The sequence below is a fragment of the Elephas maximus genome, chromosome 8 (assembly GCF_024166365.1).
Source record: "Elephas maximus indicus isolate mEleMax1 chromosome 8, mEleMax1 primary haplotype, whole genome shotgun sequence".
NCBI lineage: Eukaryota > Metazoa > Chordata > Mammalia > Proboscidea > Elephantidae > Elephas > Elephas maximus.
Genome location: NC_064826.1, coordinates 36,711,475 through 36,783,563, shown reverse-complemented (window position 1 = coordinate 36,783,563; position 72,089 = coordinate 36,711,475). Strand labels below are relative to the sequence as shown.

Below are 72,089 nucleotides of genomic sequence, written 5' to 3'. Positions count from 1 at the left end.
TGCTCAATTCTCTGTTTTATATCGCAATGACATTTGTTTAAAACACAGCCTAATCTTGTAGGTTGAGTTCTACCTCATTAACAGAACTGCTTGCTGCTAAACCCATTTCACTAACATCATAGAGGTTAGGATTTACAACACATAGGATAAATCACATCGGATGACAGAATGGAGAACAATTACACAATACTGGGAATCATGACCTAGCCAAGTTGACAGATATTTTTGGGGGACACAATTCAATCCATGACAGTGGCCCTATATAACAGAATAGAACTGTCCCATAGGGTTTCCAAGGAGTGGCTGGTGGGTTCAAACTGGTAATCTTTTAGTTAGCAGCCCAACTCTTAACCACTGTGCCACAAGAATGAACTTTAATAATAACTAGTGTTGTACTAAATGTTGGGCACAGTAGTAGGCTCTACAAATTCATTGTCTTGTTTAATCCTTACGAGTTCACAATTCTGTGACTCTGAAAACCATGACTCATGGAGGTTACGTAATCTGACTTAGGTTGCTCAGCTACCGGGTGGCAGAGACAGAATTCAAATTCAGCTCGGAATGACTCTATGTTATATGTGTATGGAGCTCTGAGGACATTTTCTGGACTCAGCTACTTAGGTTTTCTTAGACTAAGTTGATATGTAACTATGAATTGATATGTTTAGAGGATTTGGGATTGGGTTTTTGTGAGTAATTTTCTTTAATTAATTGTTTTAACACTGCTTTTGTTCTGGTTTGATTGGTAAAAGGCTGCATAATCTATTTGACACCATTTTCCAGGCTTATTTTTGACAAAGAGATTCAGTCTATTTCTGTATTGACTGAATTGATTATTTGTGACAACTTTCAATGGTAACATCACATTGTGGGTAGCAAGAAAAAAGGGGAAGAAAACTTCAGACAGGAGGGAAAGAATCATTGACTACATAAAGAAAAAATGCATACATGTATTATCTTTGAAAAAAGATTAACAGTCCATGCTACATTTGCCACCAGAGGGAGTCATATGAATACCATAACATATTGACAAAGGAAAAGGAAACATCATTAAGTATTTTCTCCCACTGCCATCAATATTTCAAGTAGCTTCCAAAATTTGATAGATCTTGTGAAACTATGGGAAAGGACTTAAACATCTCACTGTAGGCCTAAAAACAGGAGAAACATGATGGTTAAATTAGTCATGCAGGGTTAAAGATAAACATCAAAACAAACTAATGGGCACTTTGGATTTTAGCAACATGAACTTCAAGCTTCACTGAAACTGAAAAATCAAGCTGTGATCTCTTTTGTTCCCAAAATCATTATCTACTATTACCATAAAATTGTTCTAAAAAATTTTCTGGAATCAACAATTTTAACAATATTTTGTTAAGGAGATTTCACTCTACCACTATATTGCCTGTATCAGGATGACTGTGTTGATCGTTATTGTTAGTAAATAAAACAAAAGTATGTTGAAAAGAAACTCAATAGGTAGAAAGATTCAGTATCCAAAGGTCATTTTACTTATCTCTACTCTCTAAAACCCAGGCCAAAATTTTCTCAATTGGTAAACAAGGGAAAAATGGATTATTTAATAACTGGTAGGTTTGTTATCCAATTTGTTTCATGTCTAATTTTAGAAATGATCAGTAAATAGCGTTTACTGAAATCCGCTATTTACACAGTGATAAATTCTCCATTTAAGTCAAGAATCAGTCACAATAAATCTTGGAGAGATGAGTTCTGAAGTGATGTTTATACCTTTATACAGATCAGATGGTTTTCAAAATATACTGGCTGGACTTGTCCCATCAGCATTACCTGTAACCTGTTCAAAATACAAAATTTCAGGTCTCAGCTCTGACCTACTGATGCAGAAAGCCCAGGGGTGCAGCAGTCTGTTGTTTGACAAACCCTCCAGGTGATTCTGATGAATGCAAAATTTTGTGAACCCCACAATAGAGATATTAGATAGTCTCCTGAAACTAAGTCCAGCAACTTATATAAATTGGAGGATGTGCTTTCTGTGTTTTCTTACAATACTTATTTTCTTATGAGTAATTAAAAAAATTTAAATTAAATGAACTATCACTGATGTAGTAAAAGAACCGAACAGAAGATTTCAAAGGGCGGCTCGAGAAGACAAAGTATTATAATGACGTGTGCAAAGAGCTGGAAATGGGAAACCAGAAGGGAAGAACATGCTTGGCGTTTCTCAAGCTGAAAGAACTGAAGAAAAAATTCAAGCCTCGAGTTGCAATAGTGAAGGATTCCATGGGGGAAATATTAAACGACGCAGGAAGCATCAAAAGAAGATGGAAGGAATACACAGTCATTATACCAAAAAGAATTAGTCGATATTCAACCATTTCAAGAGGAGGCATATGATCAGGAACCGATGGTACTGAAGGAAGAAATCCAAGCTGCTCTAAAGGCATTGGCGAAAAACAAGGCTCCAGGAATTGATGGAATATCAATTGAGATGTTTCAACAAACGGATGCAGCGCTGGAGGTGCTCGCTCATCTATGCCAAGAAATATGGAAGACAGCTTCCTGGCCAACTGACTGGAAGAGATCCATATTTATGCCTATTCTCGAGAAAGGTGATCCAACCAAATGTGGAAATTAGAGAACGATATCATTAATATCACATGCAAGCAAAATTTTGCTGAAGATCATTCAAAAATGGCTGCAGCAGTATATTGACAGGGAACTGCCAGAAATTCAGACCAGTTTCAGAAGAGGATGTAGAACCTGGGATATCACTGCTGATGTCAGATGGATCCTGGCTGAAAGCAAAGAATACCAGAAGGATGTTTACCTGTGTTTTATTGACTATGCAAAGGCATTTGACTGTGTGGATCTAACAAATTATGGATAATGTTGCAAACAATGGGAATTGCACAACACTTAGTTGTGCTCATGAGGAATCTTTACATAGATCAAGAGGCAGTTGTTCGGACAGAACAAGGGGATAGTGATGGATTTAAAGTCAGGAAAGTTGTGCGCCAGGGTTGTATTCTTTCGCTATACCTATTCAGTCTGTATGCTGAGCAAATAATCCGAGAAGCTGAACTATATGAAGAAGAATGGAGCATCAGGATTGGTGGAAGACTCATTCACAACCTGCGTTATGCAGATGATACAACCTTGCTTGCTGAAAGTGAAGAGGACTTGAAGCACTTATTAATGAAGATCAAAGACCACAGCCTTCAGTATGGATTGCATCTCAACAAAAAGAAAACAAAAATCCTCACAACTGGACCAATGAGCAATATCATGATAAATGGAGAAAAGATTGAAGTTGCCAAGGATTTCATTTTACTTGGATCCACAATCAACAGCCGTGGAAGCAGCAGTCAAGAAATCAAAAGATGCATTGCATTGGGTAAATCAGCTGCAAAGGACCTCTTTAAAGTGTTGAAGAGCAAAGATGTCACCTTGAAGGCTAAGATGCGCCTGATCTAAGCCATGGTATTTTCAATCACCTCATATGCATGTGAAAACTGGACAATGAATAAGGAAGACCGAAGAAGATTTGATGCCTTCGAATTGTGGTGATGGCAAAGAATATTGAATATACTGTGGACTGCCAGAAGAACGAATAAATCTGTCTTGGAACAAGTACAACCAGAATGCTCCTTAGAAGCAAGGATGATGAGACTGCCTCTTACATACTTTGGACATGTTGTCAGGAGGGATCAGTCTCTGGAGAAGGACATAATGCTTGGCAAAGTACAGGGTCAGCGGAAAAGAGGAAGACCCTCAACGAGGTGGATTGACACAGTGGCTGCAACAATGGGCTCAAGCATAACGATAGTAAGGATGGTGCAGGACCGGGCAGTGTTTCGTTCTGTTGTGCATAGGGTCGCTATGAGTTGGAGCCAGCTCGATGGCACCTAACAACAGCAACAACATCATTGAAAAGGTTGCTTATCACAACTTTTTGTAAGGCTGAGTAGTCATGGATTGCAGCAATTGAATTTCAAAATATTAAACACGTGTATTAGAGAAGGAAAAGTAAACAATACATACTTTCTGTCAAACGAGAGAGAAATTTCTGGTTTTCTCTGTCTTTCTCCACAAGCATTGTTTGTGTCCAAAGATCACAATTTACTGTTTTTCCATTTTTAACTTTGAAAGTATATGTTTTTTTAGGCATTTTAGTAGAAGAACATCTAAAAAGCTAACCTTACAAGGGTAAATTAAGATTTGCCTAGAAAACTAGAAATAAGGGTCATATTATGAGATGACTTTAGCTTTATACTTTATGTACTTTTTTGTATTGTCTGATTTTTTTTTACAAGATGCATAAATTACAATAGAAAATAATTTCTATTAGATAAAATATTTTATTTTTAGTTGCTTTTTAAAAACAAACCCATTGAAACCAAAAAATTTTTAAAGGTAGTTGCAAACTATGTGACATAAAAACAAAATAAAACAAAAAAACCTGCTTTTTACTTTGGCTTACCCATTAAGTATTAAATTGCTGATACAGGTTTTTTTTTTCTCTCATATTAGTTATTTCAGATATAGTTAGTCAAGTGCAAAATAATCAATTAGATTTTAAGTGGATGGTCCAATCAATGCTTTGTGATTGACCTACATGCATGTAATTGATTCCTCTGATCCCTTAGAGCTGATCTTAAAGACTGACCTAGATTATTTTGTCACAGTTTATTGCATATAGGGCACAATGTAATAAGCACACCAAGAAAATACTGTTGCAAAGATTTAGTTGATGCCCATCCAATTAGATTAGCATGTCAAACTAATGTTGTTGTTGTTAGGAGCTGTCGAGTTGGTTTCAACTCACAGCAACCTTATGTATAATAGAACCAAACATTATCCAGTTCTGTACCATCCTTAAAATAGTAGGTATGTCTGAGCCCATTGTTGTAGCCACTGTGTCAATCCATCTGAGGGACTTCTTCTTTTTCACTAACTCTCCACTTTACCAAGCATGATGTTCTTCTCCAGGGATTGGTCCCTCCTGATAGCATGTCCAAAGTAAGCGAGACAAAGTTTCACCATCATTGCTTCTAAGGAGCATTCTGGCTATACTTCATCCAAGACAGATCTGTTTGTTTTTCTGGCAGTCCATGGCATATTCAGTATTCTTCACCAACGCCATAATTCAAGGGCATCAGTTCTTCTTTGGTCTTCCTTTTTCATTGTCTAGCTTTTGCATGCATATGAGGTGATTGAAAATACCATGACTTGGGTCAGGGGCACCTTAGTCATCAAAGTGACGTCTCTGCTTTTTAACACTTTAGAGAGGTCTTTTGTAGCAGATTTTCCCAGTGCAATAGCTCGTTTAATTTCTTGACTGTTGCTTATACTTCCCTGTAATTATTTGCCTTTCTTTATATGTAAAATATAATGTTAAGATGAATTATTTCCCCTGTTTGCAAAGAAAAATAAAGTTACCTACAGATTTGTTGGAGATGGAATGGATGGGTGAATGCCTGAACTTGCTTGACCCTTCTGTAGAAAGCAGTGACAGATTTTGGTTTTTCTCCCTGTTCTTGAAATGGCCAAATTCACGTAATAAAAACAAAGAACGGGGCTGGGAATTATCAGTTTGTAGTCAAACTTCTGAAACTTTAGAAGTTGAAGAATGAGGTCACAATAAACTTTTCACAGCTCATTCTCTGTGGGCTCAAAATTGGAAGTTGCTGGTTAGTCTTTCATGATTATTCTTATGATTATGTAAGGTCACTTGTCAGAGTTACGTGGGTGGAGAAGTACAGATTGTCAGGAGAGCAGTTTCTCAGCAGGAAGCCATTGACTTGCACCATAGAATTTAACCTAAACATTTTTCTGGGTGTATTATCTTGAAGGATGTTTTAAAATAACACTCAAAATGGAAATTAAGGATTTCATAAAATGGTATTAAAAGAAATAATGTGGAAGCAATTTTGTAAACAATTATACACATGTAAAGTATTATTAAAGGGAGTGTTTGTGGCACAGTGGTTAAAGAGCTTGGCTGGTTGGTGGTTTGAACCCACAAGCAGTTCCATGGGAGACAGATGTGGCAGTCTGCTTCTGTAAAGATTGTATAGCTTTCCGAACCATATGAGGCAGTTCTATTCTGTCCTATACGATTGCTATGAGTTGGAATTGACAGCAATGGGTTTGGAAAGTATTATTATTCATATGAGTTATGATTGCTTTCTTTCTATGTATTTCCAAAATACTGTATTTATATGGATTTTTAAAGTACAAGGGAAAATAATTAGTTTCAAAACTTCTTGCTCATTGTCTAAAGGAGGAAGTATATCCTGGTGATGAAAAGCGTCAGGTTTGATTTGGAATCTCTACCACTTATAAACTGGCTGGCATTGGACAAATGTAACTTAATTTCTACTTCGAATCCCCATTAGAGCCCTGGTAGTGCAGTGGTTAAGAGCGTGGCTGCTAACTCTTGGCTGGCAGTTTGAATGCACCAGCTGCTGCTTCGAAACCCTACGGGACAGTTTTACTCTGCCCTATAGGGTTGCTTTGAGTCAGAATTAGTGACAATGGGTTTGGTTTTGTTTTAACCCCCATTGCTTCATCTGTAAAATGCAGATAGTAATCCAGTCATGGGTTAATTAACTTCCACTACATGTTCTGTGAAATAGGACATTATACAATTTGAACATTAGGCAAACGCCATATTACAGGCAGTCCTGGCTTATGAATGTCTGACTTACAGAAAACTCATACTTAAAAACGAACTGCCATAAAGCTATATGGCCATAAAGCCTATTATATTGAAAATATGAGTGAAGTACAATGGTTTATAATAACAAACACACACATTACTTTGTGAAGCTCAGGAAAACATTGCAGTTTGAAAGTGTTTCTTAAGTATTTTAGATGCATAGAAAAGTAAAATATATACTATATACGAAGATAAACATTTGACTAACTGATGCTAAATAAGAACCGTATGTACCCGTTCTGACTTACTTACAAGTTTGACTTAAAGACAGACTTAGGAATAGATCTCATTCATAACCCAGGAGCTGTCTGTATATCTTTATGGGACCATGGATGTATATTTGGTCAGACATTACCCAAATGGACGTTATATGGTACATGACTATAGTTTATTCTTCATATGGGGATGGTATTTGACAATGCAGGAGAAATACAGCAATTTTTAATTAAATGTGCTGAGGCTTCTTTTGTTATCTCCCAAAATGTGAAGAAAAAGATGAAGTTAAGTTTATGACTTGTGAATATATAATTATGTCTGGGAACATGCCTCTTTTGAAATTTGAGTAAAAAGAATTTTTACTAATCTTTCATCATAGTTACTACTGTTGCTTAATGGTGAGTGTGTTCTAATTCCTGTGACAAGAAAACAATCTCAAATGAAGAGGTTATTTTCCTGTTGACTACAATTATGCAGCCTTTTGAAAATCTCAAGAACAGTGCCATATTTATCACTACTATTTTTAATTTTTCAAATTTATGAATCAATAATCGAAAGATCAGGAAATGGAGAAGGCATTTTGTCTTCTATCTTTACCTTGATGGACATTTTGGCACATCCTACATATTTTAGTTTTAAGAAAGTTATTGTGTAGTTGTTAAAAGACTATTGTTCAAGTTAATATTGACATAAACTTTATTTTGTCTCTGGAGATAAGAACTATGTAAGGAAGATATAAATAGTTAGGACACTAAGCTATCACTGAGAGTGATTAAAGGGCTGCAGGTGTGGGGAAATCAAGGGCTCAGTTAAGAAAATAAGAATATTAAGCAGCTTGGGAGCAGAACTGTGATGTGGCATTTTTCCTCCTTTAACAAGAAAAGAAAGCAAGAAACTGAGAATAGAGAGATTATCCCTTCATTTAATTCAAAAAGCAGAGGACTTTTGATTTCTAGTTACTAAAGAGTTATCTTTCAGTATAAGAAAATCCTTGCAAAATGGAAAGGGTAGATATGTCTTCTTAATTCTATATTTCATTATTTTTAAGTAGAATTTACATCTCCCTAAGATGCTGTTTTTGCTATGCTGTAAAAATAAGCTCAGATTCAAATAACATACAAATGATAATTATTCAAGGAAAAAATAATAATCCTTAAGATTTCTTTTGATCACATAATGTTGTAAGGTGGGGATGAAGCTAATGTGTTAAACATTTTTGATGTAAACATCTTTAATAATATTTGAAAAACAGTTTTTTCTAAGATTTGGAATTACTGTTATTTACAGTTTGGTTTTCACTTCATTTTTGCCTGATTAGGAGAAGAAATGAATATAAACAAGATAGATGTTAATGATTTATGAAACCCGTCATATCAAAAGATGAAGTTAACTACTTGGGAACATGTCCTAGAGAAATAAGAGCTATCACACAAGGGACATATGCACACCCAAGATCATTGCAGCATTATTCACAATAGCAAAAAGATGGAAACAACCTGAGTGCCCATCAACAGATAAATGGATAAACAAATTATGATACATGCACACAATGGAATACTACACAACAGTAAAGAAAAATAATGAACCTGTGGAACCTCTCACAATGTGGATGAATCTGGAGGGATTATGCTGAGTGAAATAAGTCAGTCACAAAAGGACAAATATTGTATGAGACCACTATTGTAAAAACTGAGGAAAAGGTTTGCACAGAAAAAAAACAGTCTTTGATGGTTATGATGGAGGAGAGAGAGAGAAAATCACTAACTAGGTAGTAGACAAGTGTTAGCTTTGGTGGAGGGAAAGACAATACAAGCATAGGGGAAGTCGGCACAACTTGACCAAGGCACAGCCATAGAAGCTTCCTAGACACATTCAAATACCTTGAGGGACCAAGTTACTGGGCCTGATCCCTAGGGACCATGGTCTCAGGGAACATCTAGCTCAACTGGCATAACATAGCTTGTAAGGAAAATGTTCTACATCCTACTTTGGTGAGTAACGTCTGGGGTTTTAAAGGCTTGCGCGTGGCCATCTAAGATAAATCTCTTGGTCCCATCCTGTCTGGAGCAAAAGAGAATGAAAAACAAAACACAAACAAAAAAACCCAAAAGCCAAAGACACAAGGAAAACATTAGTCCAAAGGTCTAATGGACCACATGAACCACAGCCTCCACCAGCCTGAGCCCTGAAGAACTACATGGTGCCTGGCTACCACCCCTTATTCTTCTGACAGGGATCACAATAGAGGGTCCATGAAAGAGCAGGAGAAGAATGTAGAACAAAATTCAAATTCACCAAAACAGACCAGACTTAGTAGTCTGACAGAGGCTGGAGGAACCCCTAAGACTAAGGCCCCTGGACAGCCCGCTCACTCAGAGCTAAATCCACTCCCAAAATCCACCTATTAGCCAAAGATTAGACAGGCCTATAAAACAAACAATAACACACGTGATGACTGTAATTCTTGGTTCAATCAAGTGTACGAGATCAAATGGGCAACACCTATCCAAAAGCAAAGACAAGAAGGGAGGAAAGGACAGTTAAACTCAACAAATGGATATGGGGAAGTAAGAATGGAAAGGGGGAGAGTGCTAAACTCATTGTAGGGACTGCAACAAATGTCACAAAACAGTTTGTGTATAAATTTTTGAATGAGAAACTAGTATACGCTGTAAACTCTCACCTAAAGCGTGCTTGTACACACACCCCCACAAATGAGGTTATTGCCCTAAAAAAGAAAGATTTTATCTACCTCCCATAAAGTCCACATGCATTTGAATTATGATGCTTATGATGGTGAGTCATTGAATTTTCTGGCTTTCTCCTGTGGCCACAGGCATGTGTTTTCAAGACCAACAGTCAGACTAAGTGTCCAGTCTAGGATTATGGATTACAGTGACCTAACATGGCCCCTTTTTTTTTTTTTAACATGGCCCTTAACTATATTAGAATCACACTTTAAACAGAGGCAAATTGCTCATTTTTTAAAACCTTCACTTGGTAACCATTTGTCTACCCATCCACCAATATCTAACCATTTATTGGATCTTTACATTTATCCTCTTCCCATTTCCTTTAAAAATGATTTTGTTTTAAAATATAATATTATCTCTCAGAAATGGAATTAAGTTGTTTTAGGCTAGTCTGCTGTTTGTTCTTAGATGCAAGCCGTGAGTTTTACCTCTCATGCTATTATCTTTCAACTGGTTCATTGACTTTTGCTTCTTCCACAGTTTCAAGCAATTTTTCTCTAGCTCTAGCTTTTGCTGCTCTCTAGAAGAAATTAGTGGAGGTTTGCTAGTAAAGTCTGGCCAGTATATAAGCAATGATTAGATCACGTTTTTAATTTTACACATACGCCTACATGCACACACGCAATTCTTCTTCTTTTATACCTATTGCATTATTGCTACTTCTGCTTGTAATTGGGTGCATGTGTATCTATATGAGAAACATAGAAACAATAATATAAATTTATACCGAATGCTAGATTATCTCATATCATTTCTGAAGACATTTTCTTGCTGTTAGCTGGGTGCTGAAAGACCATGAATGAGACCATCTTGGAAATGGCACCTGAAATATTTCAAATATTATAATATCGTTTTGACAATTCTTACTCTGAAGAAATTTGAAACTGACATTAATTGCAATCAGTGGTGTAGTACCAAATGCTTCACAACCAGCTCTGGCTTGCTGGGTGGGTGGGGGCTTGATTTGTAGCATTTGCTGATTTCCAGGTATAAATTATTCCTACCCGGCCTGATTTTAACTACCAGCCTAACCAACTGAGTATGGAGTTGGGAAGAAATTCACACAATTAGCTCTTTCCAACTAGTATGAGGCAGCTCCAGCCCCTCACTGATTACAATTACTTTTATATACATAGTTATTTGACCTAAGAAAAGCCGAAATTATAAGAGTGGTTTAAATAAAGTTTAAAACAAGTTGGAATAGATTTTACTAAATGCTGGGTTACTTTAATGTAGTTTATTTATTTTGGAGGGAGGAATGAGGCAAGAGAATGATCTGAGTGCTTCTAAAAAGTATTCATTTTAGGAAACCCTGGGTTAGAACAAATTGCAGTCATCAGAAACGGTGCCAGGTAGTCAGAGGCATAAATTACCCAAACTCCTTTTTCATTTAGTGAGCAATCCCTCTAGTTTAATGCTGGGCTTTCTTGCTGCTGTTTCTAATATTTGCTGTCTATAACAGTGACGGAGCCCTGGTGGCACAGTAGTTAAGAGCTCGGCTGCTAACTGAAAGGCTGGTAGTTCGACTCTATCAGCCACTCCTTGGAAACTCTATGGGGCAGTTCTACTCTGCCCTATAGGGTCGCTATGAGTTGGAATGGACTCGACGGCAGTGGGTTTGTTTTTTCTGGCTTTTAGACATCATCCCTGTATAGTGAATTTAATGATTTTGAAAACATACAGATTTATTTTTTTCTTAGAAAGCGTCATCTAGAGCAGTGCTTCTCAAACTGTAGTCCACAAACTGTTGTGGATCTAAGAACTATTTGTAATTATTCTGTGATGACAAAAGTGTAGAGATTAAGAATAAGTGTTTAGAAGCTTTTGTAGCAATTTGAAATTGCTTCAATATCCAAGCTCATGATCAGTGGACTCATGTTGTAAGTCTATACTCACTGAACAGGTTATAGACCAGTTTGGGTTTTAACTATATCTTTAACAATAAGTTGCTGTAGCTGGCTACTGATGAAGGATTGAAGATGTATATCGAAAATATATGCCTCGTTTTGTATAAAAGTTAAAAATGAGCATCCGGAGTTTGCCAAAATTGCTTTAAAACCCATCTTTCCTTTCATTCCCATCAATGTTCCCCTTGTGAGATTGTTTTCTCTACTCTGTTACTAAAACGAAACAGAAACAGTTTAGAAATCCATTATCCCCTGCAAGCAGCATTGTTGTCAATCCAGCCTCGATTAGATAATTTAACAAGCTATAAGCAAACTTATTTATCATGCTAAAAAGTTTTAATATTGATATATTGGTGTTTGTTCAAAGTGTTATGAATAAGTGTTTAATACAGGAATTTGCTATTTCCTGCATACTCCTTAGTTACTATTGTGGAATGACAAAAAGTTACAAGTATATTAAAAATTCTCTGTATCAATCGTCTTCAATTTTACTAAACAACATGTACAGTTTTGTAATTCTTTTTCCTTTATGTTCCTTCTGATTATATCTTATGTTTGCTGAATCTAACAATAACAAATTAGGGTTGTATTTTATATGTCATTTTAAATTTGATTTTTCTAGTAACTTATTTTTATTGTATTTTATAGAAGTATTAATCGACAATGGATTGAGAAAGAAAAACAAAGTGGTCCTTCACCACAGATTGTTTGAGAAGTACTGGGCTAGGACAGTGCATACCTGGAATATAGAAGTAGTTCAATAACTATTTATTGAACCAATTAAAAGTTGTTTTGTTGTGTGCCGTCAAGTGAATTCCAACTCATAGCAACTCTGTAGGACAGAGTAGAACTACCCCATAGGGTTTTCAAGGCGCAGCTGGTAGATTCAAACCACCAACCTTTTGGTTAACAGCCTGAGCTCTTAATCACTTTGCTACCAGGGATCCAATTACAAGTTTGTACTCCCAATAAGGTATAGACAGAGTTTTCTGAAGTTTTACATTATTGTAAACTAATTGTTAATAGCAAATGTTTAAAAAAATTATGTTCATTTAGTCAGGAGATGAGTCTTACTTGCAGTCTACAACATGCTTTGTTTGGTATTACCATTAGAAATTTCTGTGTATCTGCCTTGAATGGAAGATGCTGCATTTTCCATTGTTGTTCCCATTGCTTCTAAGGGCACAGCAGACAAAATAATCTTTTTAAAATATAAAAGGTTTTGCTACCCACTTCCCTGCTTAAAACTCTCTAATGGTTTCTTGTCACGTTTAGAGTAAAACCCAAAGTCCTTTTAATGACATACAAGGTCCTACATGATCTATACCCAGCTCTATCTGACTTCATCTCAAACCAAGCTTTCCTGCTCTCAGTATACTCTAGCCTTCTGGTCTTGTTTATGTTCCTTGAAGAAGCCAAGCATGCTCTCACCTCAGGGCCTTTGTTCCTGCTATTCCCCCTGCTTGGTACTCTTTGCCCAAATCTTTCCACAGTTGACTTTTTCTCATTCTTTGAGATTTCAGATCAATATCACATTCTAGAGAATTTTTACCCTCCCCTCAGTTGCTCATCACAGGGCCCTCTCTTAGAGTATTCATGGCACCTATCATTATCTCAAATTACCTGCTTACTTGTTTAATGTTCCTCTTCCTTTCTACTAGAATGTAAACTTCATGAGAGTGAGGATTTTATATCTCTTATTCATGTTTATATCCTCAAAACCTGGTATTCTGGGAAGGATGCTAACATACGGGAGATTCTCAATAAACATCTTTTTAATGAATGAATGGATTTGTTGAGAACCATTTTCGTTGCACAGGCACCGTTGAGCTACTTGAATTGACAATGACGGGAGCCCTGGGGAAGACATTTCGTCAGAGATGAACAAGCCAGTAGAGACCCTTTTGTTCCTATAAAAGCATTCAGTTTCTCAATAGATATATAAACTTCACTTCCAATACCGTATGTAATCAACCCTCAAAATCTCTTAAGCTCCCTTTCAAACAATTTACTGATTTATTTTTCTTTTGATAAGTCCAGAATTTTTCATACATTTTAGTGCCATTTCCTCTGGAAAAATCAAGTATTTATTATAGAACACCTGTTCTTAATCTGGAATTCATAGATGCCCTGCATTTCGATGCAAAATTGTGAGTGTGTACATTTTTTTTCAAGGAAAATGTCATAGCTATCAGAAGATTTTAAGTAGATTCATGACTCCTAAAAGATCAAAAACTTTCTTTTATATGAACACCAGAAAACATAAGCAGGAGATGCTCAGAAATAAGTCTGTGATATTTTGTAGCCAGTTTATAATATATTCAAAGATGAAGGTGGAAACAAAAATATTTCTCCATAAGTATTTTTGGATATATCTAGAATTTGATTCTGCATCATGGATATAATAAGATGGATAAAGAAAGTTAAGTGACAGTTTCTCTGAAAATAAGACACATTCTACAATTAATTCTTTTAGTACAGTAATATAAATGATAAAGCTCACTGTACCAACTTCAGAGAAATCAAAAGATGTTAACAAAAAAATGCCATGGGATTATTTTTTGGGTATGTGAAAATTTTCCTTTGTTAGGTATTCTAATAGCTTTAATCATGACCAATGGCCCAACTGTATCAAATGACTTCCAGTCTACTTTGGTTTTGATTTTGAACTTGAACTTTGTTTTTTTCTTTTAAAGTAGGGCCTAGAACTACTATCATGACTTGTATCACTGCATGTTCATTATTTTATTTTTAATATAGGATGTACTGGATAGATTTAGATGTATATTTTAAGCCAGTTTAGTTTGGAAACATCATTTAGAGGTATTCAATTCTTTTTTTTTAATTAATAAATATTCATATTTATTAGGGCCTTTTTAAAAATGTGTGGGTCTCCAAAAGAGAATATAAATGATAGATCTCATATTCAGGTAGACATGAAAATGGACCAAGAGTTTGCAAGATCCATAAAACAAGATTTAAGGCAAACTGAGAAAAACACCACAGTGTTTGAGAAAGTAAGAAAGCTTTTCCTTCTCTTTCTTCATACAAAACATTGTTGGTGTTACATTCTCTAACAAGCTCTTCTCTTTCAGTAACCAGCTCAAATATTACATACTGTTAAGACACCCCTGTCTTAGTCTGGCTTCCCTAGAGAAGCAAAACCAGTGAAGTGTATATTGAATATATATAGAGAGATTTACTTCAAGGAAATGGTTCACACAATTGTGGGGGCTGGCAAGTCTCAAATCTGCCAGTCAGAAGACAGGTTAAAGGCTTCTGCTGGCTCAAAAATTTGCAGGGGTTGGCCAATCCAAAATCTGCAGGTCAGGTGGTAGGCTGAAGACTTCTGAAGGCTTACATCCCAAGAATCAGAGGTCAGGCAACAAGAAGAGTGTAGGGTCGAGAAAGAGAGTGTGTTCAATTTTAATCTGTTTCAGATTATTGAACAATATGACACACACCAATTCCATTCTCTCATTTTAATTAATTCTTTGTGATAAAGAATAATGAAAGTGTTTCTTTTAGAAAATATACTTTAAGTGTATGATATTCATCTTGTACCTACAGCGTGCTGGATGTTAATAGGCTGGTTGTTATTGCCTTCAACATTATATTGTGAGATGGATGAATATATAAGCATATTCCTTTCTATTTTAGTATCTTAAAACATACTTAATATATACTTAATATCAGCTATAATTTTTTTTACAAGATACCTATATTTTTGAGGTCATTATGATCACATTGTCAGTATTAATAATGTGCATTTTGTGTTAAATATGAAGTTTTTCAGAATTTTGAAACTTTGCTCTTTTAATTGTCTAGATATTTATAGAAGCTTTGCCTTCCAGCATTCTAGAGTGGAACCATATTTCATAGGAGATCAATATATGAAGAACTCATAGGGCAAGTTCAGGAAGTCCTACATGACTTTGATCTGTTGTATCTGATTAAAAAAAGACAAAGATGTAATTAGAACATCTAGTAACTTTTTCTTCGTTATGGCACCAGTGATTCTTTTATTCACTTTACACAGGATATATTATGTAAAATCAAAGATGCATCTTCCGCCAAATAAAGGAAAAGCTTTGAGCATTCCTGAGGCTACTCTAATTTTTTCCATGTTTTCCTTAAACAAAAATGAAGCAATTGAGAAACCTACCAAGAAAAATTGTTACATGCATTGCTGGCATAAAAATGCCTTATGCATTTATTATCTTATGAATCATAGCAGAGAATAATAACCATAAAGAAGTGTTTCTGGCCACTGATGCCTGTTTTTTGGTGTTAGAGATGGGCCTATACATAAAATATCAGATGGTATAGAGGTAGTGGTTGCTTTCTGCTCAAGAAAAAAAAAATCATATAGAACAGAACATGACTCACAAATTGATAATAAAGTCCTCTATTTTTCTGTGCACCCCAAAGTTCCACACTTAATTCTGCTGCCAAAGTGTTATAATTTTTACTGTTTTTAAGCCTCTTTGGGATATACATAACTTTTTAAAATATAATTTTATTTTTCTGATTGCAAAACTGTTCTACAATGACTATGATTCACTTTATTATCAGAAAACAAAATCACCTATTAATGTTATTTATTTTAAAAAGTTACTCTTGGGTGGAAGATAGAAACACAAAGATAACATGGTCTCAGGGGGCATCTAGTTCAATTGGCATAATATGGCTTATAAAGAAAATGTTATACATCCTAGTTTGGTGAGTAGCATCTGGGGTCTTATAAGTTTATGAGCAGCCATCAAAAATACTCCACTGGTCCCACCCTATCTGGAGCAAGGAAGAATGAAGAAAACCTAAGACACAAGGGAAAGATTGGTTCAAAGGACTAGTGGACCACAACTACTGAAGCCTCCACCAGACTGAGTCCAACACAACTGGATGGTGCCTGGCTACCACCACTGGCTTCTCTGACAGGAATCACAATAGAGGGTCCTGGGTAGAGCCAGAGAAAAATGTAGAACAAAATTCAAACTCACAAAAAAAGACCAGACTTACTGGTCTGACAGAGACCAGAGAAGCTCTGAGATTATGGCCCCCAGACACCCTTTTAACTCAGTACTGAAGTCACTCCTGAGGTTCACCCTTCAGCCAAAGATTAGCAGGCTCATAAAACAAACAGTAATACATGTAGCTCAACCATGTATACCAGACTAAATGAGCACACCAGCCCACGGGCAAGGATGAGAAGGCAGGAGAGGAGAGAAAAGCTGTAGGAATAGAAATGGGGAGCCCAATGTCGAGAAGCAGAGAGCATCGACACATTTCAGGGTTGACAACCGATGTCACAAAACAATGTGTGTATTAATTGTTTAATGAGAAACTAATTTGCTCTGTAAACCTTCATCTGAAGTGCACACACACACACAAAAGATAACTAAGACATGGTTTCTTTCCTCAAAAAAAAAAAAAAAAAAAAGTTTAGTGGGTAAAACAGACTTTAATAGATAAGTTACAATACAATGTAGTAAAGACTATGATAGAAATATAAGCAATTAGCTGTAAGTCCTCAAAGGAGGGTACATGCGACTAACTCTACTTGAGGAGTCCTAATAGCTAGGAGTTTACCAAGGGAAAAGAGAATAAGGACACTGCAGGTAGAAGGAATAGCATGCACAGAGGTGTAGAGTTTTTTTAAGTATATTGTCTGCTGGGGTGTGTAAGGAAAATGAGAGATATGGCAGGAAATGAGGCAGGATTGGATGGGTGGGACCAAATTATATGGAGATTTGTCTGTAGTGCTAAGTCTGAAGATGTCTAAATCGACTGGTAAGCAAATGGAGAAGCAAATGTCAGAGGTATGGCGTAATCAAGAGCATGGTTCAGTGGTACAATTCCAGCCTTCCTTGCAGGACACCCAGGTTCAAGTCCCAGCCAATGTACCTCATGTCTGTCAGTGAAGCTCTGCATGTTGCCGTGATGCTGAACAGGTTTCAGTGAAGCTTTTAGACTAAGATGGACTAGGAAGAAAGGCCTGGTGACTTACTTCTGAAAATTAGTCATCGTAAACCTCATAGAGCACAACAGTCCAATCCCGTTGTATGTGGGATTGCTGTGAGTCAGGAGCCTACTTGATGGCAGCTAACAACAACAACATGGCATGATTAGATTTTTTAAAGAAAACTTTGGCAAAAGTCCTGGAAGTAAGGGGTGAATGATAGCATCAAATCTGCTTTGATGATCTCTAACAGTTCTGCTCTGTCCCATAGGGTCATTATGAGTCAGAATTGACTCAATGGCAACGGGTTTGATTTCTTTTTTTGGTTTTTAGGTCTTATTAGCTCTAAAATTCTCTTCTGGATTTGCAAAAAATGTGAGAGCTACACACATTGTTGAAGAAACAAAACTTCTCTTTCCTCTTCACCTTTTTAGAGATACTTATTTTAAAGGGGAAAATATACCAACTTAAAGTTGGAAGAGACCTGATAAGCACCTTATGGCTTAGCTCCTCTGTGTTCCACACTAGGAAACAAAGTCAAATCACTTATAAGCTGACCCAGGAGCCAGGTGGGAACCGTGTTGCGAGCACCACTCTGCTCATTTGCTCTGGTTTGTGAGAGCAGACCAAACTGGGAATGCTGCTGAGCTCACCTGCATTATGAGTACAACAGGCGACTTCGTTAGAACAAATGGATAGTTAAATGAATTCTGATACTCCTGCAGGGAACGGATGGAAGAACGTTTCATTTGATTTGGACTTGATTTATTTTCTCTACACCATCTTCAGCATGAAAGTGATTTGTTTGACAATGAATTCGCATTATAAAAGCCAACTTTTTACACAGACATAGCAGCTAGGAAACATGTTGTATATATTAATATAACAAAGTTACAACTAGTAGCCGTCTGCTCCATTTTATATGAGTACGAAAATCATTTTTCTTTTCTATATTTACTTTACACAGTAAGCATGTTGCAAAGTACCCAGTCCCAAACTACTGCTCTGTAGAATGTTGTAATATATTGTAACTATTTTGAATAGTTATATTGAACAGAAAAAATGAAGTGGTAAAACTTTAATGTACATTACTCAGTGTATTTGGCTTGTCTCCAGGCTGTCTACTCTGAACATTAAATAAATTTATAGAATTTTTTTCCAGAAAAAAATAGTTTTGAGGTTATCTATTTTAGCAATCCAATAAAGCTAGCCCTTTTTACACTGTTTAAGTTGAGCTTTACAGATTTGCAGCTAGAGAAAGCAGCTAGGTAATGCATATTATTTTTGCCTGAGGAATAATCTCTAGACAAAAAGAAGTCCTAAAATTTGTCTTTGTTCAAAAGAAGGATATATTTCTAATACAAAAGTGTCTCCAATGTAAAAAAGTTGCAGAGCATCTTGGAGATAATTGGATTTCATTTGGCTCTTTGTTGCAAACATGTACTGTAGGACCACGTTACAGATGGAAAGGAGTTAGTTAAAATGAATGGGAAGAATTATTACTTAAAGGCGTGTAACCTATTAGCGTTTTTTCGTGGACAACAATGGGTAGACCTACAGAAAGAAAATTAAACTGGGATTGACATAGTCATTTTAGTGACTCTTAAAATGACTCTGGCCATTTTAGCCCTTGAGCCAATATACCAACCTGCCTGGATTTATTTAATGCCCAAAGCTGTTCACACATACAGATGGAGTAAAGATTTTGGAAGGTTGCTAGATAATTTCATTATTGTAGATGATTAAAACGTATATTTCTGAACCACTCTGTAACTACTCTGAAGGCCAGAATTATCTAGACTGATGTTTATTATGCTACATACATCCCTAGTTTATCTTATGAGCTTACACAGTGTGAATCATGCTGAAGAAAATGCTACATCATTCTCCAGCTATATAGTGTAGGTTTATGTTATAAGCAAAACTTGGGACATACTGAAATCCATATAGTATTTCAATAATAATCTTCCTAATTAACTTTCAGAATGGCTTCACCTTAAATTAAATGCACATTCATTCATTTTGTAATTTATTCAGCAAATAAGTGTTTGTTAAGCTATGAGTATTTGCCAGGCACAAGTCTAGATGTCGAGGTCCTGCAATATACAAAGAAATGAAAATTTTTACCCAAAAGGAAATTTTGTTTTAGTGAGGGAAGACAGATCATAAACAAATGAGTAAATATATGAGAGTAAGTAAAAAATTATTGCTACGAAATAATAGAAACTTTTATTAAACTAAAACACCGAAATGTGAAGCTATTGTTTCTTGACATATCCTTCATCTAGGTCTATACACTTCCGAAGGCAGTGTTTCCATATCTCTAATCTCTCTAACCGTTCCCCGAAGAATTCTGTGCTCTTTGATTGCACCACATCAAAACAGCAGTTTTGGCATCCTTGAGGGACCCAAATTGTGTTCCTTTTAAATGTTCTTTAAGTTTTGAAAACAAAAAGAAGTTTGAAGGGGCAAAATCAAGGCTGTAGAGTGGATGGGGTAAGGTTTTCCAGTGAAATTCTCATAGGACAGCCCTTGCTACCCTCGAAGAACGAGCAAGTGCACTGTCATGATGGAAAAAAATTCCTTGGCATGATTTACCTGGCCTTTTTCTCACCAATGAAGTTTTTGGTTCTCTTAAAACTTCTTCACAATAACCCCGCGCCCCCCCCCCCCTGCCCCCGTGATCATCCTGTGTCCTTAAAGAAAATCTATGAAGGTTACCTCTTTGGAATCCCAAAAAAACAGTTGTCATAAACTTCTGATCAATCTTCCCTCTCTTGGCTCATGTTTGTTGTCTTCCCCACTTTTCTTAAAATGCTTGATCCGTCCATCTAAAAAATGTTTTACATGGGTCAGCATTCCCATAAACTTGTTGCAAAGTTTCAGTGATTTGGGAAGAAATCCACTTGAAAAATTGATATTAGCTCTGACCTCAAAATCATTTTTTTCCATTGCACAAAAGGTATCCTTTTTTTTTGAAGGCACCCGAAGGAGACTAAGATAAATGTATTATTGAGAGAACTTGTCTGCAGCCATCCATGATTACAGAGACATATTTAAACATGCTTTGTTTAGAATAAACCTGTGCATGTATGAACTGAAACCCTAGTAGCAATACTTTTTGACTTACCCTCGTATAATATGTCAGGTGGTGGAAAGTGCTCTGAAGAAGAATAAAGCAGCGTAAAGGGATATGGAAGATAGGGGGTTGGTGTGTGTGCTGTTTATGTGGTGGTCAGAGAAGATTTCTGATAAGGAGACAATATAACCAGAGACCTGAATTTAGTGAGGTAGACCTAAGCAGAAATCTGGGGGAAGCAGTTGTTGGATACAGGCAACCACAAGTGCAAAAGCCTGAGTGTGTGGCATTATCTCCATTTCTACAGAAGAAAAAACTGAGACAGAAGAAAGGATATGTAACTATTGCAGGTGGCTGTTGGTGGTGGGTGGTACGGGAATTTGAACCCTGGTCTGCAGAGAGGTGTAGGAAGTATACAGATTTGGCTGTATCAGGAGAAAGAGAATTTCTAGGGAAATCAAAGGGCCTTAGGAGATTGTGTTCTTGGTGTGTCCCAGGAACTGCAAAGAAGCAAGTGAGGCTGGAGCACAGGGAGCCAGGGAGTAAGCGATAAAAAGTGATAGGAGATGAAAATTGGTGGTGTGGTGGTGTTGGGGACAGATTGTGTAGAGCTCGAAGGCCACTGTAAGGACTTTGGATTGTATTGTAAGTGAGGGTTTTGAGCAAGAGAGTGACATGATTTTATTTATATTTTTCAAATATACTCTGGCTGCTGTGTAGAGAATATACTGCAGTGGTGGCAAGGGGGCAATTAGGGAAATCTATTAGTAAGTTATTGCAATCATCTAGGTTAAAGAGAGATTACTGTGGGTTGTTCTAAGACAGTAGTGGAGGAAGGGGTGAGGAGTAGTTGAATTCTGTATATATTTTGAAGGAAGAGCCAACAAGATTTGCTGACATGTGGCAGAATAATAATTATATAGTCAAAGCAAGCATGTTCGAATTGATTCGCTGAGAATAGTACTCATATTCAAAATCTGCATTTCTTTAACTTCAGTGCTTCCAGCATCTTCCTGCTAGTTCCATTTTCTGTTTGACCTAAATAATGCCACATAGAAATTACTCACTCAGCCTTCATTTATACCAAGAAGGCATGATCAACGTCTTAGACTCCTGCAAGATATATTTCTAGAGCGCTGTATAGCAACTTGTGGTGCTATAAATTTTATTGTGTTTGATTATTTTTAGCTTTTAAAAATGAGAATGAAGTCATCTGAAGCTGTGTTATCCACAAGACAGATTCCAGTCTTTGCGTGACATTTTAACTAACTCAAATGTTCATATTCACACACGTAAAAATGTACTGTATATCATTGTCAGGGATAGGGTAGGTGACTCTAGCAATTTAAGGAAGTTGCAAATAGTAATTAGAAAAATATGAAAATGAGAGTTCCTATCTAATGCATCTGGAAGCAAATCATTTTGACATAGTACATTTTATGTATTGTCTTACTTGACCATTTGTTTTGTATATTAAGCTTCCCTTAACTTAAAAGTAACCAGATGATGTTAGATGGAGTTAAAAAAAAAAAAAAAAAACTTCAGAGCACTTTCTCCAATTTTAACAATATATACACTAGCATTTTGAATTAAATGGTATGCACTGTATGTATATGTTTTGAATCCTGTATCTTAAAGAGCTGAAACAGCAGACTTCTAAAAAGTTACAATATTAAAAATTTAGGTATGTAACCCAAAAACCCAGACTCACTGCCATTGAGTCAATTCTGACTTATAGCGACCCCGTAAGGTTTCTGACACTGTAAATCTCTATGGAAACAGACTGCCTTATCTTTCTCCCTCGGGGTCATTGGTGGTTTCCAACCACCTACCTTTTGGTTGGCAGTCAATCCATTTAACCACTGCACCACCCAACCCAACCCAGTGGCGTCGAGTCGATTTTGACTCATAGCACCCTATAGGACAGAGTAGAACCGCTCCATAGAGTTTCCAAGTAGCGCGTGGTGGATTCAAACTGCTGACCCTTTGGTTAGCAGCTGTAGCACTTAACCACTACACCACCAGGGTTTCCGCTGTACTGTACCACGAGGGCTCCTTTTATATGTAAACAGGTACTTGTTTGTATAATATGGAAATAAAATTGAATGCAAACATGATAAATGATGTCGAATATTTGCAGCAAGTTGAGCTCTAGTCTGAATACATCTTGAAACCATTATAATGATTAACTAATGTGTGCCCGAGAAGCAATGGTGGCTCTGGTTGTTCATGGTGTTATTTGAAGAAAGATTTTATCAAAATGATTTGGGAAAGTTAGAGTTAAATTAATCACGCAAGGCTTTTCAGGTTTTTAATATACTAATGTGACTCTTCATTGTGGAAGGGGAGTACAATACATAGGGTTTAAAGGCCTTGATTTTGACTAGAATTCTCTTTTTCTCCAGAAAATTTATTTTACCAATATTCTTATTTCAGGAGCCATCACATGGGACTGATGTTCAGAGACACATCAATTTAAAACATTGCTTTAGAGTATGAAATCTCAACTGTATTACTTTCCCTACCTTTAGTTGGTTACCAAACACTAATTATTTTGCATGCCTACATACTTTTGTTATCCTTTGAAAAAAAAAAAAACCTTTCTCTAACTATATAATACATGGTTTGGAACAATTCGGAAATAATGAATTTTAATCCTCGCCTCACAGCACAAACACAATAGAATTCAGATGGATTAAATTAGCTAAACATAGTCTAAAAAGAGGAGTTACCAAAAAATTAACACCACCAACAAAAAAATGTGAAGGCATTTATTACATTTTCTTGTGTGGACTTCCTAGGCTTTAACGCAATCAATCAGGAAGAAATCAGTTGACGAAAATTTGGATAGATAAAGATTCATAATAACTGAAACTTCACAAGATAAAAAAAGATATATAGCCACACTCACAAGGTAAACAATTAAATAGGAAAATATTTACGACAAATATGACAAAAGATTGGTATCTTTAACGTTAGAATCTCATGTAAATCAGTAAGATACAGGCTAAGAGCCCCAACAGGTAAATGACAAAAGAGAAGAACTGATAATTTTAGTGCAAAGGAAATAGTCCATATATGAGAATTATTTTTTCAGTATTACAAATTAAGTGCAATTAAGACAAGAATGAGATACCATTTTCTTTTTGCTTGCTTATCTAATTAGCGAAGAGTTTTTTAAAATCATGAGAATACTCAGTGATGTTTAAAAGTGGGGTGAAATGAGCCTCCTTATGCAGGATTCACAAATTGGTACATTCATTTAAAATAGACATTTGTCAATTTTCCAAGAGTTTTATGAATATTCGTATTCTCTAATCCAAAATTTCCACCCCTAGAAATCTATACTAAGGAAACAATTTACTCTTCCAGAAAGTTCTATTAGTTTTACTGCCCAAATAACTCAGATTCCAACTACTTCTCGGCATCTTTACTGCCATCACCCTAGTGTAAACCACTACTCTTACTGTAACAGCTTTGTAACTAGTCTCAGATGTTTCATACTTGACCCTTCCCCCTCCCACCTCAACTATAATTTGTTTTCCATTCAGCAATAAGATTCAGCTTTTCAAAGTGCAAATTATATTGTATCATCCCTGATCAAAATCTTCCAAATTTGCTTCCCATTGGAGACTGCAAACTCCTTATCATGGCCTACACTGTCCTCTATGACTTTGCCTTATCTTCTCTCTACTAAATATTCTATAACTTCCTCCTCTGTTTCTTCGTTAAAACTAATGGTAAGTATTATGTTCTATTCATTGCATCGGTCAGAAATCTTTTGGTTTTAAGTGATAAAATCAGAACTTACATAGTTTAAGCACAAATGGGAAATTTACTATTTATTATAACCAAAATGTAGAAAGGGAAAAAAGATACGTAGCTGGTTTTGTGGATGCATGGAACCAGTGGCATGAATACTGTTGAGTGTTGCTTTTATTGTTTTTCTATCTTTCCATTTTGTGTTCTTCTGTTTCAGTTTGACATATTTCATGAGGCAGAATCCATGGTTGCTTATACCTCCCAGCTTCACATCTTACATGTTTTATTACCAAGAAAAAAAAAAAAATCTCCCTTGAGTCTGATTAGAAAATTCCAGGAAAAGAATTTTGAATGGTCCATCTTGGGCAAATGACATGCGGTAGAGTACAAAGTGGGTTATGTAAAAATGTGGCAGCTTCCATTTGCATTACACGTTAGAACGGAAGAGGGGAGGAGAGCAGAAGTTCCCTGAGGAAGTCGGGGCCACAGTTTTCAGAGGAAAGCAAGAGAAAAGTTGGATAGACCAAGCTATAGCTGACTACTATACTCATTTAATGTATGTTTAGAAAAATATATATCTAAAAAGTAGACGGGGAAGAAAACATTAGAAAGCATATAGTTAATAGTGTTAAAGTTTACAGAGAGATCAGACAATGCAAGAAAAGAAAATAATTTATTGAATTTGACAACTGGGTCTTTAGCAGGAACAGTTTCAGTGGTGTTCTAAAAACAAATGACAGACTTTAGTGAACCGCAGAAAAAGTAGGTGAGAAAATGAAGTCAGAATACAAGCTCTTTCTAGAAGCTTGAGGGACAGAAATAAGGTGTGATAAACAGGAAGAAGTGAGGTAGTTTTTTTCAATGGGGCATGAATGTTATAGGCCAAAATCAGGGAGTCCATAAAGAGGCAAAGGTAGGTAGGAAGAACAAGAGTTGTTGAAGCAAGCTACCATATTGGCACATAGAGGGTGCCAGAGAGTGGGCTGTCTTCTGTAGGAGGAGGCTTTTTTCCTTTTGATACTGAAGCAGAGAAACCATGGATGAGTAAAATGGAGATAAAAATTTCAGGGAGCCTGGAGGTTGGGGAATGGGAAGAGAAGATGCCTGGATTCAGGGCTCATAATCTCATTTGTGTCTTTACCAGAACTACATTTTTCATGTGAATTAAGACCTTTCAGTGTATTTGAAAGCAATTGATTGAATGTTCTCCTTCTTATCCCTCAACTTTGGCTCACTACTGTATCTTTAGTGGAGCTTTTGCCATATGATTTAATTTAACAGTTTTAGCACATGACAACATAGTCAGGAAGCTGGTGTAATATCCAGGAAAATATAGATATAACTATTCTGCACATTTTCACAGAAGGAAAAGTATTAAGCATATCTGGAAACATCCCTCTTTTTCTTTTTTTTGAATTTCATTTTGAAGAATTTATTGAGTTGGGAATTAAGTTTTATTTGGAGGAAGAGCACTAATATTGAACCAACCCCAGAGTTAACTGTAGAACGGGTCAGAGTGATTTCTCATTTCATGGAGGAACCATGAAACATTTTGAGAGACTGGCAGCACCTCTCAGACTCCTCCAGGTGACTCAAGGCCTAAATTCAAACCAGACTCATTTTCTTCCCCACCAACCGAAGTGTTCCAAAGTATGAAAAGACTGTGGATCTTTATTTAGGTAAAAGGCAGAGTATGACACTATTCACAGAATAGAATTTCGGCAGGTAAATTATTTTATTAAATGATGTCTAACTGCTAACTAAGGAGCCCTGGTGTCATGAACATTAAGTGCTTGGCTGCTAATCAGACTGGCAGTTCAAACCCACCCAACTGGCTTTGCTGGAGAAATACTTGGTGATCTGCTACTGTAAAGATTACAGCCTAGAAAACCCTATGTGGCAGTTCTACTCTGTCATGTGGGGTTGCTGTGAGTCTAAATCGACGTGATGATACTTAACAACAACAACTGCTCTTTGTTATCTATTTATTCTATAGGAATTGGCTGCTGTGAAAAATCACACTTCTGAATGCTTGATGTAAAGGCAGAAATAGCAGGAGAGACAGTGTTTTCTAGATAGTCCCCTCTTTCTGTGTTTTTTCCCTCTTTTGTGAAAAGAAGCACATAGCTAAGTTGTACTATTAAAAAAAGAAAGAAAGAAATGAACTGTATGTAGGCCAAATAGGATTATCTTCCTAATGACGCTAATGTGAATTGCTTTAATAGGATTTAATCTCATGGGTTTGAATAGAGAAAGAATCATCTCAGCTATTTAAGCAAAATGTGCCTAAGTGGTGTATAAAGTTTCTAAATAATAACATTCTATAGGTAAGGCAGTTGCAGTACATAATTAAAAGTCATAATTCAAAAAGGGAAATTATGTCCATTCGTATTTAATTCCTATATATCAAATCTTTTTTTTTTTTGAGAAAGGGTTGGAAACTTTGCCTAAAATGGTTATACTCAGCACTATCCTTTGCAGTATAACACATTAGAGCTCCATGTTCATGAATCATTTCCCAGTGGGGACCCTGACAATGGATAATATAGTAAGAATTTAGAATTTAATAAGAGTTTAGAACTCCATAAAGATGGTATTTCAACTCATCGGGGAAAAGACAGGTAATTCAATTAATGGTATTGGGACAATTGACTTTTTGGGAAAAAGTTATTTTCTTACCATACATGTACTAAAATAATATTATATTAAACATAATCTAGATATTAAATAAATAATAAATATATGTATATTATGAGAATCTTACAAATGCTTTATCAAATATGACTCATTTTTAATTACAACTGACTTATTCACAGTGGAAATATTGCCACTGGCCTTTGGTTATCATTGACCCATTTTACATAACTGATTGGCCCCTCTCTCCCCCGACCATCACTATAGATTACTGGGCTTGCATTACAAAGGTTCCATATAGACTGCTCACTTAAGACCAGGCATTTCCCCTAAACATTTACTTTTCTTCTCAAGGCTGGCGAAGTGGTTTTCCGGATGCATAGGGAAAGATTAGAGCAGAGCCATGACCATACAGAATAATGTTTTCTTCAGAGTCCAAATTATCATTGCACAGAAATGTGTGTGTTCATGTAATATTAAATCTCTCTTTTTGTTGTTGTTAAGTGCTGTCAAGTTTGTTCTGACTCATAGTTACTCTGTATACAATAGAACAAAACACTGCCTGGTCCTTCATCATCCTCACAATCATTGTTATGCTTGCGCCCATCATTGTAACCACTGTCAGTCCATCTCTGAGGGTCTTCCTCTTTTTTCTGACCTTCTACTTTACCAAGCATGATGTCCTTTTCCAGGGACTGGTCCCTCATGATAACATGTCCAAGGTAGGTGAGACAAAGTCTCACCAACCTCCCTTCTAAGGAGCATTCTGGCTGTACTTCTCCCAAGACGGATTTGTTTGTTCTTCTGGCAGTGCATGGTATATTCAATATTCTTCACCAACACCAGAATTCAAAGGCATCAATTCTTCTTTGGTCTTCCTTATTCATTGTCTAGCTTTTGTATGCATATGACGTGATTAAAAATATGATTGCTTGGGTCAGGCTCACCTTTGTCCTTAAAGTGATGTCTTTGCTTTTTAACACTTTTAAAGAGGTCTTTTGCAGCAGATTTACCCAATGCAGCATATCGTTTGATTTCTGGACGGCTGCTTCCATGGGTGTTGTGGATCCAGGTAAAGTGAAATCCTTGACAACTTCAACTTTTTCTCCGTTTATCATGATGTTGCTTACTGGTTCAGTTGTGAGAATTTTTGTTTTCTTTATGTTGAGGTGTAATCCATACTGGAGGCTATAGCCTTTGATCTTCATTAGTAAGTGCGTCAACTCCTCTTCACTTTCAGCAAGCAACATATGTCATCCGCATATCGCAGGTTATTAATGAGTCTTCCTGCAAGCCTGATGCTGCATTCTTCTTCATATAGTCTAGCTTCTCGGATTATTTGCTTGGCATATAGATTGACTAAGTATGGTGAAAGGATACAACCCTGATGCACACCTTTCCTTATTTTAAACCACATAGTATCCCCTTGTTCTGTTTGAAAGACTGCCTTTCGTGCAGTTCCTCATGAGGACAATGAAGTGTTCTGCAACTCCCAGTCTTCAAAATGTTATCCATAATTTGTTATGATCCACACAGACTAATATCTTTGCATAGTCAATAAAACACAGGTAAAGATCTTTCTGGTATTCTCTGCTTTCAGCCAAGATCCATCTGACATCAGCAATGATATCACTGGTTCCATGTCCTTTTCTGAATCTGGCTTGAATTTTTGGAAGTTCCCTGCAAATGTACTGCAGCAACTATTTTTGAATTATCATCAGCAAAATTTTACTTGTGTGTGATATTAATGACGTTGTTCGATACTTTCTGGATCACCTTTCTCTGGAATAGGCAGAAATATGGATCTCTTCCAGTTAGTTGGCCAGGTAGCTGTCTTCCAAATTTGTTGTCATAAATGAGTGAGCACCTCCAGTGGTGGAAATCTCTCTTTAGGTGGAAATCAATTTTTGAAAATCACTGCGTGTGCAATTTGATGTGTAGGAAGTTTCCATAGGAAACGAATGATTCATTTCAATTACAGAGAAAGGCATTTCATTTCTCAAAAATTTGTCCAGAGAAGAATTACATGAATCTATTACGAGATTATTTTTCTAGTTTATATTCCTAAGTAGTAGAACAAAAACTTACATTATTTGAGATGCTGGTGAACATAGTCTCTGTGTTATTTCTAGAATTAGTGAGTAGTCTATATTTTTAAACAGATACTAGTCAGGGTTCTTCAAAGGACCAGCACCAATTGGGGGTCTCTCTCTCTGTGTCTAGACATAGATATATAGATACATATAGGCAGAGAAAGAGAGAGATTTATTTTAAGGAACTGATTCACATGACTGTGGCCTCCGGCAAGTCCAAAATCCCTAGGGTAGCCTAGCAGGCTGAAAACTCAGAAAGGGTTTCTGTGTTACAGTCTTGAGGCAGAATTCGTTCTTCTCCAGGAAACCTCAGTTTTTGCTCTTAACTGATTGGAAGAGGCCCACACACATTATCGAGGTAATTTCCTTAAAGTCAACTAATTGTCAGAGTTAGTCACATCCACAAAGTAGTTTCACAGCAACATCTGGACTGGTGTTAGAGCAAAAAACAGGGCACCATAGCCTAGCTAAGTTGACACCTAAAATTACCCATCACAGCTACTAGGAGTTGGGAAAAGAAATTTACTTTCCAGCTTTGCTGCTCTAACTGGGATTGCAGCCTTTTAGGAAATTGTGTGGAAGGTCTGCAACTGGCTATTGAAGCAGAATTCTTGCTTTCCAGTGAGGCAGTGTTGGTGTTAAAAGCTTGTCCTTTGTAGCCGTGGTGTAGACGCCTCCATTTGCTGAGGAACCGAAGGCCTGGCAAGGATGGGAGATGTAGAAAACAGTAAATCTATACAGAATATTATAAAATAAGCATGTTGTTACCTCTCCTCTGTTATCAGAAGTAGTCAAGCAACATAGAACAAATATTGTTTACTGTCTAGCCTTCTGCCTTAAAGTCTTCATTTATTTATTTATTCAGCAAATATTTGTTGAGTACCTAGTTGGACTGGGCATACAGTGACTAGCAAAAAAAGACATTGTCCCTGTTCTGGTGAAGTGTTGAATTTAGACAATTAGACAACTGTCTAGAAATTAGCCAATTTTGACAAATACATGTATAAGTAGGAACTTTAATATTTTGAAGGAAAAGTTAAAGGGATCTTATTTAAATTGGGGGTGGTGGAAAGTCAGCTCAGACTGGAAGGTTGGTAGATGTTAGCCAGTTGAGAGATGAGATGCAGAGTAGTTTAGGCTCATTATGCTTTGACTTAATCTTCTTTTTCCAAATGTCAAATTACAAATGTGACCAGCACCTTTAAAATTACAACATGGATCATCAAATGGTAAGGAATCATTTGAAAAATAAAAATAGAAGTAAAATCTCTGGTGTCATCTTCCATGTATTCCTGCAAAAATAGTTTCAAAGGTCATGACATTTTATAAAAAAATTTCTCCTTAATCTTTCTGTTACTATTTTTTAGAACTCTTAAACAGCAAGTCTTCTCATCACTAAATTCTTAGATCTTACTTTTGAGGGATTCCTTGGAAAGCCAAAAGTATAAAAGGTGAGTATTTTTCTGGGTTGCTAAAAACCTTGGCATTTCAAAACTTGTCATCTTTTCCTTGAGGAGTATCAGGCTAAGGCCTTTCTAGAACTGATTTCAGGTCTCCCAGGGCTATCATCCATTCTATCTTTGAGAAACATCTTCAGCGAAAGACTATTTGTCTTTAACAACTTTTAGATTTTGACATGTTTTAATTGTGGCTCAACAACCTTATACTGATTGTCTAGTGGCCTCAGGCTGAACTTCTCTTGCAGAGAGAACACCGTGGGAATTCTGGATAGAATGGTAATTGCTTGTCTTGTGGACTATCATATTATAAATTTGCCATTCTTGCATTATTTCCACCTCCAAGCTTTGCACTTGAATGACTTGTATACAGTCATTTTAGCAGACAGTTATATGCATACAGGTTGTATTTATGAATATATGAATGCCTGAACATCCAGACAAAAAGCAAAAACTTCAGTCAATTATCCAAAGGCTTTGTCTGCATGAGGCAAACATGCAGAAGAATGCCTTTCATGTTCTTCCTCCTCACTGCTGGAAGCTGTGAGAAGACTTCAAGACCAAATTTAACCCCCAGGGAGACTGGATCTCACAGCTCCAGTCACACCAACATTTTGCTAAGCCCACATTTCAATTGTTCTTCCAGGACTAGTAGGTCCCTGGGTGGTGCAAATGGTCTGTGTTTGACTTCTAACCAAAAAGTTGGCAGTGGGAACCCCCCCAGTGGTGCCACGGAAGAAAAGCCTGACAACCTGCCTCTGTTAAGATTACAGCCAAGAAAACCCTATGGAGCTAAGTTCTACTCTGTAATACATGCGGTTGCCATGAGTCAGTATCGACTCAATGGCAACAGGTTTGGTTTGGTTTGGTTTACCAGGACAGGTGGAGTTTCCAAATTTCTTAATTAAAAAAACAAAAAACCTACAGCGAGATTCCTGTTTTGGAACTTCTGGATACCCTCATCTCTGTGACACTTAGTACCCACCTGCTATACTTTACTGCCTCCCCTTTTCACGCTCTACTAGGTTCTTCCATTAAACCTTGCAAAACTCTTCCCTGAGTATTTCTTCCATTGTTTTCACATTAAATCAAAACTGATGTTTCTATTCTAATTATTGGTACAAACATTTTTTGAAAGCCATCATCATGAAATAATGTTCTGTGGCCAATATCTTGCCTCTGATTTTTCCTTCGTCTGTCTACAACCATTTTTCTCTTTCGTCATACCTACTGTTTTTGTTCTTCCCCTGCATGATCCCCAAGTCATGGACTTCCAGGACACTGATTCTTGGGGATTCACTTATCTTCTTAACCAGTCTGAACCTCTTGGTGTCTCTTTCATACCTTTTGTGGCCTCCTAAAATTCTTTGTATCTTTGACCTTCTGACGTGTCCATCACAAAAATAATCAATGATAAGTTCCTTGTACTGCTTGTTTCTCTGTTCCAATTTTGTTGGAGAAAGTGACAGATTAGGGCTGTTGGGTCTAATACCCATTTATTCTATGTAACCTCAGCTGGGCTTTTGCTACTGCATAGACATTATGGCACTTTTTTTAAATTGTAGTAAATATATATGTAACAAAACATTTGCCTTATGGTATTTTTACAGCAACTCTTCTGTTCAATCCTCCCTTTAACCAAATTCGCCTCAAATCTTGGTAAATCATCTTGTTTTCTACTTTGGTGAAGTTGAGCCAATATGACTTAGTGTCTTTAGTGTCTAAAAATGAAATTCATTATGTTCCTTTCACAAAAGAAAACAAAATAAACAAAAGAAAACAAGAACCTTCTTTGTATTCGTCACTATTATCTATGGAGTCAGTCAATGCATACCTCCAAATGTGAACCCAAATGTACTTTTCTGTGAATATTTCCTATACATATCTTAGGCTGTTGTTCAAGTAGGGTATATACCATTCTCCAAAGGTACTTTAAAATTTACCATGCCTCTGCTAATGAAATTTTATGATTCTGAATTGCTGGTATTTTTCACTCTCCATCTTGTCTATATCAATAATTTCTACCTTTCAACTCAAATGCCATCTCTCCATCAAGCCATGTCTAATCACCCAGCTGATAGTGTTTCTCCACCTGCCCCATGGTGTACATTCCACAAATATGATGGTAATTATTTTATTATAAAGAACAAAATAAAAATAAACAAACAAAAACCCACTAGGGAATCTACTACCTGAAGCTCAAGTTTTTTTTTTTTTTTTTTTATAACCAGGGTACTTTAGTTTTTCTTACTGAAAAGTATTTCCAAACTCAAAGGAAGTTGTGAGGATAACTGAGAAAACAGGCCTGTTTCTTTCTCTGTATGTCAGTGGGAAAAGGTGTGCAAAGCTGTCATGAGCACCCTTTTGGTGTGTATGTCTATGATACATTTTGTAGATTGACTCTGGATATAATTTATTGCTTCCCATAGGATTTTCAGTGTAGACATTCTTTGCTTTTATCGTGTCTGCAACAAGATACACACATAATTCTGGGAAATGCAGATACAGAACCAGAAGGATAAATTCTGGACTTCAGTGTTGTCTAACCTCAAAAAAGTAGCAATACGTAAAGTGCTGTCACTTAAGAAAACAAGATTCACGCCAAACATTGTTTTATTTTTTTTTAAGCACAGCAATAGCCACTGTGTCTAGTACATTAATTAGATAAATCTTTTCTGAGGTATGCCTGCTCATTGCTAGAGTGGCTTCTCCCTATTTACTCTCAGGATCTTCTATTCCTTCTGTTAATATCTTCTCTCTTATTTTTGTTGCCCAATTGAGTTTGGGTTGTAACCACTTAATACTTTACTTTTGATAGTCTTTAGCCATGCATTGTTGAGTTGATAAGGCATTTTGTTGTTTGTGAGTAGAGCAAGCGGTTTTGAATTGAATAAACCCAGATTCAAATCCCAGTCCCACCACTTACCCCAGTGACTATGAGGAAACTATTTAACCTCGCTCAGCCTCAATTTCCTTATCTTTAAAAAGGAGGTGATAACATACTTTCTGGGATTGTTGGGGATTTTAAATGAAATAGTGTGTGTAAAGCCCATGGTACAGTGCCTGGCACACAATTGTTGCTCAATTATGGTGGGTGTTATTCTATTTCTATTAAGAAAATATAGGATAATGTTTTAATTTAAATTCCACAAGTCTCATTTGGCCATAAATTCTGTCATTATAATGCTAATGATTCATAACTAGAAATCAAGCTTACCTCATTGTCTCCTTCCCCACTTTGCCCTCTAACTCCAACTTGCTTTTGAAAAGTACTTTCCCTGGGAAGGTGGAAACGAGCACCTGAATTTCATAAACCTCTGGGACTGGAGTGGTGGTTGTTGTTAGCTGCTGTTGACACATGGAAACCCCATGCACAAGTTTTTACTTTTTCCAGAATGTCATATCAATGGAATCATGCAACATGTAGCCATTTGATTCTGTTTCCTTGCATTAAGCATAATGATTTTGAGGTTCATCCACTTTGTTACAGTAGTTTATTATTTGTTGTTGCTGAGTAGAGTTCATTGTATGGATGTACCAAAATTTGTTTAATCCATGTACCAGTTAATGGATATTTTGGTTGTTTACAGTTTTTGTTGATCATTAAGCCCTTATAAACATTTGCAGTTAGAATTTTGTGTGGACCTATGTCTTAATTTCTCTTGTGTAAATACATAGCAATGAGATTGCTGAGTCATGATATAAGTGTGTGTTTAACTTTACAAGAAGCTGCCAAACTTTCCCAAAGTGGTGGTACTATTTTGTATTTGTACCAGTTATGTGTGAGAATTTCAGTTGCTCTGCATCCTCTTCACTTGGAATTGTCAGTTTTTTGCTTGTTTGTTTTTTAGGTTGGCTATTCTATTTTTTTTTTTTTATTATTCTATTAGGTATTTAGTGGTGTCTCATTGGAGTTTTAATTTACGTTTCTTTAATGACTACTGATATGAGAATCATTTCATGTGCTAATTTGCCATGAATTTATCTTCTTTAGTAAAGTGTCTGTTCAAATATTTTGCTTATTTTTTATATTGAGATTTGTTTTTGTTTTTTAATTACTGAGTTGTATATTTTGGATGTCAGTACTTAATTAGGTATTGTTTTTCAAGTATTTTTTTAAATCAATTTTTGCCTGCCTTATCTCTACTTTCTTAACAGTGTCTTAAATAGTGTAGAAGCTTTTATTTTTGATGGATCCCAATATAACAATTTTTTCTTTTATGGATTGTACTTTTGGTATTGTATCTAAGAAATCTTTGCCTAACTTAAGTTTTCAAAGGTTTTCTCCAGGTTCATCTTTTGTATATGTGTTCAATGGATTAAGCACCATTTATTAAAACAACTATTCTTACTCCATTGAATTGCCTTGGCCTCTTTGTCAAAAATCAACTTACTAAATTAAGTTGTGTGAGTCCACTTCTGGTTTCTCTGATATTTATGTCTATCCTTTTACCAATACTGTGTTGTCTTAATTAATTTATGTAAATCTTAAAATCAGGTAACGCGAGTCCTCCAAATTTGTTCTTTTCCAAAAATGATTTGTCTCAGTTCTTTTGATTTCTCACAAATTATTTTAAAAATACTGTATCTATTTATGGAAACCCTGGTACATGGTGGTTAAGTGCTACAGCTGCTAACCAAAAGGTCAGCAGTTCAAATCTACCTGGTGCTCCTTGGAAACTCTATGGGGCAGTTCTCCTCTGTTCTATAGGGTCGCTATGAGTCGGAATCGACTGGATGGCAACAGGTTTTTGCTTTTTTTATATTTGTTAAAAAAAAAGTCAAGCTGGAATTTTGATTTGGAATGCATTCAATCTGTAGACAAATTTTCAGAAAATTGACATCTTAGCTGTTCTGAGTTTTTCAGCCCATGAACACAATATAGTATTTAGTTTTTCTTTGATTTCTCTCTTTGCTTTGTAGTTTTCAGCTAATAAATCTTCCTCATATTTTGTTAGTTTTACCCTTTGTTATGGATTAAATTATGCTTCCCAAAATATGTGTTGTAAATCCTAACCTTTATGCCTATAGCTATAATCTCATTTGGGAATGTGTTGTCTTTGTTATGTTAATAAGTCAGGACTAGTGTAGGGTGTTTCTTGAGTCAATCTCTTTTGAAATATAAAAGATTAAACAAGGGAGCAGAGGAGAGACAGGGTGAGATAGATGCCAACACACATGGAGATCTCCAAGGAGGCAGGTAGCAGAAGCTGAAGAGACAAGGATCTTCCTCCAGAGCCAACAGAGAGAAAAATTTCCCCTCAAGCCAGTGCTCCAAATTCAGACTTCTAGCCTCCTAAACTGTGAGAAAATAAATTTCTGTTTGTTAAAGTCATCTACTTGTGGTATTTGTTCTAAACCAATTTTCAAACCCAGTGCCACTGAGTCGATTCCGACTCATAGCAACCCTATAGGACAGAGTAGAACTGCCCCATAGGGTTTCCAAGGAGTGTCTGGCAGATTCGAACTGCTGATCCTTTGGTTAGCAGTCCTAACACTTAACCACTATGCCACCAGGGTTTCCGGTATTTGTTATAGCAAAACTAAAACCAAACCCGTTGCCGTTGAGATGATTCCAACTCACAGCAACCCTATAGGAAAGAGTAGAACTGCCCCACAGGGTTTCCAAGGAGTGCCTAGTGGATTCAAACTGCCAATCTTTTGGGTAGCAGCCATAGCTCTTAACCACTAGGCCACCAGGGTTTCCATAACAGCACCAGATAACTGAAAAACAAACCAAACCCATTGTCATTGAGTCAATTCCAACTCATAGTGACCCTATAGGACAGATTAGAACTGCCTTATATGGTTTCCAAGGAGTGGCTGGTGGATTCAAACTGCTAACGTTTTGATTAATAGCTGAGCTCTTAACCACTGAACCACTAGGGCTCCAGATAACCGAGACACCATTAAATATTTTTTTGGTGTTATCGTAAGTGGTACTGCTTTTTTAAAATTCCAATTTCTAAATGTTATTGCTAGATGTAGGGTGATGCTATTTAGATATATGTACCCCCTCCTAATGGAGGGAGCTTTGCCCTTCCCTGAAGCATGCTGGGGATGAACTTGGGCTAAGGTACAAGACCAGGAGTGGTGCTACTGGGCTGGTGGCCAAGGCTGAGGAATGCCTTAGCAACAAGAAAGAAAAACATCTGGGCTTGTATGTGAAGTCTCTGGGAATGCTGGCTGCCCAAGGACTTGGGAGAAAAAATAATAAGGCTTAGCCCCCGCTGGAACGGTATATAAGCTTGTGTCTCCTGCTAGGCTGTTGTGGAGTGCTAACCTGGTCCAGCTGCTGCCCTGGACTGTCCTGTAAGTAAGCTCCCCTAATAAACCATATTTCAAGATTGCTGATTCCTGAGTCTTTCTTTGGTCTCTTGGAGATGCGGCTCACCTTGGGTCCAGGTGCTGCTGGGTTGTTACTCAACACTAGAATAAGAAAAAAAAAAATTGATATTTGTATACTGACCTTCTATTATATAACTTTGCTAAGGTTCTGGGTTTAAGCTCATTTATAAATTCTAGTAGTTTTTTGTAGATTCTTTGGCATTTTCTATGTAGACATTCATGATGTCTGTAAATAAGGACAGTTTTCTCTCCTTTCTAATCTGGGTGATTTCATTTCTTTTTCTGCCTTTTTTCCCCCTTATTCCAGGAAAAAGAAAGGTCAGGACCTCTAGTGCAGTGTTGCATAGGATGGTGAGTGAGGACATCCTTGTCTTATTCCCATTATTAGGGGGAAAGCATTGTCTTTCACCACTTAGTATAATGTTAACTGTGAGTTTTTCATCGATGCCCTTCATCAGACTCGGGCAGTTCCCTTTTTCTCCTACTTTGCAGAGGGTTTTTATTATGAGTGAATATTGAATTTTGTTGATTTTTCTACACATTCTGAGATGATCGTATCAGTTTTTTTCTTAATCTGTCGATATGATAAATAACAATGATTGATTTTTTTTTAACTGTTGAACCAAGAGTATGGGTGTTTTTATTTTGCAAATATATATGTATTACTTCTATAATAATAAAATGCTTTTTTAAATAAAATATTTATGATTAGCCTTGTGGGGAGTGAGATACAATGAGAGGTTCTCAACCATCAAGTTTTGTTGCAGCTGTGGGGCTAAGCAGGGGCGGGTTATCCAGATCATCTGTAGTAAACAATTTCACATGGATTTCACCATGTGACGTGGTGAAACCCATGTGAAATTGTTCACTACAGATTAGTAAGTAAGCACAAGTAAGCCTGTGCTTACCTTGCTTACTGGGTCATCCACCCCCTTAAGGAATTGTAAACTTGATGAGAAGCTATGATTCTGTAGGAAGTGCTGAGGGGTTGGGAGAGAGACAGATGCCAACCGTACCTAGAAGCAGAATCTTTAATGTGGTGAAAAATGTGAAATTGTTCACTACAGATGATCTGGTAAGCAAGGGAAGCGCCGTGCTTACCTTGTGTATTGGAAAATCCACCCCTGAGGACAGGAGATCAGGGACTGTAGTCCAGGTTTGATGGTGTTAACTAGAGTAAGAAAGGAGCTCCATCTTAGAAGTACTTGGTTACTGGGCAGAATATTAAAGCAGGAGTTCTAGGCCAAAGGATATGCAGACAACTAGTCACTACAACTGGAATACAGGCAGGCAGGGTTTAGTTTAGAAAAAGCCAGAAACCCAGTTACTGAAAAGAAGAAAAATGTGGTCAGGGTTGGGAGCTGGGCCCAGAGGTTTTCAATCATGGCTGTAATGTGGAATCACGTGGGGCCCTTTGCTAACTACAATTCCAGCGTTACAGCCCAGATTCTAATTTAATTGTTCTGGGATGTGAGCTGGGCATTGAGATCACCCAGATGTTTCTAATGTGCAACTAAAGTTGAGATTTACTGTGCAAGGTGAATTAAAGCCAAATTACCTGTGTAAGGTTGACGGATCCCAGAAGCTCAGACAGAGCTGAGACTGCAGACTAGAGTGCAGCGGTCTCAGTAGCGGTGGTAGAAATGTAGATGCAGAGGTGAATGGGAAGAGGAGCCAGAGAGATCATTGCATTTGCATAGTCCTTACAAAATGATGAAACTGGGGTAAAGAGGGTCCAGATGTATTCTGCAGATCTGGAATATTATTAGAGGGAAACAAGGGTTGAAGCCAGAACCCAAACCACAGAAATTTGTTTCCAGTTTTCCTTTATTTTATACCAGTCTGTTTGCTCTTCTGTCAGACTGTCTCAACTCTCCCCAAATCTCTATGTCACCTTCTCATACTTATTTATAACCCATTGCCTTGCAATCAATTCTGACTCACAATGACCCCATGTGTGTCAGAGTAAAACTGTGCTCCACAGGATTTTCAATGGCTGATCTTTTGGAAATAGATTGCCAGGCCTTTATTCTGAGGTGCCTCTGGGTAGACTCAAACCAGATAGCATGTTAACCGTTTGCACCACCCTGGGACTCCCATAGTTACTTATAGCTCACCCTTCAACAGACTCTTTCTCATTATGACTCTCATTTAATTGTATAAAATATTTCAAGAATCCATATGTAGCAAATGTGGCAAAGTGAAAAAATTAAGCTTAAGCAAGTGGTCACATTGAAACAGAACAACTTTTTTTTTTGGCTTTGACATTTCTTACATGATTAGGGAAGATTAATATAAAAATTGCTATGAAAGTGCTTTACCTTTTGTGAGTAAGTAAGCACCAATTCTTAAGATGTAACATAAAAAAAAAAAGACGTAACATACATAATATATATTTGACTGTTTTAGAACTCAGGGACTAGTTTATTTAAAATTTTTACTTCATGTTTCTTTTTATAAGTGCTAACAGCTGTTTTCTGCTTTCCCCCCTTTAAACCAATCTTTGGTAACAAAGGTAGTTCAATTATATGAGCAGTAGTTTTATTATATAAACTGATCTTTGGTAACAAAGGTAGTTCAATTATATAAACAGTAGTTTTATTATATAAACAACATGCTTGGATTGAGGGGAGGTGATTTTCTGAACTTCTTAAAAAATGGAATGTTCTGAAATTTTAATTTAAATTTGTTATATGAATTATGGTCCTTGCATAATTATGACTCCTGGAATGATAACATGCACAAACTGGAAAGGGAAGCAGCAAAGAACCAAAATTTATTTTTGCCTAATAAGCTGTTGCTAGTTGGTGTCTAGTCGATCCAGACTCATGGTGACCCCAAGTGTGCAGAGTAGAACTGCTCCGTAGTGTTTTCAAGGCTGTGATCTTTCAGAAGTAGATTGCCAGGCCTGTCTTCCAAGGCACCTCTGGGTGAGTTTGAACTGCCAACGTTTCAGGTAGTGGTCGAGCACTTAATCATTTGCACCACCCAGGGACTCTGCCTAATAAGATAACTAGTCACAATTTTCACCCTCATAAGTTTATTATGAACCATCAAAAGATTTAGTGATTTTTTTTCACTTTTACTTTACAGAAAAGAGCCCAAATAGACATTTGACATTGTTTTAATAATGAACAGAAATTTTTAAGCCTTGTTGTAATACAGGAAAATATCACCAGCTCATTAGGTTGCTAATACATACTCATGGTACTATCTTTAGTGTAGTGAATATGTACTGTTTTCCTACTTCTTTGTTCCCCCTTTAATTTTGAAGACTTCCAAAGTTGTATATATAGCCATAATCACTAGCCCATAGGGTTTCCAAGGAGGAGCTTGTGGATTTGAACTGCCAACATTTTGATTAGCAGCCACCAGGGCTCCTTTTTTTTTTTAAAGTTAATTGACTATTAATCTATAGATTTGGTAGTTATCGTGTATATTTATGTCTCACTTTAACAGAGTCATTTAGTACAACAGTAGATTTCAAATTATTAGCCCCTTTAACATTTTTTTTTTTTTCCAAACACTGGTAGGATTGTCTTGTTTTTTCCAAAAATTGAAATTTCTGTTTTTGTAACCTGTGTTGAAGAGCACAGGGCAAAATTAGTTGTATGAAATTTGTCGTTTTTTTTTATTGCAATTAAATGTCACTAACTAGTTATAGCGAAATCTGCTGACTGCATTCATGCTGAGCCTATGAACAGAAAGTATATGATTTGTTTTAGATAAGAGCCAGTGAATTTAGTGCCCATAAATGATGCCAGGCTGGCAACCTTTGAATGGTGCCAGGTGGACATGGGAGATTTTATTTCTTATTTTAATGAACAGAAAAGAGAAGCAGGTGCGACAGGGCCACTCTCCGGGTGCTGTGGGGAATTTGGCTTCCATTTCCATTCTAGCATTAGTCTATGTTTTGAAACTGCAAAGGACTGGGAATACAAGGAAGGGGGTGTGAATGGTCACCAGTTGGGAATACCTGTGTTATGAATTACTACCGTAACTATTATTGTGGTGTGGCCTAACTAGGCTCATAATCTGGATTTCAATACTTAAATACCTAACGTATTAGAGCTGTGAGAACCAGTGCAGCATCACTTGGATCCCAGAAATAAACAGGGCTTTAGCAGCCCTCTAACTTGTCCAAATATTGGCCCAAAGTCACATGGCTAGTTAGTGGCATAAGTACAACCTGATCCCATGTTCCTGACTTTGAATCTATCACTCTTTACTAACACACTACAAGGAGGAGAATAAAAATACAATCTGTCGACTTCTCCTGTCCCCCACCCCAGTGTGAATCTTTGAGACAAAACACACAAACAAAGGAAGGAGGCAACTGCCTGCTAGTGTGTGCGCCGACGCAGCTCTTCCTAATTTGGCAGATCTTGCCTGTAAGTTTCCATGTAGACTTTTCTCTTTGGCTATTAGCATATTAGAAAGGAAAAATATTTGCAGCCTAACTTAAATGTTCTAATTAACAGTCATTATTATTTTTAATATAATCCAATTGCATTGCAAACATTGGAGAAAACAATTAAGGCAAGATGAGAGAGAGAAAACCTATCACAATCACCACACTGCTAATCTCTTCCAGATAATTCCATACTGTGGGTATTTCCCTGGAATTTAAAATAATAATAATCGTTCCCCCAGTCTCCTCAACCAGGCTGTAGGGTATATGGCTGTGTCCACATAACCTAAAAGAAATGCTTTATATTAAATGATTACAGCAGTGAGAATGAAAACTGTCTCATTGCAACATTGCAGAAAGACAAGTTAGAGAATATAAAGCACACAGAAAGAGCAGACATAAATGTGGAAATGTGTCTTGGTTTATAGCCAGAGCTTTTGCTAAACAAATTTTAAGTGGGTAAGATGATTTTGTACTGCTTCCTCCATATCCGTCCTTTCCCCCTCCTTTTTCCCCCCAATAGCCACTCAATCTGGGCTTGATATCAAAGCCTGCCTGGTTCTCAGCTCTGCATCACTAGACCTACTGGCTCTTCTGGGAAGGCTCTGTCTGGATTGCCTGCCGCCTCCCCTTACTCCTCCCCACCAACCCTCCCATTCCAAACCTACTGGCCCCTCCTAGGATCTGTTGCGGCCAGGGTTGGCTACAGGAAGGACTCAAGACCTTTTTTCTTTGCTCAGTACTGTGAGACTCTGCTCCAGCTCACTCTTGTTAATCATGTGGCCTTAATCCAGGACCGCTATTCTGGTAAAAATTAATTTTTCAGAACAGGCATGACAATGCAGAGGATAAGCATTTGGTTTTGGAGTTAGGAAGACCTAGGTTTAAAGCCCAACTCCAACTCTTGTTATGTATTTGGTCATAGGCAAGATCCTTTTAAGTCTCAATTTTTACCCATTGAAGATATAAACTTGTTGTGGTCAAGTTGATTCCAATTCATAGCAACCCTATAGGACAGAGTAGAAGTGCCCCATAGGGCTTCTGAGGCTATAAATCTTTATGGAAGTAAAGTGCCACATCTTTCTCCTGTGGAGCAGCTGATGGGTTCAAACCACTGACCTTCCAATTAGCAGCCCAGAGCTTAACCACTAGAGAGGCCTAAATGATATAATTAATGCCATTATTCTGGCAGAGAATGAGCACCAGTATACGGTGCTTATTATGATGCAAGGGGTAGAGCATGGAGAGTAAGAGCCTGGGGTTGGAAGACACATGACGATATACCTGAACTTTGACACTACCTATCACTAGCAAGTTATTTCCTTCTCAGAGCCTCAGTTTTCTTATCTGCAAAATGGAATTAATAATAGTGCCTACTTCATGGAGAATTTTGTGAGATAATAGCTCTAAATCACTTGACGCTTTATGGTATATCTGGAGAGAGAATGCAAGAAAGGAAGTCCACGCTGTACTATATTGCCTCCCTCTGGATTCTTCACTGCTGTGATTTGCTTTTCTATCAGAAAAATTCTCCCTCCCATACCTTCCAGAAGCTAAGTTCATTATAGCTTTATACCACTGGGTGTTGCCTTGGCCCTCTTTGAAATCCATGTTGGATTTCCTCCCCAAACTCATAGCTAGGTCTATCTGCAAAGTCTCATCCATCTCATGGGCAAACATAATTTTAAGTCCAGCAACTCTCAGTCTTCCCTGTCCTGCTATAGTTACTGGGGCCACATCCCATGAACAATGACTCCCTGAGCTTGTCCTATCCATTTGCACCTAATTGACCCTACTTTTGACCCAGAATGATTTGCTTTTAAAGTCCTACTCAGTCTCACCATTACCCCTGAAACATATTTCTCCAGTATTTCCTTCTATCAGGTCCAGTTTCTTGTGCCATTCAACATTACAATGAACTAATTTCACAAACTCTTCTGAGCTGACAAGAAAAAGCTAGAGGGTGTTTATTTATTAATCAATATGTTCGGAGGGCCCACTGGTACCAGGCACTGTAGTAGATACTGTGGAATTCGATGGTGAATTAGATGGATACAATAGCTGTCTCCGTGGTACTTATGGTCCAGAGCGGAAGACAGGAAAGTAAGCAGACAGTTAAAACCTTGTGTGCTAATAATTTCCTTGTCATGGGAAGTGCACAGGGTGGGCACCTAACACAGACTTGAGGGATAGGGAATAGTTTCCTGGAAGAATCAATGTCTTAACCAAGAGAAAGGAGTGGTTGGAGGTCGACGTTTCAGGCCAAAGCAAGGACAAGATCTCTGAGCAAAGACGGCATGTCTTGTTCATGGCAGTGGGAAGTATTCAGCATGGATGTAGAATCAAGTGTAAACAGAGGACTGAAAGCAGATCAGGTGATAGAAGTGTGCAGGGCCCAGGTTACAAATGGTCTTCTAAGCTATGTCAAGGGGTTTTTAGATTTTATACTAAGAACATTAGGGAGTCATTCAAGGGTTTTAAATAGGGCAGAGACATTATCAGGTTGGTTTTAGAAAGCTCGTTTTGGCTGAAGTACAGAAAATGGTTTGGAAGGAGGGCAATACTGGAAACAGTCCATCCAGTCAGAAGGCTTTCGGAGTGATTCAGGTGAGCAATGAGATGGCTTAAGCCAGAGAAGTGGGAAAAATCTGCAATTATCCATCCATTCATTATTTATTTAAATTGTTCTTTATCCGTTCAACAAATATTCATTGACTCTATGCCAGGTGCTATGCCGGGTTTTAGGGATTGTGGATAAGGGAAGAGACAGGGTCTCAGCCTCCAGCAGGGGACTCTATCTGGTGGTGATAAGGGCTAGGGCCATGTGCTGAGGTGCCTGGGACTTGGAGGAGTCAAACAAAAGGCAAGTGAAAGAAGTAAAAGGCCAACTCATCTAAATGCAGTTATTCCACAAATATTTATTAAACATTCATTGTGTGCTAAGAACTCTTGTTGGCACAGAAGAAAAGCAATGAAAAAGACAATTCCCTAGGTCACGGAACTTACATTCTAGTAGAAAGCTTCCCTTATAGTCATCTGATTGATGAGTGTCAGTAGGAAGCTAGAATAGGGGATGGCGATAGAGATTTTATGAGATAGATTGACAAAGGGGAGAAAGAATAAGAAAGCAAGACCAATGTCCAGAGAATTCAGGGGGAAGAGCAAGATTAGGTAGTAAATGATGAGCTCAGCTTAGTACATGTTGGGTTTGAGGTATCCAAGAGACATCAAAAGATAATTCTTCAGTATAGTACAATGGTTCTGGATGCAGATTGCTTTGGCCCAATAGTGACACCCCCATTTATAAGCTGTATTAGCTTGGGCAGATTACTTTTTTATACCTAGGACTTTTTTTCTGTACAATGGGGATAATGGTGTTGTGTGCTGCTGAGTCAATTCTGACTCATAATAACCCTATATGATGAGGTAGAACTGTTTTCCTAGACTGTAATCTTTAGTGGAGCAGATTGCCAGGTCTTTGCTTCTGCAAGCCATTGGATGGGTTCAAACTGCTGACCTTTTGTTTAGCAGTGCCAACCTTATAGGTTGTTGTGATGATTAAATGAGACAATATATGTTAAGTGCTTAGAACTGTGCTTGCACATTTAAGTCCTAAATTTGTTGTTAAGAGCTGTTGAGTAGGTGCCGACTCATAGTGACCCTATGTACAGCAGAACAAAACACTGCCCAGTTCGGCGCCATCCTCACAATTGTTGCTGTTTAAGCCAATCGTTGCAGCCACTGTGATGATCCAACTCGTTGAGGGTCTTCCTTTTTTTTCACTGACTCTCTACCAAGCATGATGTCCTTCTCTAGAGACTGATCCCTCCTGATAACATGTCCAAAATATGTGAGATGAAGTCTCCCCATCTTTGTTTCTAATGAGCATCCTGGCTGTACTTTTTCTGAGACAGATTTGTTCATTCTTCTGGCAGTCCATGATATTCAATATTCTTCTCCGGCACCATAATTCAAAGGCATCAGTTTTTCAGTCTTCCGTATTCATTGTCCAGCTTTCACATGCATATGAGGTGATTGAAAACACCACAGCTTGGGTCAGGTGCACCTTACTCCTTCTTTACTTTTTAACACTTTTAAGAGGTCTTTTGCTGCAGATTTACCCAATACAATGCATCATTTGATTTCTTGACTGCTGCTTCCATAGGCATTAATTGTGGACCCAAGTAAAATGAAATCCTTGACAACCTCAAACTTTTCTTCCTTTATCATGATGTTGTCTGTTGGTTCAGTTGTGAGGATTTTTGTTTTCTTTATGGTGAGGTGTCTTTGATCTTCATTAGTAAGTTCTTCAAGTACTCTTCACTTTGAGCAAGCAAAGTTGTGTCACCTGTATATCGCAGGTTGTTAATGAGTCTTCCTCCAATTCTGACGTCACATTCTTCTTCATGTAGTCCAGCTTTTTAGACTTAAGCTGAGAATACAGATTGAATAAGTTTGGTGAAAAAATACAACCCTGATGCACACCTTCCCTGATTTTAAACCACTCAGTATTCCCTTGTTCTGTTCAAACAACTGGCTCCTAGTCTATATATAGGTTCCTCATGAGTACAATGAAGTATTCTGGAATTCTCATTCTTTGAAATGTTATCAATAATTTGTTATGCTCCACACAGTCGAAAGCCTTTGCATGGTCAATAAAACACTGGTAAACATCTTTCTTGTATTCTCTGTTTTTAGCCAGGATCCATCTGACATCAGCAATGATAGCCCTTGTTCCACATCCTCTTCTGAATCCAGTTTGAATTTTTTTCAGTTCCCTGTCAATGTACTGCTGCAATCATTCTTGAATTATTTTCAGTATAATTTTACTTGTGTGTGATATCAATGATATTGCTCCATAATTTCCTCATTCCTTTAGATCTCCTTTCTTTGGAATGGGCAAGAATATGGATCTCTTCTAGTTGGTTGGCCAGGTAGTTGTCTTCCATTTGTTGAAACGTATCAATTGGTTTTTTAACAATTCCTGGAGCCTTGTTTTTTTGCCAATGTCTTCAGTGCAGCTAGGATTTTTTTCCTTCAAAACCATTGATTTTTGATCATGTGCTACCTCCTGAAATGGTTGAATGTCAACCAATTCTTTTTGGTACAATGACTCTGTGTATTTCTTCCATCTTCTTTTGATGCTTCCTGAGTTATTCAAGTTTTTGCCCGTAGAATCCTTCAATATTGCCACTTAAGGCATATGTTTTTTCTTCAGTTCTTCCAGCTTGATAAATGCTGACCTTGTTCTTCCTCTTTGGTTTTCTAACTCCAGATCTTTGGATATTTAATTATAATACTTTACTTTGTCTTCTCCATCCACCCTTTGAAACCTTCTGTTCAGATCTTTTACTTCATTCTTTCTTCAGTTTGCTTTTCCTACTCTACATTCAAGAACAAGTTTCAGAGTCTCTTCTGACATCCATTTTGGTCTTTTTGTTCTTTTCTGTCTTTTTAATGACCTTTTGCTTTATTCATGTATGTTGTTCTTGATGTCATCCCACAACTGGTCTGGTCTTTAGTCCTTAGCATTCAACGTGTCAAATCTATTCTTGAGATGGTCTCCAAATTCAGGAGAATATACTTAAGGTCTCACTTTGGATCTTATGGAATTGTTTTAATTTTTTTCAGCTTTGACTTGAACTTGCACATGAGAAATTGATGGCCTGTTCTATACTTGGCCCCGGTCTTTATACTGACTGATGATATTGAGATTCTTCACTGTCTCTTTCCACAGATGTAGTCGATTTGATTCCTATGTATTCCATTTGGTGAGGTCCACGTGTATAGTCACCATTTGTGTTGTTGAAAAAAGTTATTTCCAGTGAATAAATCATTGATTTTGCAAAATTCTATCACGTGCCATTTCTATCACCAAGGCCATATTTTCCAAGTACCAATTCTAAATAAGTATCATTTATTGTTATATCTGGAGCCCTGATGGCATAGTGGTTAAAAGCTTCATTGCTAACCAGAGGGTTGGGGGTTCAAATCTACCAGTTGCTCCTCGGAAAAGCCATGGGGCAGTTCTACTCTATCCTATCGGGTTGCTATGAGTTGGAATCGACTGTACGGCAACGGATTTGGTTTCAGTTTATTGTTGTATCTAAAGTTAGAGTTGTATGTTTGGGAATCATACTGATACATTTGTATGAGTTGCGCACCACACAAGTGTGCCACGTCTAAAGGGTTCCATTAACATCACAGACATTGTAGATTTGTATCGGCAGATAGAAGCAAGAAAGGAGTATCTGTTTCTAGTTTGTTCAAAGGTGCTGAAATAGCTAATAGTGACCCTAATTCAAATGGCTATTGATGCTGTCTATATGGTATGAGATCTCCCAAGGAGAGTTTCAAGAGAGAGGAGTGGATGGGTTAGGACAGCACTTTAACAATCCATAACCACGTTTAAGACAGAAGAACAGGAACTTGCATAGGAGACTGAGAGAGACAGGCTAGAGGAGTAGGAGGGAAATCAGATGCACATGGTATTGTGGAAGCCAAGGAAAGAAAGTGTAACAAGGATAGAGTGGTAAACTGTGCCAATGGTGCTGAGAAGTCAGGCAACCTAAGGACAAAGGTGTGTCATTGGATTTAGTAACCACCATAGCATTGGTAACCCTGGAAACAGAATTGGTAGAGGAAGCCAGACTGCCATGGATGGAGGAGTGAATAGAAGATAAAGATGTTTGATTGTGAAGGGATGAGAGGGCATGGTAGCTGGAGGGAGATGTAGGATTAAGGCAAAAGCGTCATGAACATATCTAAATACTGAACAAAAGAAGTCACCAGAGAGGGAAAAGCTAAAGTTCTAGGAGTGGATAATCAATGGAACCAGTTCTCTAGGAAGTTTGCGAGAAGATGAGATGGGATGTAGGAACTCCTCAAATCTCCGATGTTATACATGTACAATTTACCAGTGTTCTTCTAGAAGCTATCCCTCTTGAGGGCAGGGATTTCAGGCCAAGAAAGTGAAGAAATTATTTTGGGGGTAAGAATCACATGGCCCACAAAATAACACACCATGGGTGGCCAGCCAACCAGTATGTGTACAGGTAGCCTTAACTAGTAGTTGTCCATATTAAAAGTCAGCCTTTTCACTGGAATGTTTTTGTTCTCTATGACTGGATCAATGACATTCCTTTTTCACTACAGATGATTTGATTTTAAGCTGCAAATCCCTTGCAAGCTGTAATTATATCTGAGTTATCTAACTTTTCTTGTTCTTTCATTGCACACTTAGTTTCCACCACTATTTGGTTCCTATAACCATAATTCAGAAAATAACTGGCTTCCACTTCCCAAGTCCCAATAGGATATAAATCTGGATGTTCACATGCCCCCTCCATCCAATTTGTTATTTCAGTCATTCTCTTTCTTGTAAGTCACCTTAAAAATATCAAAATGACATGGTAAATTGTCTTTCTTCCTAACATAAAAAATATTTTCTCATTATTATTTATAGCTTGTATGATTTTGGGACATGTGAATGTATGTATGTGTATCTAAATTTGTTTAAAGTTCTTTTCCACACAGTGAGGGCTTCCTGTTGTAAGATAGACCCCCTACACACAGTTAGGGGGTCATTTGGGTACTATTTATGGAAGTAGGGTTTATGGTTATTATATGGGTCCATTTTCCTTGAATCTAGCTGAAAGAAATAGTGTAGTGTATATAAATTAAAATTTCATCATGACAATCTTGGTTAGATCAAAAGAGCACAGTTGAAACAGTGGAAGAAACTGACTGAGTGTCAGAGCGGAAAGAATTTTCCTGTGGTCACTTTAAGAATGATGAAACTAAGGTCAAGAAAGATTGAATAATTGGTTGGCCCTTCAGTATGTTGGTGGCAGTATCAGAATTAGAATTTCAGCCTTCAAACTTCTGGAATTATTTTTGGTATATTATGGTACTTAGAAAGGTGCATTATAAATTGTGACAGTATAATAAATTTAAGAGTGAAAAATATAAATAATGTGTATACATATGGCTTTGGCCAGATAATACCTATGAATTAGCTGACACTTTTCCTCATAGAAATTGTTTGCTTTATGTTAGTAACAAAGCCAAGGTGACTTGTGAATGGATAACATATAGATTAACATATAGAAACTGGAAGAAAACAATGTTTTCTGAGAAGGCTTTCTGGATGGTCAATAAAAAAATGACAGCCAACCGAACCCTTTCTGCTCCTTCTGAAATTTCACTTCACCCAATGGCTTTCTAATTCCTTTTACGTCACTGAAACAATGTGATGTGCTATAATAAGAAGTCAATCTGTTGTGATATTATCGTCTAGGAATATTCATAGACTCATAAGCTTTGACACGATTAGGTCTGTCTTTTTCAGAGCCTTTCAGACTCCATTTTCCTATTAACGCATCCTTACATGGTATTTACGCCTTAGAAAAGCCTTTTTATTTCCATAGACTTCAAACAGCTGTTTGTATTATTCATCCCACAGTGCCATTTATTTCATCAAAAAGAATCATGATTTTGTTTTATATACGCTCTTCTATGTCTTTGGTTGGTGTGTGAGACTGAGTCATTGGGTTCGAAAGGTTAGTGTGGGGCAGGCAGCCTTGGTTTTGTGGCTCCCAATTTGCCCTTCTGTGTCATCCATTCACACATGACTTTATTTAAATCCAGTAGGCTTGAAAATTTTAATTTTATGGTACATCCCCTACAAAGGGAAAAAAAAAATTTTTCTTTTTTGGAAGCACCTAACAATTTCAAGTCCATATGACGATGACAACAAAGAAAGAGAACTAGGAAATTGCATTTTTCATTTGCCTTCTTTTAAAGTGAATGCGGGGGCGGGGGGGATAAAATGAATGCAAGGTAGTTGGATCTGAATTTCTCAAAAACAATGCACATGAAAAGTTCTGAAATAATATAGAAGTTCAACATGAAAGCAATATAAATTTGTGCAAAATAGAGGTATGCATTTTTTTTTTTTTAAAGCAAATCAATAGAGAAATGCTTACATTGGTCATGGCCACTCAAAACAATTATTTGAATTTCTTAACTCAAAAAACATTTCCTGTTATTGATGATGTGTTCGGCATTGATATAATGGAGTCAGGCTGGACTTAGACTTTAGCCCTTTTGTGAAAAGATGGCAGGTGAATTGTGGGGTGTAGAAGTAGAGCTAACCCTAGAGAAATAACAGATGTTTGCAAATCTCTTCTGCTTTCCAAAGAGCTCAGTTTGTTCCTCATCTTACCCTCCACTTCACTGTCTGCTTTTTAAAATTTCAAAAATTAAAACTCAACTGTAGAAGAAGACTAAAGTACCAGAGGGTCAGCTTAAGTCCTCTCAAGTCCATAGTGTTGTACCATAGTACTGCCAGTGACTGTCTCAAGAAGCCATTCCAGTCTCATGCCTGTTCCTATCATAGGCTGGTCCAGCATTTCCTTTATTTATGAAAAAGGTTGCTTCAGGGTAAATATTACAAAGCTAAAAAAAAATTCCATGCTGTCCTTCATTTTTTGGCACCTTTCTTTGCAATTTAAAAACCAATGCCAATCAAATCAAAAATAATTCATTTCCTTCCTTTTAAGTATAAAATATACTAAATTACACAGCCATAATAGATGAGTACTCTTGCTATGCTGCTGAAACTTGACTTTTACCAGGAAGCTTGGGAGCTGACCAGCAAAATGACTTCACTGTCATTACACAAAACCATGCACCACCCTGTTGTGAACCTCTGTAAGCTTAGACGCTAATGGTCCCTTTCCCCCTGCCGTGCCTGTTATCTGTGAAATGCAGTTTTATGATATAACTAATCTTTTACTGAAGTTAAAATGCCCAGAATTCAATTATGTTTGGTAGGATGGAGCATTTGGTTCCCTGATTTGGGAAACCAGCTATTTCAGGTATGGGATTTTTTTTTCCCTTTAAGTCATTAAAATCTAAAAGTAAGGGTGAGAACATTAACTATGTCAGTGCCTTTTAAATGATAAGATTTTTGGAGATGACTGAATCAACTTTGCAGGTTGATAAAATATACATAATAGTTCTTCCATGTTTATAAAAACAGTGCTATAGGCAACAGATATTGTGTTTGTGAATTACTTACCATTGTATCATTGCACTAAATACAGGAGAACATAGTAGGTGGTGCATTAATATCTGTTGAGTGAATAAATGAGTGAATTCTCTTGAAAAGTGATTTAAAATAATGAAACAATCTTCTTTATGATCCCTCCTTAAGAAACAAACCACGAGCCAAATTCAGTTTTGCATATTTTATGACCTAGAGAAAGATATTACTTTCAATCTTCTGGGCTAATAAAATAAGGTTATAATTATTTGTCCATGACCCTTATAATTATTCAACTCTCAGGAGAACCTTTGAACTGAAGGTTTTAGTAAAAAAAAAAAATTAGCTATAGAATTTGGCTTATTTAGACAAATCAATTTTTTTTTGTTTCTCTTTTTTAAAAAAATAATTGTGAAATCATCCTATAGTAGGACAATAAATCCAGCCATTTAGTTTTATTTACCACTGATAAATACCCAGTGTTCACTTCTGTGACAATCTAATGAGACTGCAAATCTTTCTTATGCCTATGTCCACTGACACCCAAATCATCCCCATTTATTTTGATTTAAAATAGCTATGCTTATGAAAATAATAATTTAATAAAATAATAAGTGCCTTCATATACCAAACTCAACAGCACAACTGTTGTTAACAGTCTATAACCTATTTGAAATGAAACAAAATTACCCCAAAGTATCCTTGAATATAGGTTAAAAATTCAGTTGCTCTTACAAGTTAATATACTTAGTACATAGAAAAGGGAATATAAAATTATAGACTCATATTCTTTTTTTTTAGGCTCAAATTCTTAATGATGTTTAAGAGGGATTTTTAACCACTACATTCAAACCATCTGATGAAAATTGGGTTACTCTATAATACATTTTATAAATGTATTTTAGTTATTGGGGAAAGTATGCCAAAGTTAAAACAGTGTTTGTTTATACTCGATAGGTCTAATTCTTGTTTTTGATCTTGTCCTTAGTGTTGTAAAATGCATTAGTGTACTTAAAAAAAAAAATTTCCCTACAGCTTAAAAAAAAAAAAAACAGCTTAAGTGACTTCTAAATGTGACATTTTGAAGTTGTGATGAGTAGTGTACTAAATAGACTCTATTTTAGATCCTTATAGAAGCATTGATTAAGAGCTCTCCTTGAGAAATACAGTGTACCTCACCTGAGAATATCGTCCAATGTGAAGAGGCATGATGACAAAAGTGAAGAGTGCTCCCAAACAAAATTAAATTTTCAAAATTTTGAAAATTTAGCTTCAATGTTGCTTAGCAAGTTCAAAACTTGCTGCTTGTAGAATTTTAATAAAACATCACACAGCTCCTCTTTGATTACATGGGCCTTTGTCTGAAACTGGTCACAAAGGAACCAAGTGAGAAAGTGTGAAAACATCAAAGTTCATCACCACTAAAATTCATTTCCCATTAAAGATTAATAGCGTCTCCATTTCCAAAGGAGAGGGCGAGATTATCCAGACGCTGATTACAGATTCTCCCTATTTCTGTATCTTTTTTCTCTTTTAACTATTTTGGAAATTGTATTTGAGTTAACACCTCAACTGGAATGAGGGCAAAGAGAGTGCTAGTAAAAATTTTTAATAGATAATCAAAACCCACCACTATCGAGTTGATTCTGACTGTAGCAACCCTATTAAACAGAATAGAACTGCCCCATAGGGTTTCCAAGGCTGGAAATCTTTATGGAAGCAGACTGCCACATCTTTCTCCCACAGAGCAGCTGGTGGGTTTGAACTGCTGACCTTTTGGTTAGCAGCCCAGCGCTTTAACCACTGTGCCACCAGGGCTCCTTTTAGTAGATAATAAACTGCTTCATAAACATTTTTCAGCCTTCGAAACCCTACAGGACAGCTCTATGCTGTCCTACAGGGTCGCTATGAGTTGGAATCAACTGGATGGCAACGGGTTTGGGTTTTTTTGGCTTAAGCTAGGGTAGGGAGCCCTGGGGGCTCATTGGTTAAGCACTCAGCTACTAACTGAAAAGTTGGCAGTTTGAACTCACCAGCTGCTCCACGGGAGAAAAGACTTGGATCTGCTCCTGTAAAGACTACAGCCTAGGAAACCCTGTGCAACAGTTCTACTCTGTCCCTTTTGGGTCGCTATGAGTAGAAATTGACTCAACGGCACACACAACAAAGCTAGGGTACTTTGTCAGAGTAGAAAATAGGTAGAAGACAAGGCCTCTGAGCTCTCTTATTAGAGAAATCTAGAGCAATTAAAGAACACCATCATATCATGTAAAACCACACGCAGGCTACACATAACCTAGGTGTGCAGAGAACTAAGAAATTAGTGCAGGTTAAAGTAATCAAAGGGGAAACTTGAGCGGGCTGTGTAGATTGAGTTGGAGTGATAGGCTGGGAAAGAGAGAGAAATATGTGCCTATGTGCTGAGGGGAAGAGTGTGTATGTGTGTGTGTGTTTATGGGGTGGTGAGAAGGGATGGAGAATAGGAAAAAATGAAAGAAGAATCTGGGTAGATGAGAAGAGAGCTCTATTATAGAACGTCTTTAATCATGGGTTTTGAATTTGACCCCATGTAGATAATAGCCATTGAAAATTCTTGAACAGTGGCATCAGTTTCTAAAGCACTTAAAAAATTGGCCCCATCCTTTATTTTATTACCTCCAAACTTCCAAACTTTTCTACTCATGAAGGGGTTTTTTTTTTTTTTTTTCCTATTGCCATTGGTTCCCATCATTGAGCAACCTTACTATTCTCTCTCATTTCTTCTGTAGCTTCTCTTTGGTAATTGCATACATGTAGCTTCTCTTTGGTAATTGCATACATTGCAAACATCCTAGTTTCTGCTGCTAATGTTGAAGTGTATTCATCTATATTTTTTTTACTGTATTTCACCATAGAGAAGTATCTATAGCAGGAAGTTGGGCTTGCAATTTCCTTTAAATGTCCCTACTGCTCATCATGATGAACATTCTATAATTAATGACGATTATCAATATAAGTAGAGTTTTAGTTGGTTGAAAATAGAATGGTTATATATTTATGAGAATCTATTCTGTCATGTACATACAGTTTAAATTGGTTTTAAAATTATAACAGAGAGCAAATCTTCTGCAGCAAGACTTAATACAGTAGAAAATGTGTTTCTTTTTCCTAATTTTTTCTTCCTGAAAATGACAGTTTTTCATGCCCGTAATGGAAATACAAAGCACTGGAGCTCTGGCACTGCAGAAAATGCTCAAGACCTTCCAGGCATAACAAATAATAGCACCACAGAGAAGAACACAGGTTCTTTCGCATCGGAAAACTGAGTGGCACCATATCTAAAAACATTGGTGTAGTAATTTTATCGAATCCCTAATGCACTGTGGGTAAATCGGGACCATGTAAAAATGGAAACATTTGTTTCCTTGAACTGTGAATACTGGGATGCATGAATATTTTCCTGTGCTACCTACCAGGTTCTTTATTAGTAGCTAAAAAGTTACTACCAAGCTAAGAATATTTTATCTAGTTCCTTCTTTTAAAATATAGCAAGTCACAAATACCTAAAGTATTTGAAGACTCAAAATATTAAAAAAAAAAAAAAAAGGCTTGTTATGATTAAATCTTGCTGTTTCTGTAAATCAGAAATTGTAAATAAAGAACACACCATTCAGGATAGCCATTTAAATCCAAGCCTTGGATATGACTAAAAACACAGGAATAGGAGAACGCTTTTGCTCTTAGTTGAATTTGAAAGCCAATGTTTTCATTCATGAAAGATGGAGCAAAGGCAGCTACAAAAAGGAAACTAGAATTATGTTCATTTTATGCCTTTAAAACTACAGCCTAAGTCAATATCAGATTTAACTGAAGTATTGATTATGCAGCCAGTGCAACTCCCTGTACACAGTAGGTGCTTATAAAGTATCCGTTCAAAGATGGATCATTCTATAATTGCAGACTATGGAGGTACTGAAATATCTCCCTAAATTTTATGTTTCATAGATTTGAAAGAGTAACTTGAAACAGGTTTGATGCCCTCTAAAAGAAATCCATGAATTATTTATAACAGAGGATAGAACATAAAAAGGAATAAAAATGCACAAATATCCATAATTTGGCCATTTGAAATGGAAACAGAGCATCAAGTCTGTCTGATTAAAATTAAAAGTGCTATAATGAAGTTAGCACATGAATAAGCCAGAAACCCAGTGAAAGACTATTTTAATGTGCTGTAGGTATTCTCCAGTGTTGATGTCAACAAGCTAGGATCAGCTTGGGCCTACAACTTTTTAGGTAGGAACCTAGTTAGTTGAAATATTATGCATAGGTGGCTCTCAGTGGACCAATATCAGCTGTGGGGAGCTAAATTGGTTAGGGTCAACCATGTCATTAATGTCCTGGGGACATCAGTGACCCAGATGAATAAACTATAGATTTTTCCAAGCCAAAAGGAAATTTAAGAGGTCAACCCCTGCATTTTAAGTTGAGGGAACTGAGGTGCAAAGAGGTCACGTGAGTTGGTCTTGCCCTGCAGTTTGTCAGCAGCCCAGCTCTTGATTCCCAGACTGCACAGGAAGAAGTAAAGCCAGAATGCTCCTTGGAAGCAAGGATGGCGAGACTTCGTCTCACATACTTTGGACATGTTGTCAGGAGGGATCAGTCCCTGGAGAAGGACATCATGCTTGGTAAAGTAGAGGGTCAACAAAAAAGAGGAAGACCTTCAATGAGATGGATTGACGCAGTGGCTACAACGGGCTCGAGCATAGCAACAATTGTGAGGATGGTGCAGAACTGGGCGGTGTTTCTTTCTGTTGTGCATAGGGTCGCCATGAGTCGGAAATGACTCGATGGCACCTAACAACAACAACAACAACAAATGTTGCCTGAGCCACAGACACTGTCCAGCTGAAGTAGGGGAATGACATCAGCTATCACTTTGGAAGATGGATACCAAAACAACCCACTACTATTGAGTTGACTCTGACTCACAGTTAGCCTGTAGGACAGAGTAGAACCGCCCCAAAGGGTTTCCAAGGCTGTAAATCTTTGCAGAAGCAGACTGCCACATCTTTCTTCTGCAGAGCAGCTGGTGGGTTCGAACTGCTGACTTTTCACATAGCAGCTGAGTGCCTTAACCACTGCACCACCAGGACTCCTACCTCGCTACCATTACTGATAAAGTAAGAGGTCAAATACAAAGAATGAAGCCCACCTGGGATGAAAGCTGGGAGGTTCAAATGGGCAAAACAACAGCTTAAAAAACACAGGGAAGGATGGTCAGGTGTTAGAAAAGCGTGGGGACTTTGTAGATGCGTAAAGACCAAGCAAGCAGGCCGCATGAGGTAAATCTGTCACTCTGTTCTCCACTGACCATGCCCTTTATCTGTAGTTATGAACGCCAGACTTACAGAAGGGTATGGAGAGATTTCAGGGTAGGGGAAATAAGTGTAACTGGTTGGGACATGAACTGAGTATGCTGATTCTGGAAGGTGGACCTTAAAAGGGAGACTTGATGACAGACTGTTCGAAAGGATTTTAAGCAGCCTATGATTTTTTTTTTTTTTTTAATGATGATCATCCATCTTTAAACTGCATTTTACATAGAATGTGACAAAACTGATTTAGGACTGAAGAATATAAGCCAGATGTAGGTAAAACTCTCCACATGGTGTGAGTTTCTGTTATTCACTTTTAAAATTTGAGCAGTGTCTTTCTAAGTAAAAAAAAGTCAGATGCAGCCTCGTATGGAGCCTCTGTGGTAATAGGGTCCTGTGTGAAAGCAGGGAGAGGCATTAGGTAATCTATTATTATTCTCAGTGGGAAAAGGGGGACGTGATAGTAAGGTGGAGCTGCATGCTGAAGGCTTGAACCTCTGTCTCAGAGCTCCTTTTGTCTCTAATCTTCTTCAATTATTTTGCTAAAATCAACAATAGCAGCAGCAAGAAGAGTAATAGCCAACAGTTATTGAGTGCTCACTAGGAGCATGGTACTATACTAGGTGTCTTACATTCATACTTTGCCTATTACTAACTTACCTTGTGCAAGTGACTTAACTTCTCTATGCTTTGGTTTCCTATCTGTAAAATAGAATAATAATAGTATCTACCTATTGTGATGATTAAATGAGTTAGTATAGGCAAAATGATTAGAATAGTGTTCGGCATGTAATAAAAAAAAAATAAGTACTTAATAAATAGATAATAATAATAAAAAATTATTAATAATTTTATTATTATTATCTTATTTAATCTTCAAAGCAAATCTTTACAAGTCATAGTTGCTGCTACTTATTCTCCAATTTACAGATAAAACCCAGCGCCATCGAGTCTGACTCATAGCGACCCTACAGGACAGAGTAGAACTGCCCCATAGAGTTTCCAAGGAGCGCCTGGTGGATTTGAACTGCTGACCCTTTGGTTAGCAGCCATAGCACTTAACCACTATGCCACCAGGGTTTCCATTTACAGATAAGGAAACTGAAATTCAAAGAATTTAACTAACAGTAAAGGACAGAATAAGGATTTAAACCTTCAAATCCTGCACTTATTAACTATTATGCTGTGCTGGCTCTCCCCATCCGGTCACTTAAGCTTCAGCAGCTATTGTTGTTAAGTGCCAGAGTGGGTTCTGACTCATAGTGACCCTATAGGACAGACTAGACCTGCCCCACAGGGTTTCCAAGGAGCAGCTGGTGGATCTGAACTGCTGACCTTTTGGTTGGCGGGTGAGTTCTTAACCACTGTGCCACCAGGGACACATAAGCTCCAGCTACCCCACATTAAACTTCTCTGATTAGTGGATCACTATACTGAACACGGGAACCCCAGTGGCATAGCAGTTAAGTGCTACAGCTGCTAACCAAAAGGTCAGCAGTTCAAATCCACCAGGTGCTCCTTGGAAACCCTATGGGGCAGTTCTACTCTGTCCTGTAGAGTCGCTGTGAGTCGGAATTGACTCGTCGGCATGGGTTTGGTTTTATGGGATGTTGAACACATAGTGAGCTTTCCAGTCTCTGTGTTTTGCTCTTCTTATTCCCTCCGTCTGAAATGGCTTTCCTAACATTGTCAAGCAGATGATATTAAAATTACCCTTCGAGACTTAGTTCAACTGCCACCTTTCCTGTCTCACCTTCCTTCCATCACTTTCACAGAGTTAATTGCTTGTCTGTGTTCCTTTAACACTTATCTCATATATCTCCATTACAGCATTTATCACATTGTTTCATAATTTGCTTATGTCTCTGCTCAGGGATGAATTATGCAATAGACAAAGTGAGCCTGGTGCTTACCTTGCTTACCAGATCATCTGTAGTGAATAGTTTCACAAAAAATCTTTGATGTGGTGAAACCCATGTGAAATTGTTCCCTACAGGTTAGTAAGTAAGCACAAGTAAGCCCACGCTTACCTTGCTTACTGGGTCATCTGCCCCTGTCAGGGATTGTAAATTTGAAAAGAGGCTTTGATTTTGTAGGAAGATGATGTGAGGTTGGGAGAGAGACAGCTGCCAGCCATATCTAGAAGCAGAATCTTGGATGTGGTAAGGAAAATGTGAAATTGTTCACTACAGATGATTTGGTTAGCAAGGTAAGCACCGTGTTTACCTTGTCTATTGAATAATCTGCCTGTCTCTGCTTCTAGATGGTGAACTACGAAAGAGCCAGCCCTTTACACATAAAAAAAGATTACACATAGTAATAAGTAAAACTATTTAAGTTGCCAGGCTCTCTTCTAAGGGGATCAAAAGGATGCACTCATTGTCTCCTCCCAATAACCTTAAGATGTATGCTGTTAGTTGCTGTTGAGTGGATTCTAATTCATGGTGACCCCAAGTGTGCAGAATAGTACTGTTCCATAGGGTCTTCAAGGCTGTGGCCTTTTGGAAGCAGATCACCAAGCCTGTCTTCCAAGGAATCTCTGGGTCAGTTTGAACTGCCAAACTTTTGGTTAGTAGTCGAGTGCTTAACTCTTTGCGTTGCCCCAAAACACATGTATTATCCCCTTTTTATTGATGAAGCAAAAAGGTTAAGTAACTTGCCCAGGATCACATATACAGTAGGCACATAATAAATGATTGTTGAATTGAATTATGTCTAAGTAAAAATGCTTACTAAAAGATGATCAAAAATGCCTTTTCTCAAAGGAGAAAATGAACTTTCAATTTAAACTTTTTTTTTTAAATGGAGGAGAAAGAACAAAATCTTTTGTTTATTTTTTTATCTAGTTAGTAATGTTTTTCTTTCTTAAAGCCAGTGGTTAAGAATTCAGCTGCTAAGCAAAAGTCAGCAGTTTGAATCCACTTGCCGCTCTTTGGAAACCCTGTGGAGCAGTCTACTAGACAGCAATGGATTTGGTATTTTTTTTTTTTAGTTCAAGCTCAGTTATCAATTCAGCCTTTTGATTTTTTAATATTATAAGGACTTTTCCCCACGGTATAATGAATGACTTACTTCCTCATCTCATGATCTCTAATACCCATATAAGTTAAATGACATTTTGTTGTCTATTCAAAATTTCTAACACACCAGAACATGCATTAAAAATTACTCAATTTTCATATTTGTGTGGAGTATTACTTTCAAAACAGAAAATAACTGCTTTCTGTTTTCAAGTCAAGCTTGGAAGTCTATGTGTTTCTGAGAATAATGTTATCCTGTGCACCATAGGGAGCTGGGGGTTAGATGTGAATACCAGGTGTGAATAACTTCAAACACCAAACCACCCACGGGTTCTTTGAGGAGTTTCTCTACAACCACGCAAAGGGAAACACATTCTTCTTTGTTTTCCTCCGAGAGCTTCTGAGAGCCTTTTAGGGCTACAGCCCCTGTGTTTGTGACTGCTGATCTGGTGGGACAAAAACTGGCTTTAAAAGCCTTTTTACCCAAAGGGGTTGAGCTGCTAATGGACATACTCCCTTTGGCAAAAGGAGATGATGTAAAAGCTCCTTCCCATTTTAAAAACCTGGTCTTACATAATCTTTTTATAAAGTTAAAAGCTTTTGATTTTAATATATTTTTAAGAGCCTGTTACATTGCAGAAGAGTTACCTCTCCAAAAGATCTTCCCTACATTGTTCCAGTTTTCAATATGCCTTTAACTTATTTGACTGATAGTCAAAAATATTAAATACAATTACAAATGCCATCTTCATTTTAACCACTATGTAGATTAATTATGAACTTGTTCATCAAAATTGAGCAGTTGTATAATTTTAATGTGGTGTAAAAAGTTTTTTCTGAGGGAATTGGGAAAGTCACAGAACACTAACATGCCCACAGTTGAGAACAACAAAAATTTCAGCAATAAACAATGATTTGAGTAGATCCTGGAATTTACATTCAAAACATTTATAAGAGAATATTAACAAACATGAATGTAAAGTATTTTTGCATAGAAAAATTACAAGATTTTGGAATCGTAAATAACCCACAATTCTGGTAACCATCTATCTTGATCAATGTATTTAGCCAGTATTTGAAACATTACCATTTATCCTGTTGCTTTCATTCTTTTCTTTTTAATATGGAATTAATGTAAGCTGCTTTTTGTTTTGATGACAATGCAGTCTGTGCTACATGCAGAATAAAATAAAGGATGGAACAAAGTATGAGTATTTAATGATGAATACCCAGAAATGGACTTTTAGCTCTCCTTGCAACTGTTTTTACAGTAATCCCTGTTGTAGCGCAATATGTTACCACATGGCTTAGTTAAAAAGGCATATGTCTATGTAATTAAAAAAATGTTTCATTGTATTTGCAATAGAACTAAATTTTGGAGGCCAAACAAGCTTTTCAGCTGGTAGGGGATTAGAGAGTTGTTGTGTACCTAATAAGGAGCAATAAAAACGTTGAAGGTGTAATGCTTGAATAATAAAATATATCCACCCTTTTTCACAAGTTAGTCCCCATTTTGCTTGGGCCCCAAAGCCTGCCACACCATGGGAAGTCTCCTGGGAGTCATCACTAAAATACATGTAGAAAGTCCTTGCTTTGATTACACTTCACTTAGGCATTCTCATGCTAACTTGATGGAAGGTATGAGATGGAAGAAAAAACAAAACTCCATGTCTCTTGAAGGAATTGAAATCTCTCTTATGGAAGTTGACAGTCAGAACATGGGAGGAATTTTGGCACTCAGGTTTTGCTTTTATTTTGTACACAGCATTAACCACATGGGAACACAGGGTTCCCAACCATAACATGGTGATTCAGCTAAGTAAAAGTGTGGGTGAAAGGTTCTCACTGCTTTGAGTAGACTGGGGGTTCCGTCTGAGTGAAAGATCTGATATATAAGAGATTCCAAGGAACACTGGAAAAAGATGGGAGATAAGGCACCGAAGGGAGAATGGAGAACAGTAAATTTATAGCCATTAATACTAAGTCATCTTACAAACATTTGCTATCTTAACATTCATTACTTATTACTATTACGTATTTAATTGCCTGTCTTTTCCACTAGACTAAGAAATCTCCACAAAAGACTGGTCTGCTCTGCCTTCCACTGTGCTGCCAGCACCAAGCCCAGTGCCCAACACATTTTTGTCGAATGAATGAAAAAGTAAATGACCTATTCAGTAGCAGTCAGAGGAAGGGAGGCCAATGGATAAGTGGCCCTATTCGTGCTTTGACAACGACAAATCAGCTAACTTTAATGGGAAGTGCCGGTGTTGAAATCTAACCAGCTAATATCCAAAGAGGAGCCCTGGTGACACAGTGGTTAAGAGTTTGGCTGCTCAGCAGAAGCTGGCTGTTCAAATCCACTGCTGCTCCTTGGAAACCCTATGGGGCAGGTCTACTCTGTCCTATAGGGTTGCTGTGACTCAGAGTACAATGTCAAAATAAATATACAACTAGAAATCATAAAAAAACAACAATTAGAAATCAGAAAGATAAAAAGATTTCAGATTAATTCAGACCATAGTGTGCCCTTTCTACAAATAATTTTACCCTCTAATCAGTGTGGCTCATTTTGTGTTATTTAAAGGGAATTGCTGTGGGGAACTGGGCCAGTTACTCACCTTCTGCCTCAGTTAATATCTGCATAGGATTCCACAGTCACAGACTGCATTTCTAACTCCAGCCGGGCATCTCACAAATAAACCCACTGTGTACGAAAGGAACCAGACAAGATAATACAGATGTATTCATACAAATGTATCACCACTATTAAGGAAAACAATTTAAACACTATTCAACTTAGATGTGTAATTATACCAAGAAGGGCACACTATTATTGATAATGAATCTTTCTCACTGGGAAGTTGGACTTCCCAGTGGGGGTAGATTTTTTTAAGGGTTGAAGATTAGTATCATTTTCAAGTTGAATTAATTACCAACTATTTTAAATACTTGGAATGAGTGACAAAATAATACGATTTGGTCATGAAGACACTAAAAGAATCTTTCATTTTGTGTGATACTACGATTACTCAATGGACTTTCTAATGACATTGATTAACTGAGGAGGAATCTTACCACTGCTTGCCCCTTGTCTTGCAAATGCCAATTTAGTTAGAAATAGGCTTAGATGGGAAACCTGGTGGCGTAGTGATTAAGAGCTATGGCTGCTAACCAAAAGACTGGTGGTTCAAATCCACCAACCACTCCTTGGAAACGCTATAGGGCAGTTCTACTCTGACCTATAGGGTTGCTATGAGTTGGAATTGACTCAGCAATGGGTGGTGGTGGTGCATAGTTAAGCACCACTCACTAATTACTGGTGCTGATCACTCACCAAAATTTTTGGAATTCCCTGTTCCACATAGATAGATGTAACTAGGCAGCCTCATTTGGCCCTTGCTCTTGACTCTTCAGCCTCCTTAATTCATGCTTAATCCATGCTTCAGGTTTTTTGTCCATCCAGTGAAGGCTAGTGTTGGCAAAACCTGGTCTGTCTGGTCTTGAGATTATTGCTGAATTTTCTACTGATTGCTGATGATATTTGAACCTCTAAGTAAGGTTCTCCATTAATATAATTGTTGTAATTATGTCTCTACTGTGATTTCTGGGAACTAGAAACATATGTTATCAAAACATCTTTTGATAACATTTCCTTTATTGTACTTCAGAAAATAATTTTAGTACCAACAAGAGGCCTTTATTACTAGATTCAATTCTCTGTTGTGCATTAAGTTTATCTTAAAAAAAAAACCAATCAACTTTGGTTTAAAGTAAAAATGAGGTCAAACAGAGTGCTCTCTAAATCATGGCTTGTGCTGTCCTTATAGGAGCAAAACTGAATAGTTGCATATATCATTGAAACATTTCAGTGATTTATTTCCCCTTTTTTATATTTATATTTATATTGATTTTTTCTTTAGAGAAGTACTATAGCAATAAAGACTTCTGTTCTATTACATTCCTAATCTTATTTTCCAAGTACATAAACCAAATCAAATGACAACAACAAAAAACCCAACAGAAAACAAAAACAATAACAACTTTTTCTGGATTGTCACGACATTACTTTAAACCCTCTTCTTACAAATTATATATTTAGAACCAAAAATTTCTACTATACCCCCAAATTAAGATGTATATTTGTATTAAAATTCTGAATCAACCAGCTAAGCAGGCATACATCTCTAAATATAATTAGTATCTAAGAATAAATAGAGGGATAATTATGAGAAGCTACCAAATAATGCTTTTGTAGATAATATCATTTACCAGTGTATCAACTTTAAGCTCCCTATCATCCATACAGTTCCAGTTCCAGGGTGTAGCAGCTAAAAAAAATCAAAAATCAAAAAACACAAAACTATAATAAAGCTAGTCTTCCTAGTTTGTGTTTGTGCCACAGGCCAAAAAAAAAAAAAAAAGTTAAATGCCAAAAATGTAAAATTTTATTCCAAGAAAATTAACAGGCTACACGGGTAAATTTTGGCAAATGCAACTTTATATTGAAATTCACACATCTGTATCTTAAAGAATGAGACTCACAGACTCTAATGTATTTCTAAAATACCAGAAATCATATTATAAGCTTTCACAAGTTAAAACTGAAATAATTTAAACGACCAATACACTGAATGTGCAGAAAGTATAAACAAGACTGTGCCTTCCGTAGAATAAATGCTTCACAAATTGTGCAGGATGTCCTACTAAGGCTGTGGTCTTCCCCTTGACAGCTGACTTAAAATATAAACGTTTATCAACTGCCTGCTTCTTAGAACACACTAGAATGGGTAGCACACCTCGCAAGAAAATCTCATTATCCCAGTGACGTGCACCTTGATTTTTCAAACCATATGAGGAAAAAGGAAAAAGAGTACTAAATGATCTTTCATGCACTTCCAGATGCTTGACCATAACCAGTCACTGATTCAATTTCTCTTGACTATTTGCTCCAATGCTAAATCAGACGAAAGATACTAGATAACCCTTTAAGGCAACGTGTTTATTCTGCATTATTAGGGCTGCTCAGTTATGATCAGTTGGTACCATTAATGTTGCCTCCCAGACCAATATCTAGCATTTGTAAAATATAAATGAACTGGAAAAACTTTATACCAAATCAACAAAAACCACATAATACAGTTCAATGCTAGCAATTTCACTAGAAGGTAAGGAAAATGGTATTTAGAAATAGTGCTGTAGTAATACAAAATAAATAAATAAATAAAACTCTAATTGGAACCAATATATACTGCTTTTGGAATGCTCCCCAAAACTTACAAGGCGATTTTTTTTTAGTGCGATAATCCAATAATTCATGGCACGTCTTTAGTGGGTTACAGTACTTTAAGTTCCCAAATATTTTAGTCTTTGCAAAACAATAATAGTATGAAATGTTTTAAAGTCTTCAAACTTCTAAAATTAGTTTTTATCAACACATTTACCTCATGTCAACTTTATTAAGATGTCCAATGCTAATTGGTTTTGATGTTTTTATCATATGTAGTGATATACACAGCATTAGCACTGATACTTAGCACCTGCTACTTTCATTATCTAGTTTTCAACCACATAAAGAAACTCAGGGCAGTGGTTTAGTCCTTTCTTAATTACAAACCTTCACCAGCAGTCAGCAGGATCACTTTGAGATTTAAAATAGGATTATAGGTGAACTATTGCAAAGACTGCAGAATGTTGCCCAAATCCTTATAACCGCTGATCCCATTCTTGGTTTTCTTCTCAAGATATGGCTACAGGCCACAATTGCTTAGCAGAGAAGGTTAGTGTTTCACAAGGCTAAAGATGTACAGATGCTCCCTCATATAACACAGTAAGGTTCCCTTGGTAACCTGGATTTTCTGCAGTAAAGAAGGGTTGTGCTGAAACAGCGCCTCAGCTCCCTGTTGGAGAAAATGCAGACAAAAGGATTGATTCCTGCTTGGGCAAAACTCATCCAGACAGCGGCTGTTAGAAATCCCCCTGGTACTACAGGCCCTCTTGCAAAAACTCTCCAATAACAGGCCACCAGGTAGGGGCCCCACAAGGTGAGGAAGAGAAAAGTCATTATATAGAACATTCTGCTGATTCTCTTTTCCATTTTGAACTCGTCTAAGACCAAAAGCCTTCTTCTGCCTGTGGTGTTTGCATTTTGCCTGATGCCCAGCAAGGTGGGTGGTGTGGGACCCCTTCCAAATCCTGCTAGCCAATTGGCAGCTGCCTGGCCACTGGCTCCGGGGCCATGAAAAGTCCAGTTCTGGCTGACTGCTGCTACAAACTGGACTGGCTTCATTTTCCTTCGGTCATGGACAAAAAATATCAGCTTGAGGTAGACAAGCTGTGTCGCTAGGAGGATGAGAGCAAGCAGCAGCATAAATCCTAACGAATCATTAGCCCTGAAGGAGCGGTGTTGGAAGGTGCATTGATCTTCCTCCCTAATGAACGAGTAAGTGCCCACATCTAAAACTGGGGGGAACGCCATGGCCACAGACAGAGTCCACACCATGCAGATCACAGCCAGACAGGTCCAAAAGGTCAGCCTCTTTGTATAGAAGCGGTGGTGAGCGATAGCTAAGTATCTGGTGACACTGATGCAGAAGAGCATGAAAGCAGTGTGGAAACAGGACAAAACCCCCAGAAAGGCAATCACTTTGCAAGTCAGAGTCCCGTAAGTCCAGGTAGAGCCATTTTTGACAGAGTTGAATACAAATGGAAAACAAATTGCAGATCTGAGGATATCTGAGCAGCAAAGATCCAACAGGAAGTAGTAAGGTGCTTTATGCAAGGTCTTATCTTTCACTAGCAAAATGGAGATCAGAAGGTTGCCCACCACGCTGACTCCTATTATGAAACCCAATGAAGTCAGTTTCAGAAAAGCTGTTAGAGGAGAGAGATTTTGCAAAATGTTGTCAGCTGCATGGCTATAGTTCGCCATAGATGGATGGAGGATAAGGATACAGCCTCAGTCAAGTCTCATGATCTAAATATAAGAACAAGGAAAAGATATATCCGTACATTTTACTGAAAATGTAATCCACAAAGAGAACTGATCTGGTCTGCAGTCATGCTTCCTCTTTTCTTCCATTTGATTTGCCATCAGAACATCTGAAGGAAAAAAAAAAAAATTGAGCTGTCAGTTCTTAGGTTAACAAGCAATGATGTCAGATAGTGCTAACATAAAGCCACTCATTTATGGGGGAGCAAATAAAGTTTTAATTTGGAATACTATTATTTGCTTTAACAAGTATTTTTGTTTGAGATTTCAGAGAATTGGTTTGTTTAGTTTTCTGAGCTAGATGAATTAAAAAATGGCTCCGTTTTGGAAAACGGACATTTGATTGGGTAACTTTAGGGCAGAAAGAGTAAAATGTTCCATAATTGTATGATATGCCAGTCCAGAAATTAATCACTAATGTTGCAATGGAATCTACAAGGCTGCTAACAAGGGACAGAGAGGAGATTACCTACATTTATTGGACGTCTGTTAGTATCTCTCAGTGTTTTAGAAGCAGCTTCTCTGCTGATATGGATCCAAAGAACCCCTGTAAAATACATGCCTTTTAACTCAAGTCCCACTATTGGTTCTGCATATTATAACAACAGAAGAGTATTTGTTGATTCATCTTAAAACATAATTTCAACATTAGAGTTGGAAATTAATAGGAACTTGTCCAAAGATTTGCTGTGTCTTTTGTCTCTCCCTTTCCACCCCACCCCTCTCTTTGGCAAATCTTGTCTCTTTTAAGCCCACGTGATTATTAAAAATGGTTAATGTAAATACTGGCCAGGGAAACACACCCAGAGGGATAATGCACTTCCATTTGTAAACCTTGGCTGCCTGGATTCAAATGAATATAGCATGAACCTGGATTTCTTGGGCAATTAAACCTTTCCCATTTACATTGATGATCTTTGTTGCAAATTGCAAGTGGCTTCATTTTAAAACAAAATGCACATTGTCTCCCGGGTGCCTGGGAGCCACACCAAGGGACTCAGGTTCCTCTGTTATTCCCACAAAGCGTGTTTCCTTTGCCACTTCTCACTTGCCCAGAATATGCTGATGGAAGGCCAGGCAAAGCTGCGTTCGATGGTTTTAATTTCTCCACCGGTACATCCCTGGGTAAATACCGATCGCATCATGCAACATTACGAAACCTGAAATCCGCCACCCCTGGATTTATAATGGGGGGGGTGAGTGGAGGAGGGGGAGGGGGAGAGAGACATGCATTACATACGCGAAGATGGGGAGAGAGATTGCTTCTGTGCTGCAAGGAAACCGTTGCCGGTGATTCGCAGTCTGATATTCCTCCGTCTTGCAATGCTCTCCAGAAACGGAGCTCTCGATAAGCCCTACTGAAGATGCATTGTCTGAATGTACTTCCATTATGCAGTTTATTGTCCAAAAAAACCTCAGGGAGGGCTCTTTTCCCGGCGAACCTGCAGTTTCATCAACACTGAGAGTCCCCCCCCAACCCCCAAACTTAACCGAGAGTATATCCTCCTACCTGTTGGCCTTGGATATCCCGACAGACTATAGCTTCTTCTTTCTATAAATTGCTGGGTTTTTTTTTTTTTTGCCTTAGTGCCTTGACTGAGCAACCAGGCAGGGCTCGGCGGCGCCTGCGCGCTGGAGCCTCCTTGAGCTCCAGCCGCGTCCTCCCCTGTCGCAGCGGCACCGTCTCCCCCAGTAACGCAGGGGCCGCGGCGGCGGCGGCGGTGGCGAGGGCGGCGGCAGGGGCTGCTCCAGCCTCTGTGGAGCCAACAGGAGCTCCTGCCCGTTCCCAGCGCTGGCTGGATTGATGAAATGTCCCATCCAGTTCAACTGACAAAAACTAGGCTTTTGTCCCCTCGTGGCTGCTTCTGAACTTTTCCCTCCCCGCATTTGAAGTAGGGGCTCGGAGAAGCTGGCTCAGGACCTCAGGCCCATCCTCTTCCCCTAGGGCAGCGCACGAAGAAGCCACCGTGTCCGTGGCGCCCGCCCCCTCTCCTGCTTCCCGGAATCCTTGCCTTCCCCCAGCATTTTCTTCCTTCCTCTTTTAGGGTGGTCCAGAACATTGGAAGCTTCCTTTAGGTTTCTTCTTAAATGATTTCCCCAGCTGACCTTTGGATATGCAGGTTAGCTGGGGCAGGGGGGCGGGGGGAGGGAGGAAAAAAAAAAGCACAGTCGAGAAAAATCTTGTCAATGGAGAAGAAGGAAGCAGGTTAGGACAGCCCTGTCTTTGTTAGTCAGCTCTTCTCGAATGCACGCAAATATGCATTCAACTAGGGAGAAGCGAAGTTCAGGGGACAACTGCACAATGATTTATGTCCCTTCTACCTTAAAAAAAAATGACTCAAGAATCAGAATTACAAAACATTTAAATGACTACTCCTTGCATTCCACACCGCCAAGCAGCAGCCTTTCTTCTTCCTTCTTAAAAGTACAGCTGACCAATGGATGGGAGATGTCAAAGCAAGTGTTTGTGTGTTTCCTTTTTTCCCTTTGTTAGTACGGATGAAGAACACTAGGAAAATAACGAATACATAAAACTTACACCCGTCCAAAAGGTCCGATGATATCACCGACACCACATAGCCTGACACCTGGGTGCTTAGGGACGCCTCTTGAATCCTGCATTTCCTTATTTCACCATTTCCGAAGAGTTTTGTTTGTGCGGGTGGTATAAGATTTTAAACTCCCCCTCCTCCTCCCACCGTGCCAAGAAAAAAATCTAAGCAGACATGCATTCATTAATTCCCAACGTAAAGCGTCTGCTTTCCTTCCTGCATGCTTATTGCTTTATAATAATCTGTTAATGAAACACAGAAAAAATAAAGATCTTCTCTACAGTAATAATTTGATCTCGAGACAGCAGTAAAATACCTCATGGCTGGGTGGTGAGATTGTGACATTTGGGGGAACTCAAGCCAATCAGCATACAGATAATATGAGTTAATTTACATATCGTATTCCTATTGGACACACGGAGGTGAAGCTTTCTCTGTTTAAAGCTTAAAAATGAAAGCTTCACTGTCATGATGTCACAGTCATTACACAAAAGCCCCATGTTGGTAACATTGAAATGATGTTACATTTCCCCAATTTGTTTTTGGATTTTCTAAACTCATTAAAAGTAGAGAATGATTTGCTTAAGAAAGAAATAGATATAAGGCACAAAACTTTGGCATTCCCTTAGCCTAAAAAAAAAAACAACCCTTCAGCAATCATGGAAGTAACTTGAGGTCATTTCCATTCAAGTAGAACATTCAACTTTTTGTAAAATAAATGAAGTTAGAAGAACTCAAAACTATGACAGTTGCAACTTCTAAGTGAAATGTCAAATTCATTTTTATGAAACTACAGATCAATTCGATTCATTCTTTTTTTTTACTTCCCAATTTAGTATGTGAAAACACTGTAATTTGCAGTTATTATTTCCTGAATTTTTACAGTTAAAAAAATCTATAGAATAAGTGACTTAAATAAGTTTGCTTAAGATTCATGACTAGCTAGATCTTAGGTTGTATGGATTAGAGAAAAGCTATTTAAAAGCAAATTAAAAGGGTGACTGCACTGCCAGGCCATGATGCAATAATTTACTCTGCCAAAAGGTATAGGGCCAAGATCCAAGGGTTTAACTAGCCTTATACTTAAGAAGTAGATATTGATTCCTTAAAAATAAGGGGGGAGAGGTATGTATGTATACAATATTGTTTCATAACCACATCTCACAACATGTTAGAGCTATCTTTTTTTTTTCCCTTTGCAGCTGAAGGCAGTTATATTCACTAGTTCTTCAGTTTTACCAGCTGTTAGATGAGAATGTCATTTTCTTGCCTCACAAGGGGTCTCAAGAAATTAATGAGACATTTTCCCTTTAGTTCATTAATTCTACTGGAGAAAACATTGGAGCCACATCTCCTCCTCAACAGAGATTTTAAAAAATACGTTGAATAGCTGACACAAGTTTCATATCATCTACAAGTTGTCACATGTTAAAATGATTGCCTCAAACTTCAGACCATAGCCTTATGATACCTTAGCTTTTTTCTTTGATTCCATATATAGCAAAATTTGGAAAAGTTTATAGGTTAAGAATAAAGGGACAAAGCAAAAAATACCAACAAAATGCTACACATCCAAAACCACGGGTTTGAAGGATTCTAAACTTTTGTAAGCTCTTTGGCATATTATATTCACTATCTTGATCAGCGTATTAAGAAGACTGATGCAATTTGCTTACTTTGTTTTCTGTTAAAAAATATACATACATATATAATTTTATTTTAAACAAGCAATTATCTTCTTTTCAAAATTAACCTGACATTTCAGATATTTGCTAAGTGATTCACAGCCTCATGATGGGCTTATGCAATGTTTTTGTTCTATAGCATTGTTTATGTGAAAATGTGTGTCAGGAAATAAACAATCCATGGCCAATGCAGAGAATTATAGGCTAGAATAATAATAAAAAAAAATTCTAAGAAAAGACTTCTAATCATTCTTTTAAAATGTCATTTTTATCACTTAAAGTTTGTCATTAAAGCTTCAAAAACGTGTCTGTGGTGTTCTCAACTCTTACCAAATCTAAAGCTACATATGAGAAAAAGCCTTTTTATACAATTTCCGGAAGTGATCTTAGCACAAAGACTTCCATCAGGAATTTTGGCATAGAATGGATTTCTAGTAAATTATTCAGAAATTTTCACTAACCTGGAATAGATGACAATACAAAACGAGATATGCTTCTACATTTTGATAATGGTTTTCACCACCTAGTCTACAAAAAGTGACCTTTTTCCCAGGGAGGTCTAAGTAACTGAAGTTTTTAGGGCATTGTACTCCAACTACTTGACGAAAAGAACAATAAAAGAATACACTAAACGTAAATTACTGCCACTGGCTTTTAAAAATCATGTCTCAGAAGTTTGGAATAACCATAATTGTGAACATCTTAAATGGTAAGATTTCTTTATACTTTTCATAAGTTTTAAAAAGATTAAGAATCTGACATCTTCCTTTCCAAGTGATGAAAGGTCTGTTTGTCAAAATTTTCCTCTCTGCTCTGCCTCAAAAACAGTTTCCAAAGTGTTAACATAATTGATTTTTAATTTTAATGCTAGCATCTCTAGGACTTTCCGTCTCAATTTAAGACCCAGACTTTGAAAAATGTAGCCATTTACCTATTTTTGACTTTTATTTTGACAATTCCCTTCTGTCTAAAAACTTTAAAGCTTTATCCCTTGTTATTTAATTCACTCAACAAACATTTTTTGAGCTGCTACCCTGCATGAGAGGGGCCCTGGTGGTGCAGTGGTTAAGCACCTGGATGCTAACCAAAAGGTCGGAGGTTTGAACCCACCGGT

General features: G+C 37.4%; 1 protein-coding gene across 9 annotated transcripts; it reads right to left on the bottom strand.

Moving 5' to 3' along the window:
- Positions 1 to 29,120: 29,120 nt before the first annotated feature.
- Positions 29,121 to 69,387, bottom strand: GPR85 (G protein-coupled receptor 85). 9 transcript variants are annotated; one of them, XR_007518471.1, is made up of 9 exons: positions 69,278 to 69,387; positions 67,979 to 68,096; positions 67,212 to 67,285; positions 65,365 to 66,848; positions 62,369 to 62,454; positions 38,470 to 38,665; positions 38,013 to 38,082; positions 36,958 to 36,992; positions 29,121 to 29,805 (listed from the first exon to the last, which is right to left on the bottom strand). XR_007518471.1 is itself a non-coding variant. In XM_049894119.1 (3 exons), exon 3 carries the CDS (start codon positions 66,676 to 66,678, stop codon positions 65,566 to 65,568), a length of 1,113 nt encoding a protein of 370 aa, XP_049750076.1. In that variant the 5' UTR covers positions 66,679 to 66,848; positions 67,212 to 67,285; positions 67,979 to 68,234; the 3' UTR covers positions 64,323 to 65,565. The 9 variants fall into 9 exon arrangements, 1 of the variants encoding a protein (XP_049750076.1); XR_007518467.1 differs by lacking the exon at positions 69,278 to 69,387 and adding an exon at positions 68,249 to 68,860; XR_007518469.1 differs by lacking the exon at positions 69,278 to 69,387 and adding an exon at positions 68,249 to 68,860 and having other exon boundaries at positions 67,979 to 68,093.
- Between the last annotated feature and the right edge of the window lie 2,702 nt (positions 69,388 to 72,089).

What these genes read in the sequence shown, in the direction of transcription:
- GPR85 (XM_049894119.1), bottom strand. Translation starts at nt 66,678, where the DNA reads ATGGCGAACTATAGCCATGCAGCTGACAACATTTTGCAAAATCTCTCT.